This window comes from Melospiza melodia, chromosome 11, assembly GCF_035770615.1.
Source record: "Melospiza melodia melodia isolate bMelMel2 chromosome 11, bMelMel2.pri, whole genome shotgun sequence".
Taxonomy (NCBI): Eukaryota; Metazoa; Chordata; class Aves; order Passeriformes; family Passerellidae; genus Melospiza; species Melospiza melodia.
The window spans coordinates 16,235,576-16,307,311 of NC_086204.1; the positions used below are offsets into that span (position 1 = coordinate 16,235,576).

The 71,736-nt window shown below is 38.7% G+C and overlaps 3 protein-coding genes across 10 annotated transcripts in view; 2 read left to right on the top strand and 1 right to left on the bottom strand.

Annotated features, from left to right (window-relative positions):
• Positions 1–6,580: 6,580 nt before the first annotated feature.
• On the bottom strand, positions 6,581–25,060 carry LRRC8B (leucine rich repeat containing 8 VRAC subunit B). The gene is made up of 5 exons (XM_063165748.1): positions 25,003–25,060; positions 12,722–12,776; positions 11,801–11,900; positions 8,966–11,124; positions 6,581–7,993 (listed from the first exon to the last, which is right to left on the bottom strand). The coding sequence occupies exons 4-5, from the start codon at positions 11,096–11,098 to the stop codon at positions 7,721–7,723; spliced, it is 2,406 nt and encodes an 801-aa protein (XP_063021818.1). The 5' UTR covers positions 11,099–11,124; positions 11,801–11,900; positions 12,722–12,776; positions 25,003–25,060; the 3' UTR covers positions 6,581–7,720.
• A 9,425-nt stretch (positions 25,061–34,485) lies between these two features.
• On the top strand, positions 34,486–56,328 carry KYAT3 (kynurenine aminotransferase 3). 8 transcript variants are annotated; one of them, XM_063165751.1, is made up of 15 exons: positions 34,486–34,529; positions 36,891–36,935; positions 38,817–38,908; positions 42,015–42,073; positions 43,292–43,436; positions 44,319–44,468; positions 45,681–45,767; positions 47,092–47,214; positions 47,306–47,426; positions 51,333–51,409; positions 52,217–52,306; positions 52,887–53,073; positions 54,119–54,192; positions 54,621–54,707; positions 56,022–56,328. In XM_063165751.1, the coding sequence occupies exons 3-15, from the start codon at positions 38,819–38,821 to the stop codon at positions 56,073–56,075; spliced, it is 1,344 nt and encodes a 447-aa protein (XP_063021821.1). In that variant the 5' UTR covers positions 34,486–34,529; positions 36,891–36,935; positions 38,817–38,818; the 3' UTR covers positions 56,076–56,328. The 8 variants fall into 8 exon arrangements, with proteins under 8 accessions (XP_063021821.1, XP_063021823.1, XP_063021822.1 ...); XM_063165753.1 differs by lacking the exon at positions 36,891–36,935 and adding an exon at positions 36,549–36,620 and having other exon boundaries at positions 34,492–34,529; XM_063165752.1 differs by lacking the exon at positions 34,486–34,529 and adding an exon at positions 35,187–35,233.
• Positions 56,329–56,576: 248 nt separating this feature from the next.
• The window catches only part of GTF2B (general transcription factor IIB), a 22,156-nt gene continuing 6,996 nt past the window's right edge, over positions 56,577–71,736 (top strand). The window contains exons 1-3 of the mRNA XM_063165759.1: positions 56,577–56,681; positions 59,078–59,184; positions 69,248–69,381. Coding sequence (XP_063021829.1) covers positions 56,665–56,681; positions 59,078–59,184; positions 69,248–69,381 — 258 coding nt within the window. The 5' untranslated portion in view covers positions 56,577–56,664. The remainder of the gene's footprint in view (positions 56,682–59,077; positions 59,185–69,247; positions 69,382–71,736) is intronic.

The following is a 71,736-nucleotide window of genomic DNA, read 5'->3' on the forward strand; positions in this document are numbered from 1 at the left end:
GTATCAGTTTATTCAGCTTACACTAAAAAGCTCTCTGATTTTCTAGCATATTACTTTGGCTGAGAAAAAGTTCAGGTAAACGCTACTCCCTCCCCACTGACCTCTGGACTTAAATAACTGCCAAGGAGCCATTGACTTAACTCTATGAAGATGGCAAAAAGTAAAGCTGTTAGCTAAGCACTGCTAAGGATGAGAAAAGAAATGCTGGTAAGGGGAGACTCAGACCTACAACCAAAGCTTTCCCTTCCAAATAGTATTTTTCCAGTACCCTTTGCCAGCTCAATTCTTTCAACATATAGCAGGGACAGCCTCTAGAATGACTGAGTTTGCCTCCCAGTCTGTGTGTTTCTTACTCCATACTTTATAGTTGGATACAGCCACTATGTAGGTCACTATGTATGGCCACTATGTAGGTCACTATGTATTTCTATTCTGGATGATCACAAGTGGCACAGCCACTGAAATAATCAGCCCTACTGTGCCCTTCCCAGCTCCTTCTCTCATGCCAGCACATGCCTGAATTCTCTTACACACCAGGTTGTGATTTTGTCATCAGCTGGACCCTAAGGGAGAGACAGCAACCACAATGATTTAGTATCTCCCTGGCCTCGTTACAGAAGCCAAAGGAATGTTTACCTAGACACACAAGAGATAATTTTCGCTGTCATCTAGAAGCTTTAGGGGACTCCTTTGTCCTATGGAATTATTATTATGATTAAAACTCAAGTAGGGGTGGGCTGTTAATGAGAAAAGGCAGTTGAAATCAAATGGCACACAGTTAAATACAGAAACCTTTGAAAAATGCAAGAGGGATTTTGCAACTTAATGGATCTCAAAGCCTTATTAACCATAGCAGACTTCTGCAGCACAGCTTTGTTATTTTCTGGTAAAAACCCCAAACCAACCCAAAACAGCAGCTTTTTTCAGGGGAAAGAAATAATTCCCAAACCTCAACTTGTACTCTGCTCCACTTCTGTTTTGACTCTCAGTGTCCTGGAGCAATACTCCAAGGAAGCAAATAACTGAGATCTGAACTGATTACCCCTGAAGTCTTAAAAGAAAAGTTGTCATGCACTATTTGCTACTTCACTGCTGACTCAAGAGCATTCAGCTCATGTGCATATTCCACTTCCCCATCTGCTCACTGCTTCAGCTTCTCTCTGACAGTTGTGCATTTCCAGAACAAACCTCTTTGATATATTAAGAATTAAGTGCAGGGCAGCATAAAATGTGCACCACTTTTCATCAAGGTATCAGAAGCACTACTCTATCGACTATTAATCTTTATTTGTGAGCTTAACTTATTAAATGCCTCCATTTTAACATAATAAATAATGTAACTATGTACGGTGGCTTACTGCAACCTGAAATGTTATGTAGAATTTCAGTCTCCTCTGCTATGGAATATGAAGCTCTGTTTATATCATAGTGGATCTGTGTAAATCTATGGCAATGAAAATCATCCTGTCTTTATAACATGCTAGCATTATTAAATACAGAAAAACAGGCAGCTATAGCTGAAAGCAAGACTCAGTAATTTGAAAATTTTGTACCTAAGTTTATCAGTTTTTCTGTGAAGCAATGCAGGAAACAACACGTTATCAGTTCAGACTGTTTAGTGGATTTATTTCTCAAGCCAGCAAAACCACACCCACTTGGCATAAAACCAGATTAAAATCAAACAAGATTTATATGTACTTGCCTTTGACATTGTTGTTCATTTCATACCAGAAAAGGTACCTATTTCCTTTTCATGCATATGTTATAATTTATAACCACAGAACAGAAAGAAAACAAATCTTTGTTTTACAAGATCCTTTTACCAAGACATCTTGAAGAGCGAGTTGAATAACTTGAAAGAGTTATTTGGAATGGTATGAATAGTCTGAACTTCTGCTAGCTTTGGGTGAGAGTCAAGTACACTCACTAAGCAGTTACTGAAAAACTCAGCACCTTACAGAATCAATCCCCTGCACAGCCCTCAAGTTACTTCAGCAGTTTAATGAGACAGACTGCTTTGAAGGAAAAACTAGCAGTAGCCCTCATCAGCCAGATTCAGCAGTGAAAAGGACTTGCTCTACAACACCTGGACTAGCTCCTGCTCTAGCTTTTCTCCCCTCTTCAGTTTTCTACCCCCACTATACTGGACTCTGTTGCTTTGACACAGCCACTTTGTCCACCTCATAAAAAGCAATGCCAACTTTGGCTTGCCTTAACACACACTGAAAAACAATTCAGCTACTGCTACTGGAGAACCAGAATCATCCCTAAGTAGCTGAAAATTTTCTACAGAGCACAGAAACTGCTATCACTGCTCCATAACAGAGCACTAATCAAGATAAAACTCAAGCACCCTGAGGAAAACAGAGTTTTAGGGATTAATGAGTGCACATATTCAGCAGTAATCGTGGGTTGCACAGCATGGAAGTGTGATTATTTTCCCTTCTGTTCCTAAATTTTCAGGCAGCCAATGCAGCCACAGCAACTGAGCATATCTGTTATCTGATAACAGTTCAAGACATGCTATTTAGAAACTCTTGAAGAGTTTTTTTAAATCTATCCTTATACTTTCTTCTTCTTGATATTTTACTTTAGATAAACATATTTAGTATATTTGTGTGTCCTAGGCCTGTTTAATTGTCATTCAATATCCATGTATGTGGATATATGTAGCTATATGTATGTAATATAATCCATGAGAAGTCATACCCATCCAGTTGTAATGTTGTACTATAATTAAAAAAAAAAAAATCAAACAAAACCAAAGAGGCAGCCAAGGATAATTACTCTGCAAGCAAATACAAAGATGCACCCTAAGCAGTTATCTTAAGGGGAGGTACTGATCTTTGTCCTGCTCTGCTGCTTTTGGTACTAGCCAGACTGTACCAGACTAATTTAGCTTGTTAAACCAGCAGAAAACAAGTACACTAAAGTGTTTTGCCAGGCTTTTGCATAGAGTCAGCTCAGCATAAGGTCCAGCAAAAGCAAAAACAATGGTTAGACCAGAGGGCCAAAGCACAGAGGTCAGAGTGATGAACACCTTTAGCTATAATGAACAGCTTCACTAAAAAATCCTACCCAACTGTCTCATCACAATTTTATGCATTTTTGCTACTGAGCAAGGCAAAATTCAAATGATCAATCAATTCACTATTTACTTGCAGATTAGCTATGTTTGCAGTGAAGATAATGAGCTACACTCCTTCTTCCCCTTGCCATCCATATGCTAGAAGCCTGAACCCTGACTTGAGAGGTTTTCAGGTTGCATTGCCAGGGAGATTGCACTGACTGGCTTTTTTCCTCTCCACACTTTTCAAATACTTGCTTTACAACATCTTTTGACAAGAGTATTGGTTCTGCAATAGACAGATATGCAAGTATGAGGTAGGGGAAAAGACAAGAAAGAACTTTTATTCAGGGTGTTATAAATAACACTTATCAACAGTAGCAGTAAATATTAGAAATAGCATTTTGATAAGAGGAAGAAAACAATAGCAAGTAATAAATGTACCTGTTTAACAGCAGGCCCACTAGCTCTACAGACTGATACCTCCCTGTGTTAAGCACCATGCTGCCAGAACTGCCTACCAGCAAGTTCTATTTCCCAGGAAACACTTCCCAAGAGCCTGCTGGGCTAAGCAGTAATAACTATCTCTCCAATCTCTCCTGTTACTTGGAGGAATTATTCCTCTCCCCTCTCTCTGAAGGTAGACTCGTTTCCATCCTCTCTTCTCCACATGTTCTCCAAGTGTTAAATGCATATAACTTGCACATCCATATGACTTGAAAGTCGTTTAGCTGGCTCATATGAAGCAGAGTGCACATTTGTACAAAATAACAACAACAGATTATAGGTTATTAGAAGTTGAACTAAGAGGGAATGGATATTCACATAAATGGAGCAACATAAAGAAGGAAAAGACAAAGATGTCCTTTAAATGGTCCTTTGATAAACACACTGGACTGAGATAATGCCTGAACCCTTCAGATGCCAGTCCAGCCCCAGAGTGGGTTGCTACTGCCCCCTGCATCACCCACATGTCCTAGCAATGGAGCACTGGGAGAAACTCTTCATGTAATGCCAGGATGGAGATTTCTTCAGACACAGGAATTCCTGAAACATTGCTGTATCCTGTTAGCATAAAGGACGACAATACACAAATTTGTAGGAGTATGGAAAAAAACAGTTTTTAAAAGCACAATCTGCTTTTTTTACTAACACTACTTCCTTGAAACAGGTAAGTTGCATCATTTTTTATTAGTTATTTCATTTCATGCCCAAGAAAGAAGGGCCACAGTTCCATAAAAATTACTAGGAGGGTTCTCATTTTGAAAAATAAAAATACTTTATTTTTACTTGAATATGTAACACTACTTGCAAGTCTGAGCTTTTTCCCGTATGTTAAAAACATGGTATCAAACCCAAGCCTGCAGAAAAAGCCATCAGGTATCGTCTTGCATTTCAAGGGAAATGAGATGTTTGAGCTAACATCACGTGCAATACTTAAAATACATTCATGATTTACCATGAGCAGCATGATTTCTGACAGTTTAGCCACATGACATCTGTATGTGCCAAGCTGGGGAGAAGAATCATTGCCCACCTGCTTCTCCCAGTACAATTCCAGTCTGCATTTCATACTTACCCAGCTCACAAAAATTAAAGTGGAAGACTTAGAAAAGGTTGTGTAGCAACAATTAAGAAGGAAGCTTTGTTCTAAATCAACATAAGAACTTCTCTCCTAATCCAGAATATGAAAACTGTTTTGACATGGACCATAGTTTTAATTTCCCACTGCTGTTCATTACCTTCACACTATCCTATAGAAGATAGGCCTGCTGCCACATAGATACAGAAGAGCTGGAAGCAAACTTCTGAGCTTTGCATTAAATGCAACATCTCTGATGAAAAAGAAAGAACAGTTCATAGAATTATAATGCAAACAAAAATTTAATCTTTAAAGAAAACGTTCATGATACGGAAGGTCACAATACAAAGTTCTTAAACACAATATAACAAACAAGTTGAAAAGTCTTTTTTGATTGGAAATTATTATTTATACAAAGACTACGTGCCAACAATATTATTGTACAAAGTTTGACAGTGGATTCATAAATTGATTCCCTGAAAATTCCATTGTTTTGAAGAAATAGTGAATATTAAGGTAATGGCTGAAGTGAATTCAAGGAATTCAGAGTTACATTTGTTTCCATCCTCAATTCTAAGCACTTGGATTAGGTTTCATGGTACAAAAGGGATAGTAAAGGCACTGTGGTTTGAAAACAAGGCTAGATAGCATAGCCTTTACATGTTCTGGCTTTTGTCTGGGTGTTTTTTAAACACCCAAACATGCATCTAAAATAATCCAACGCTCCTGAGGGGGTGCAGAGTGAACAAATTAAAGTCTACAAAAAATGTAACCCATTTAGCCTATAAAACAATATTATTATTAATTATACATGTGGGTCTCAAATCCTCTACCATTTTGGAAATTAAGTACCTTTCTCCAAGTTATTTCTGTTAATTCACTCCTGACAAAATTAGTGTAGAATGCACATTTAAGATAATTTTTCACCTTCATCAGTTTGGTTGATTATGGAAAAGGACTGATGCACTCCTAAAAAGTTGAAGCTATTAGCAAGTCAATTACTTGCTGATTTAACTTTTTCAACACAGCGTTCTAATTTAGAAAAAAAGCTTTAAAGAGAATTCACATTTAATCTGATAAAAATTATTAGACGGCAAGTCTTAGGTGTCAAATTTTGGCATAGTGTGTTCTTTAATGTTAAGTCATGAAGTCCAGACAGGCCTATTGCAATTATTAACACAAGTCTTGCCACAGGGGTGTAAGTCAATGCATTATGGTTTAATCACATGTACCACAACTAGCTCTGTTGATGAACCATGTCAATTCCTATGGGACTGTTATACAACTCAAAATGAGTTAACAGAGTTTGGAGGAGTTACATATGGACATTATGAAACACTGTTCAAGCAGCACTGGTCTGCACATAAACACAACTAACTAGTTTAAACTAAACATTTCTAGAACTACATAGAAAGCAATTTGTTTTACCACACTTTGGTTCCCTGAGAAGAAAAGTGCTCCAACTACAAAGGTCTTTGGAATGCCATCAGCAAAGTGGATAAACATGCACCTCTTGCACTGCTCCTGCAAAGACATCTACTTTCATGTTGATAAGAGTTGTTTGGGCATTTTCATTCAAGACAACATTACACTCCAAAAAACTGGCAGTGGAATGGGAGCAAGAGATGACTAAAAGTAGTCTAGTACTAAAACTAGTTTAATCTGTGATGATTTGTTATTACAAATTGGAATGCAGTTTGTTAGCACACTTCTTGAACACAAAGTCATTACGGGCAGTTTACTTCAACTGCTTAACCCATAATTGAGATTAGTTTTTGAAAACTGTATTATGTTAAAGTTTTAAAATGTGTTTTTGGAAAGAATGCTAACCTCTTCTTTCCCCAGGGCCATAACTTATGTTTCTGGTGAACATGATAAACATAATGTGAATTAAGACTTCAAATGTAATAAAACAGCACACAGCAGAAGAATGAAGTCAGGAAACATTTTATTTCCATCCAGTTTTGCAAGTATTAAGGATGGCATAAGAGTTTTTCCCACCACTCTGATTTATGAAATTATTACATCCCTAGAAGAGGCAAAGCTTATAACGCTTCCTGTCTTTTCCTCCCAAATGCTTGTAAGCTGTGTGAATATTTAGTTTGTTTTATTTGTCTCTTTCTGTCCCTATCTAATACAAACCTCAAACCTCCTTCATCCTCTCCCCAATAACTGGGTGTGGAGAAGCTGCACTGAGGCAGTCAGTAATGAGAAGTTATAAAAATATTAATCAGCAACATACACTACACTAACACCTGGGATGCTCACAACATACAGAAGACAACTTTGCAACTATTCTGTTTGCCATCATGGTTTCTGCAGATCAGTAATGTAAGATTGGTTCTCTAGGACATGTGCACAACAGTTACTTCAGATTCTTCTGATTCCTCCCAATTTCTAGGCAACATTTAATTTTGTATTTACTATTTTTAAGACAAAATGCTGAAACCAGTTCTAGGTATTTAATAGCAAGATTCAAATGGCATCTCCCACAATTATAGAATTAATGCTTAGTACTCGTCAAAAGCTTTTAAAAATTAAGTTATGTTGAAAAATTACTTTCCGTATACCCCATGCAATTAAACTGCTCAAATAGTTTAAATTCTTAATTTAATACATCCTAAGTTAGAGAAGAGTTCATATTTAGAAACTAATTCAAGACAGTTCTTAGACCTCATATGGCAGGAATAAAACTATTTTAAATCATTGCTATCAACAGAAAAAAATTCTCATAGGAAAAAAGTATATACACTCTCACTATAGCCAGACAATCATCTCTTCTTTTTCAATACTACCATCAACATTTAGCTGAATTATTTCAATCAGTAGAAACTAACCAACAATTCATGTTCCAAAATTCAAACATGTTTTCTTGTAAAAGGCTGCATCTTTTGTTTGAATCTGAATAAATTTTTCTTTTCCAATCAACAATACAATCAACTTAGTTCAATGCATTTAAGACTGATTTGTAAATTGCTCTCTCTCCTTCACTCCTCTCTATCCATACAGATCTTTAGAGAGATATTAAGCAAGACCTGTAGAGTGCAACAATGCAGAGTTTCATATTAAACTTAGGACTTATCTGGGCATGCCTGCAAACGCTCTCTGACACGAGGTGGAAGTGTTTTTAACAACCTTTCTTCTACAATTAGATTATTTCGCTTTAAGAGCTGACATTCTTCCAGTTCAGCAGGAAGTGATTCAAGATAGTTCCCAATGAGCTCTAAGTGAACAAGATTCAGTAGCTGACCCACAAAAGGGGACAAATTCATCAGACTGTTATTTCCCAGAAGAAGAAACTGCAGCTTTTTGCACTGAAATAATCCATCAGGCAGCATTTCAATCTAGAAAAAGAAAAGAACAGAAATAAAATACATTAGAAGGTGTTAGCCTATGTGCAGCTGCGTGTTTTGACTTTTCCCCATTTTATTTTAGGGTGAAATACCCTCTTAGTTTGTGAAAGGAAAAGGAAGACTGTAATTCCTCTATCATTATGTGATCAAGTGCTTGAGAGCACTACAATGGTTTTATTATCCCTGTTTTCTTACAAAGCTGCTTAGCTCCTGGCACAAGCAAGCCTGCAAGGGGGAGCACATCCATGTATGCATGCAGAACTGCACACAGACACGTGCAGGCGGCAGGGCAGAGGAAGAGCCTTCTATTCCAAAGAATCACTTAATGAAGAACAAGCACAGACTGTGGAGAGGTATTAGCAGCTCTTGTGTTGTGAAACCTGTACAAGCAGTTATCTGGGCAGTGAAGTTGTCCTGGCCCACTCTACTGACACGTAACATCCAAAACCAGCTTCAACAATGCAAACAATTACAAACCTCAGAAGAATTCACAAGCCTGAGCTCCACACTAACAAGCCAGGCAGTTTAGCACTGATTGTGAGGTTACCAACCACAATTATTTCTCTCTTCCCAGTCATACACCTGAGATGCTCATCACCCAGCTGCTCATTCACTTTAGCTTTCAGCTTGATGTTTTAAGGTAAACATTAAACACTGTTCACTTCCACTAAAATACTTCACAGGATTGACAACTGCAGGGCAAGGGAAGATCTGTTTCTGCAGCCATGCTAACCTATACCATCTCTGGATCAAAGCCCTTAAGCAGCTACAAACCAGGACAGTACTTATTTAGTATTATGTGAGCTTTGCTGATACCAAAGCTTTAGTAATTAAACCAGCACCACCCCTTTTTTCTGGATTTACTTTAATCATGAACACCACAAAAGCTAGAGGTTGTTCCAGAAGAAATAGCAGCTTAAGTCTGGTTTTTGGTTTTGAGTAGTAATTCAAAGTTCTACTTACATGGTTTTTTGTCAAAGCCAAGTACTGCAGGTTGGTCAGATAACCGATTTCTTCAGGGATGGAGGTTAGCTTATTATAGCTAAGATCCAAATAGTGTAACTTTCTGCAAAGAAATAGCTGCAATGGAACATTCTTAATATTATTATAATTTAGATACAACTGTTCCAGGTTTGATAGTGCACCAATCTGCACTGGGACATACGAAATACTGTTGTGCCACAATTTTAAGCAAGAAAGATTCTTAAGATGTTGGAAACTAATTATTTCTTCCACTGTTCTGAGATTATTTTCTTTTAAGTCAATTTCATGCAAATTGTTTAGGGTAAAAATGGAATGGGGAATGCGCTCTAAATCACAGCAGATTAGTTCCAGAGTTCTCAGGTTTACCAGCTTCTTCAGGTTATTTAGCACTATCAGTTTATTTCCCTCATTGTTGATAGACAAATGTTGTAAAGAAGGCAGAAGATCTGTGATCACTTGAGGTAAACGGGAAAGGTTGTTTTTTAAGTGAATTGATCTCAGATTTTTTAGCCCCTGAAAGCCATCATTGTATATGGAGTTGTGATGATCTAGCATGAAATATCCTGTTAAACACAATTCTTGTAGGTTTTTTAGATGAAAGACCCAAAATGGAATTCTTCCCATCTCACTAGACTTCAAACGCAAGGTTTTCAGATTTTCTTCTAAGAAGTTGACTGCTGGATAATCCATTGTTAGTGATGAATGATAAACATTGAGTTCTTTGAGATTGACAAGCTGGGTCACAGCTGAAGGAAGTTTGGCTTCAGGAATAAGTTCCAGGCTTAGAACTTCTATTTCTGTCAGTTCAAAGACACTGTCTGGAAGACCATTTAACATGAAAAGGTGAAGTTCGGTTTTGTCTTGGGAGTTTCTTACTAGTTTATTTTTCAGTTTTTCCACTGACCATTCATTGTTAAGATTTATCTGTTTGAGCTCATTTTCACTCAAATCAGACAGGAATATTGAGAATCGTTGGGAATAAAGAGGATCATACTGATCTGCCAAGTGAAGAATAAATGCAAAGTCATTCTTTACATCAGGTATATCAGTGTAATTACTTTTCTCTCTCAACTTCTCAAAAGAGTATTGCTTAAGTGAACTTCTTAACATCCACCACAAACTGTAAGTACAAGTTAATCCATAGAAGATCACCAAAACAACATAAAATGAAGCCAAAACTTTAAAAATTTCTGCTAGTGAATAAACACACTGGTACCTTTTGTAGCCTGTAAAGGCTTGAACATTAACTACACAATCAATTTCAAGTGTAATAAATGATAAATAGTAGGGGACATAAGTTACTATTATGACAACTACAAAGACTTTCACTATAATCTGTTTCATATACACTGTGTATACCACATCCTTTTCTTCGGCGTGTACTCTGAATTTCTTCACTTTTTCAAATATAGCTTTAGCTTGTTCCCCTTCTTTTTTGTCAAGAACACTGGAATTTTCTCTTCCAGTTGTTTCCAAGCCATGTTGTGAATATGGCAGGGACTGTCTGCTGGCCCCTATGTCTCCTGAACACTGAGGTGATGAAATTGCTGGTTTTGATTTGGCTGTTGGCAACTTCCTGGCAGACTGCTCAGCAACTGTTTCTGAGAGGGCACGCGTTGTCCAGGGAGAGTCGAAACACTTCTGAAGAACGGCTACAAAGTGCTCAAGCCTGGAACTTGTACTGGGATAGTAAAGCCAGAAATTACTGCAAGCTGCAAAAATGAAGGTATGCAAAAGCACTAGGTATGGAAAAAATTTGGCAAACCAGTGAAGCTGTCGCTCATAACACACTGCATCGATGTAGGAATACTGCTGCCGATGGAGATAATTCTGGATTTTAAGCGGGATGATTATTGGTGCTGTCGAGCTAGCTGACATGTTAAGGTTGGCTTTAACTAAATCCCAAGGCACAGCACAATGATTGTCAAATTCTAGCTTGCAAGGAAGACAACACAATACTCTGGTTTGAGTAAGCTGGAGAGCCCCAGCAAGCACAGCAACTAGCAGCATTATCATGGTGAGGTAATACCAGAAGACATCCCACCATGGTTTTAGTATGTGGTAGGATGACTGGGCATCTGCTAAGCATTTGAGTTCTGTTAGCGTGATCATGACTTTCACCTGTGAGAGAACAGCAGCTGGTAGAAGAAAAAAGAGAAGAAAAGACATTCTTAGAGAATTGTTTAAAAAAAACCTCACCATTAAATACTTGAGGTCTATTATTGTTATCACAGTTCTAAATATGTGTAACATGTGACCTGGACTCCAGAGCATAGCAAAAGGATCCAAGAACTTCTGGGACCCAACCCCATCCATCATCTCATGGATTTATTTTAAGGAAAGGTATGTGGGAGTGCAAAAACTTAGAGTGAAACTAGCCTGAGAGAAGGTATATTAAAACCAAACATTTGGTTACTGCTGCAGTAGAAGCCACAAACAGGTATAAGTCAAAGAAGTGGCTGATGTACTATTAGTAGTCCTTCACTACCATTATAAACTTACATAAGTCATTTTTTATTTATGAAGAATTCCAAAATCAGAGTGGTACATGAACATGATGGCTCTTGTAGTTTAGAATCTTCTACCAGATTAAATAATTCTACCCAATTAAAAAGACACAAATTCCCAAAAAGCCCTTGTGTATTACATATTCTTATACATAATTCCTCATCTTCTCCCATCAAGAGAACTAAGCGTATTGGCAGAATTGAAATTAAGGTGGCACAATGTATTATTGTTCAATATTGTTATATATATATATATATATAAATGACACATTTAACTCCCAGAAGCATAGGTTTGATTCATACTTACTTTACTAATTAAAGAGAATAAAAAACACAGCACTGCTCAGTCAGGAGGTCTACACCTTTTAAAATTCCTTGGACATGCCATCTTTACATTTGTCTTCATTCTGGATGAAGAAAACATTGAATATACTTATTTAATGGCTTAATGTAAATAAAGAGCAAACATTTCAGCTTTCATTACAACTGCTGCCTCATTATGCCTCCATTAAGCTCTGCATTGCTACAGCTACATGAAATGGAAAAGATGTATATATGTGATCATGCAGCAGGCAAAGTCAAAGTTTTGCAGTCACATCAACAGAAAAATCCCCAAACACCCAGGAAAACTGCCTACAGCTAAGCCCTATTTCAACAAGGAAGTTGTTTTTTTCCCCCAAATAACTATGAACCTATTACTTAGGAAACTGACCCCTACCTGGCTACACTCTCCTTTCAGGCAGCTGTAGAGACTGATAAGTTCCCCTTGACTGATAAGTTCCTCCTTTTCTCCTGGATGAGCTCCTCCAGCTGCTCCTCACAGAATCTGTGCTCCAGACCCTTCCCCAGCTCCACTGACCTTCTCTGGGCTCACTCCAGCCCCTGAATCCCTTTCTTGTAGTCAGGGCCCCAGAACTGGACACAGCACTCAAGGCAGAACCTCTCCAGTGCTGAGCACAGGGAAGGGCCCTGGTCCCCCTGGCTGCACTGGTTTTGATACAGACCAGGATGCCATTGGCCTTCTGGACCACCTAGCACACATTGGCTCTTGTTTATAATATATTGGTACTGTACATTTCAATTTTAAACAGAGCTGACAAACTGTTATAAAAGTCAAACAATAGCTAAACCTGATTCTTACTCCACATTCAAGTGGACAAAATGACCAAAAATAAATTAACCCTTATTGCAATGACAAAGCTATCTGTAATAGAATACAAAAACTTACCAGGCCCACCCAAGGGAAAGCAGCTGAAGAAGGACTGGATGGTTACAATACACTCCTGTAAGGAAAATAAATTGTCATAAGACTGTGAAATGTTTGGACTCCAAAAACTGTGAGTATTAGAGCAGCAGCTCATTACTGCCTCCACAGCAGCAATTCAAAGAGCCAACATCTATGAGTAAAAGATCTAAGGATCTACAAGATGCCACCCCCTTCAAAGTATCTACGTGTTCACTATCTGAAAGTTGCTTCTCCTGAAGAAGAAATAAAGTAATGACTTAGTCATTCGCCCCTTTCTAAGCACTAAAAGCCATTTAAGCTCAACAATTTTTACATTTACGTAAAGTTACAAGTTCTGCAGCTGAGATGCTACACAGCAGAAAAATAGCAATTTCTTTAATCACTCCAACTTCCAAAAGCACATCTCAAATGCCTTTAAAATGAGTTCTTTTGACATAATTCTTGTGGTTTGAATATAAATTTGTCAGTATAAAAGCATAAAGGGATACTAAACCCATTCAAACTAAGGCTTTCATTCTGCAAATAATACCTGGATCACATCTTGACTCAAACCAAGCATGCTTGATTTGAATGTAAACAGAAGAAAATCAAAAACATTTTTCCCTTCCAGCCTAAAATTTAAACTAGTCAATTCTTCTTGCTTGAAGTTTGTTATAAAAATGTTAATAAAAATATTATAAAAATGGAAGACTTGGGACCTCTGTTAAAGTTGTAAAGAACACACTAAGAGATTAATATATTGAATGATGCAACAAAGTAAGATCAAAAGGTAAAAATAACAAACTTTTAAAAAAGAAAAACACTTGAAAAGTCAGAATTTTCACTAAATTGGCTGAGAGTTTAACATAGTGTGAAAGGTCTAATGAGCATGAGGATGGGAGCAATTCTTTTCCTAACAAACGTGTAAACCTCATCAGGGACTTGGGGAGATACTAATGTTTTAAGATGATTCATATAACTAAATGCTTACTCGAGTATTCTTGGGGAATAAGGCATACCTGCTCAAAACAAAGGACAAAATTAGGGAGTACAATAAAACAGTTAACACTCTTTGATAAAGCATTTTCCCTAAAATTTACAAAATTGAGAACAATTCTGTGAAAATCATATTGGTATACTTAAGAGTATGCATCACTCAATACACCTTTTTCAACCAATGACATAATGCTAAAAAATAAAAAAGTGCTTTGTTTTTGTACAGACTGAGAACTCAATCTGCGGCTGACCCAGGTAACTTTGTGAGCTCTGTTTCTATAAACTGCTTTGTCACCTCTCTGCCTTGCAGAGAGTATGCAGTATATACAATTGTAACATAAACATATGAATTATTGATGATAATTTTGCTGAAGACATTTTTCTTTCAAATCCTATCTGTATGCCAAGAGTGGCTAACCAAATGGAATAATGCTGAACTGTAATGGATTTGATAAACCTCATCTCCAGCAGCTTTCAACCCATATCAAAGCCATAAAAGCTTTTCAAAGGTGGCCTAACTCAATTGGCAATCTTTCTTACAAGAAGAGAGAATGAAGCTTAGCCCCAGGCAAGATGATGACTTCAGGAGAGTTACTCCAGACCAATACAGAGACACAGGCCAGAAAAATAAAGTAATAAAGATCACTAATATTGAGGTAATTTTTAGTTACTTCAAGACTTATTAAATCAGAACAACAGAAACATATCCAGAATGAATAAAAGGCTCTCGTTCTGAAAAATATTATCTGTAAGCATCAGACACCCACCACCACCCCCAGCTGCCAAAAGGATACTTAGTATTGCATTACTCCCTCATTTGGTCATTGCTCACATTTTAGGCACATTTAGTCAGGGATGTCTTTGCAGCAAGGCAATTACCTTGCCTGTCCTCCCTTAAGGGTATTCAACTGGTGTTTCTGACATACTAATTTAATCAAAATAGATTTATACAACTAAAGCTTTATGCAACTACTTGACAGGTACTCCCATGGCCCCACTGTCTTGCTTTTCTTCCCTCCCTCTCAAAGAAACACAGCCACCAAGTTTTCAGGCAGTCTCTTTAGACTCTTGCACCTGCTTCTCAGCCTAGATAGGGAGATGCTGACATACTAAGTAATGTATCTTGTTTAATCAATTTTGTATCAAAAATCATTCCTGAACTACAGAACCAACTTAGCTTCTAGCTAGTTGAAATACATCACCTTTTCTTCTCAAGTTTTGGATGGAAAATTAAGTTCGACAATGAACTAAAAATATCAGTTTTGCTTCATAGGCAGTTTTGAGACTCCCCTATGAGATTCCCAGCACCTGTTTATGGTTTCATATGCACAGCCTGAGCCTTGCAAATAAACCCTCATGAAAATTCCCAAAAGAACAAAAATAAACAAATTTTACACATATATACACTCATCACCCACACCAGATCTTTCCTGGCAAAACCTTCTCTTTTTATTGTCATGTTACTGCTCCCTGTCTCAAGTAGTGTGTAAACAGCAAACGGCGAGGTACTGCAAGAGTTCTGGTGCAAGTGACTCCATAAAGAATGATACTGCCATATTTACTCTCAAGTATTTACATGACTGCCTCTCCCCTTTTTAAGCTGTGATTCTTTCAGAATCTGTACGTTGGTCACCCTGTGCATACAGAGATTCAGTTGCAGGACCTTTTTCATAGGGATTGTGGTTTTGAATCTGTATTTCATTGAATGCTGAATAACACAAACAAGATTAGAGAAAGCTTCTTTCCAGCTCCTTCTGAAGAAGATCACAGGTGACAATTAAACATGTGTAAGTGATTATCCTTTTGTATTTAAAACAAATCCAAAGACATTCCCACACTCTACAATAAACAGTAAATTCCTCAAGCACTGGATTTTCAGCACTACATTAACATTATTCCAAGTTTGCCATATCAACCTCTTAAATAATCAAAGACCTAAAGTCCTTCCAAATACTCAGAAATTAAGCTACAGACAATCTCAACCATGTGTACCTGGACTGGCTAGAGGCCCTTGACTTTCTTAAACACTCCTGCTCTCAAGACAGCTGAACATAAGGTGCAAAACAGTAACAGCAAAATTTTACACTGCTTAAAAATCAGTATTTGCCCTCTGGAGAAGGCTTACATGAATCAAAGTAATTTCTTGGGAAAAGAATTGAATTGTAAACATAGTTTAAAATTTAGTGAGTTAGGCTACCCTTTACGAGCTTTACCCTTCACTGCTACAGCTTCAAAGTTCATTGCACAGCCCATAAGTTGATAAAAAGATCTTAAGATCAAGCAACTACTACCTCACTGTACCTCTATCCTATCTTCATGAAGCTGAAAAAACCAAGAGTAGAACATGCCAAGTATATCTCAGCTTCCTGAACTACCTAAAAGCTGGAACATTCCCATGTTCAACACAAAAGGACTTAGGTAGAAAAAAAAAAGCAACCTAAAGGCAGTTTCGCTCTTCTTTCTTTCTCTGGTACACTTAATGTAAGAAAAATACTTTGTATAGTCTAAGGTTATTATAAAGTTGCAGTCTAATCTAAATTGAAAATATGCTTTACTCCAATTTGGTTAGCTTTACAAGCACAAGACTTTCCTGAAATCTGACAGTGCAGGACTAGATACATTACATTGTGCATTTCCTTCCTATGCCTACAGCCTCCAAAAAAAGACCAGTCTTCCTTGAGCCATATTAACTTCTCATTAAATACCACTGATATCCACCTATTGAGCCTTTTCTCTATTCCAGGAAGGCCAGTCAAGAGATAAACTTCGGTTGTAAAATCTGTCACTGTTCAAACACTCACTAGGGAGAAGGACCACATTTAAACATTCCAGTTGCCTAAAATGACAAACCTGTGGGCCTTCACAGATCAGGACCACATCAGTTAGCTCTGCCCAAGGCCATGAAGGTACTGGAGCTGAACTCTCACAAGAAGATGGGAGGGTAAAAACAAGTCCACTGTTTTGAAGATTAAACTCTGTAATGAAGCTGCATTATAAGATTTGCATTTAAAAGTTGTGTTAAGTGTGCTTTTTATTTAATTCAAGTCTAGCCCATAGAGGAATTTCAAACACAAATTCACATTCAGATATAAATATTTTTACTAGTAAAAGCACTTTCTCCAGCCCTCTCCTCAAATTAAGGATTGTGTTCTATCTGAAATAGGTCACAACCTATGCTCCTAGAAAGTGAGAAAAAGATTCAGTTTAAACCCAAGTTTAGAACCAGAGATAGGTGAGACAATCAGTTTACAGAAAAACCCTACAAAATAAAATGTAGAAAAATTGGTAAGTAGGTACAAACCTAAGTTTCTGAAAAAGTATGTTACAGTTAGATAGATAAGACTTCTAATGGTAAAAAAACACAGTAAAATGAAAGGTGGACCAGCTTTGCTTTCATGTAATTGCATCAACATTACCAATCTCTTTGAGAACAAGCTGTCTGCTCGTCCAGAGCCTATAACTCCATTTGTAGCCATGGTGCTTTCTGAGATCCCTAATGAACCAAGCAGGATCTGGACTCAGAATCAAATCTGAGCATTTCTAGTAAGCAATGTTTTTTACAGCTTTACTGTCTCAGTACTATTTTTAAACTCAGAGATGCATTTTTAAAATATACAAATTAAGGTTATAACTTAAAACTTGAGACATATCAGCCTCTAAAATACTGACTACAAGAAATAGCAATGCAAGCATCTGTTCAGAAGAGTGCTTTATCTTGATCATACAATAGATACTTACCTAGTAACATCCCAATATTTAATTAATAACTTATATAATTTGTGTTCATTGGAAACTCTAGCATTCTTGTTTGCTTCGTTAATTTACTTTTCTCCAAGCAGCTGTATATTGCACATAGTCCACTTTGAAGAGGAAATTATTGGATGAATGTGGCAGCAATGATGTAGCTCTCAGAGCAGCAAAGGCTGTCCTTCACTAATACCCAAAAAAATACTTGCAGCAACAAAGGGCACCATCCCTGTACAAACCTAATCTGGATGTCTAAAGAGCTTTATCATCTCAGAAAAAGACAACAAAACCAGACCCAGAACAGCAAGACTAAGAATGCTCAAAGGAATGGTGACTTAAGAAATCAGACTAAAGGAAGGGGCTTTCTAGCATAAGGGTAAGAAGGAGAATATAGTGGGGATGGAAAGAAGGGGAGAGAATTGTATTGGAAATGTATCTGCCTTCTTAGGACAGCAGCACATAGTCCATAAGGGCTCAGCTAATGCTAATTTAAACCACAGGAGACAGCTCTCTCCAGGCATGCCATGCTGTCAAGCATTCCAGCCCAAATGTGTCAAGGAAGATACCAGGAAATTGGCACAGATCACACTCTCAAGTGATATCTAGAAGAACAGGCAAAGGCCTCCTTTGTCCTTCCCCCATCTCCCAGTTAGGTTTTAAAGTCAGTAACTCAGTTGTAAAGACACTACAGTCTTTACTTCCAAGTTCCAAAGAAATCCTGGAGCAAGTTTGGAACATTAAATATTAAGAGTCTCCTCAGTGCTTCACCTGTTCTTTCCTAAACAAGCATGATGACACCAAAAGCAACCTCATTAGTCCCAGCCTAGGTCTTTTAACTGCACATTTGGTAGCTCTCCCAGAAACCATCTTACACAACAGTACATGAAGTTCTTCATCCCAGTACTAACACAGAATCAGACACCTTCCAACTGCATGAAATAAGACTCTTCAAGCTTGTTTATTGCACCTTTTTATTCTTGTAACCATGTTTTTGGGTCTTTCTCATGCTGGGAAATATGACTACATAACCATAAGACAATGGTATCAGCAGTATCCCTCCAGCATTCTGAATGAGCATCAATGGTACCTATTTTATTTTGCATACCAAGATAAGTATTACAATAGAAAATTAATTTTTATCCCTTCAGTTTCCGTAAGTCAGAGATATGATGTCAATTCATTGTGCTGCCACACTCAGGACATCAGAAAGCAAAGCAGAGAGAACACTAGAGAATATTCCCAACTTAAATACTATTAGCTTTTTCTACAAGCAGATTCTTTACTTTTAGTATAGCTTATTATCTTCAGTCTTCAAGAGCAGTAACAGTACAAAGGACCCAGCAGCATAATACAGTTAGAATTATATAACAAGAGACCCTCTTTCCTTGGGAAAAGGCAAGGAATTGCACATACACCATCTTTCCATTTTCAGTGTCCTTCTCAATAAAATCATAAATGGCCAAAGACATTTGAAACAGCCAAGACAACTTCATTAGCCTTACTGGAAACCAGTCTGAAATAAGAGAATAGTGTCAGAAGGAAGAACTTAGGAATATGTCCACAAACCTGAACCAACTCTGAATTAATTTCTCAAGCACCATCAAGAGTGCTGCTGTCATAGCAGAATAAAGTACACTGACTACAAATCCTGCTTAACAAGTCAGGTAAGCATTTGGGTCAATTTTGTCATCCACAAGATAACATGTTGCTATAACTAGGCTATCAACATCATTTGTTACATGGCAATGTAATATCATATGTACTCAGGTATTAACTAAAGCGAGTTCATATTCTGATTTGCTTCTTCTAAATAAAGGAATAGGGAATTCAACCACACTGCATTTAGACAACAATGGAAGGTGCCAACATTTTTCACACCACCTCTGCAGAGAGAAGAATAATGAAATCCAGTGGTTATTGTTATTCAGAACCTCCATTCTATATGAATTTCCTAGCTCAAACATTGCTGTCCAAAACAATACCCATACCTAACCTAGTTAATAATTTACTTCTGACAGCTGAATCGCTTCATGCAAGTAATTTCATTTCTTTCCAACTCAAACATCTCAACTGCAAAATTATGGTTACATTTTTGCTATTCTCAAAAATTATTTAAATGAGGAATATTATACACTAATAATTTCTTACTAGCTATTTAGCTGTTTTGGATTGTGCTAAGCTTCTCTTTGGTTCTGAGAACTGGAAATACATGCTATTCCTTTTCGTAATAGTGGTCAAACAGTTATCACCTTTGTCTGATCTCAGAAATATTAATTTGTATTTGCAGTCCTCATTCTACCTAGAATAATTCTGATGTTTCTAAAATATGAACAGTTATCTAGTACAATAACTTAAAATTTGAACATCTGGATGAAAAAAGGATACCAAAGTTTTTTCAACATTTATAGACTGCTAAGACCAAGCAGCATTCTCTCAGGATAGCAGATGTGAGAATGGAAACAGCAACTGAGGTCACAAAAAATAGATACCAAATGTATTCTGTCTCTGCAAGATAATTATTACCATGTACAAATATAGCCACAAGATTGGTCAAAAAATGGTCTTTTAGTTTTAATTTTTCCTGATGCTGCGTAAGATTAATGGAGAACTTTCTAGAAGGGAATATTATTACTTCCACAGACAAGAACTTAATTGCATCTAGGAAAATATAATTATCAGGGCAGCAATACAGAAACACATTTCACTCTATTAGTTCTGACATCAGAAAGCTGATTTGGATTTTCAGTAGTGGCTCATATCTCCTTTTAGAAGCAGCAGGTTTTCATCTTGTTTAACTGGAAAGACAGTTACTCATGAATGCCAGCCTGACAAACTGAAACACTCGATTCTAGATGTTTGGTCTAAACAGCTAAAATAGAATAATGAGAACAGATAAATTTCCAATTAATATCTGATGCAAACTCACTCTTTTTGTATGCCAGCTCTTCTGAAACCCATCTTATTATCTTTTTAAAGAATATCCCCACCCCAAAGTAAGAAAAAGAAAAACTTGGGACTAGAGTCAAATACAAGCCTGCTTGAAATGGAAATTGAACAGGCTTTACCAATCCTCCGGCAGTGTGCAATGTGGCTGTACAACCCCCCTCAGCCTCTTAAGTATCTTCCTATTCATATTACTCTGCATTATGAATTTACTAATTGGACAAAGCAACCAGCTACATCATCTCTTCTTTTAATAAAATGAATGGACTGAAAGACAAATTTCACACTGCACACCGTGTGTGGTAGTGTCTGTACAAATGGCATGCCTAAACATAACTGTACAGTTCAGAGCTGCACATATGCACGGGATCAGGAGAGCTGAAAGCCACATTGTACCTATCAGAAACATCTCCTAGAACAATGCTAAGTTTCAGAACCACAAACAAGTGATCAGACTTGAATTCTACAGTAAATCCACAGTAATCCTGCTTTGTTTCCTGAGCAAACACAAAGCTAGTTCAGGACCTGTGTTCACGCGTTGTACTTCCATCAAACCCAAGTGTGCTGTGCGAGCCTCCAACTGTGCAAAATTTCCTTTTTTGAGCAGGCTGTCTGAAGAGACCCAACAGCTGGTAAGGTTTTTCAGATAGCAATATTAATCAAAAGCACACTTTGGTAGGTAGCCAAGTTTAAGAACTACAAAAACAAGAGTCAAGGTTTTATCATCACCTGAATCAATTAAGAACTTTAAAGTAAAGTTCTAGACCCATAATAATAATTTGAAGTAAAGCAGACACTGCTTTTAACTCCTCTTTGGTAAAGCACTTGAGTATTGACATATCCCATCTCACTTCAATTAAGCAATAATTTTCCCAACTTAGTAGTCAGCGTCACTGCAAAGTTAGTATTTAAACAATGTTAATGTTTAAAAAAAAGTATTTACTTGGAAAAGGCACTAGAAAAGCAACAATCTGTTTCACACTTGCATTGGCATAGGTTGGAAATTAAAGTTTATCTTGTGAATAATTTAAACACAGGCTAAAAACAAACAGTTTTTAGTTAAAAATTTTCAAATTCCCTCTCTTCTTCAAATATTTTCGGTTACATAACAAATGCACAATAAGATTTTGCTTTCATTCAGAAAGAAAAATTAGTTCAAAGGACTAATAATTCAGCATGAAAATCACAATATGCTTCCATTAAATTTCTGTGCAGCAGATCCTCATATTTGGATGCAAATGATTTTTTTAGCTACCAGAAAGTAGCTAAATAAATATTTCACAAACTGAACTTGTCACAGAATACTGGTATTTTCCCCAGAAAACCAAGGCAATAATGTCTGGGAAACAAGGGGTTACATTTTCTGCAACTGAAATAAGAGCTCTAAAAATCAATGTCACTTTAATTAAGCCTGAGCAAACTACATGGCCGTGGTTTTGTAGCTGTTGCATCACAAAACTGAAACTTTGCTAACTAAAATCACAATTCAAACTACTATCTCACAAAGAAACAAAGTGTTTGTAACAATGTCTAAATTCTACTCACAATTAGTAGCAACCAGATTATGTTACTACCATATTCTTATTGGTATCACTGGACCCCTTACCAGCATTTCAATCCTTTTAGTTTCTCAGAGTCAACTAAATTATCAATTTCAGAATAAGAAGTTGCATTCCAGTTTACAGCATCCAAACGTGCTTGGAGGCTGAGCCCTTACAATGGAAATGCGGTCATATCATTTATTTCAGTGTGTGCAAATGTATTATTTTGAAACGGAGCAACACCAGTGAGAATTAAATTGAAAAAGTCAATTACAAGTTCTCCACAGTTGCCTTCTGATTGTTGAAAGACCCTAGAATCCTTGTGGGTGTACATCAGAAGAGTGTGTCAGCACTGTCCCTTGAACTCTGTATTTATAACAGCTTTACTGAGAGCTGCATCATCTGCCTTCCTCCCAAAGTACTACACCACTACAAAGCACAGCCTTTTCATATGGGTAAATTTAAATCAAATAGCTGGGGAAACTATTCATAAGTATTATGACCCTTTAGTTCAACAGTGAATTACAATTTGATTTCAACAAGCTAAAAATTAAATCCAGAACTCATTTGTAGCAGACTAACAACTCTTGGGGCACATAATCCCCAAACCCAAGCAGAAGTACAATCAACTGAAGCCCACTCACCAAGTCTGGTAAAACTCTAACTGGAATTATATAACCTATATCACTTAAACATTAAAGACATCATATGTAAACTCTAGAATATTAATTCCACTTTACATTTCTCAACCTTCTACATGGCGACCCATGATATCTGAACCAAATAGCTTCATGACCACAGCACAGACTGCTAACTTATCTTTAAAAAGAACAACTGCAAAAGCAACTGGCAGAATCACACTATTTACAAGACAACAGCTCAACAGCTGTTATAAGGATGCCTAAGGATAAATACAGCCCACAGGTTAGTGCTGAGAATACAGAGAGCAGCGTGAAACACTTAGATAGGCAGCACAGAGACCCATAAAAACCACACCTTATCCCCTTAGTCACATGAAACGTCCATTTCTAATCCTAGCGGAGTAAAGCTTTATGGCTTTAGCAGGAGGTGTTGTTAGCTGAAGTAGTGTTTTAGTGCCACAGCCTCTTTTGCTACCTGTAGCACATCAGGCAGAGCAGGCACAGCAGCAGCTAAAGACAAACAAGATTTCCCCCTCCATCCCCCTTAGAAAAATACTTCTTTGACAGTAACACACTGCTCTACAAGGTTCATTTTGCAAAGCTGGAATACAGATGGATGTTTCTTTAGCACTATTGGTCCCTTTCTAAAAATTATTCTACGTTGTTTCATTAACTTCAAACAACAGCTGTATTGGTAACTTGCAATAAACAAAAGGCAGTCTTCTCCCCATAAAAACCATGTTTTCCTGAAAGAGGAAACAAATAAAAGCCAGACCAGTAACCCCCTTCTCTCAAAAGTGTAAGGGAACTAGCAAGTTAATATTGCACAATTTCTAAAAGTTACATGAACCCTACTGAAGTTATAAGTCAATTGCATTATGTGAATGCAAAAATATATATTAGTATAAAACTCTCCAATAAACATTTGTTATCTGGCTACAACAGAATGCTTCAAACACTCAAGAAAACTCTTAAAAATCCCCCTGTATCATATATTAACTACTGGTTCTCTGCCATAATCATTCTCATTTCCACTCTCTTTTCATTTCATGCCCTTTGCACTGTTCAGGGCCACAGATACTGAAGGCAAGTTACCTCTTCTATTCCTCACGCTGTCATCTGAGCTGCATGGATTCTGAAGAAAACATGTACAGTACAGATGGACGATATTTAATAAATTCTGCAAGTACTGTAAGATATCACTGACAACCTCATGGGATTTCCTTCATCACTCTCTTAAGTTAAACAAGACAGATCAGTAAGGCCTAATCTGCTGCCCTCCCTGCTAGGAAGGTACTTAAGAAAAAATTCCAAGACACCTGAAACAATTGATGTCTTACCTTACCCTTTCAGCAAACAAAGAAAGCTGAGAGTCAGCAGAAGATACAGCATGAATACTTGAAACCATAATAAACCTAGCTTGTTCAATGACTACCTCACAGGTACAGTTTTAAATGACCACACTAGGGGCCAATTCAAACACAGCTTACCTTATCAGCATAATTAATTACATACTTAATATAAAATTAAGCTTTAGAGAAGTCTGCTTTAATCACTCCTACATAACTGGTCAACTGCAGCATTCACTACGGCCAGATTCTGACCCAAAGCCAGGAAGCTGCCCCAGTTTCCCTGAGAAGACGGGCACAAAGTCAGCCTGGCGCCACTTGCACAACTCAGCCAGGGTGCAAAGGGAGGCTGCCACGCAAGGGGCTGCTGCAAGATCCCTGAGTAGCTGGGACGAGAAACGCATTGGCCAGGCAGGAGAAAGGAAGGCAACGACAAATAGGACGGTTCTTGTTCGACACGCAGAACTGTCAGGCCTCAGCACTGAGTTAACTCTTTTCTTGCTTGCGGGGAGGCTGGGACCTGGCTCCCGCCTGGCCCTTGCCCGAGGGCAGGTGCCGCCCGCACTCCCGGGGCCGAAGGGTGGCAGCTGCCGCCCGGCCGGGCGAGCCCGGGGCGGAGGAGAGCGGCCCCAGGCGACCTGTAGCGCCCGGGTCACTCGAGGACACGCAGATATCGGTTACGCAAACCACAGAGCGGTTTTCGCCCAGCTCCGCCCGCGGGCCCTGGGGCTGCCACAGACCCGCTCGGCGCCCCGAGCCCGGTCCCTCTCTGCCTCGGCGGGCCCGCGGAGCCACGGCAGGTGAGCGGCACCGCTGCCGGGCGCCGCCGAGGGACGGGGCGGCCGCCGCACAGGCTCACCGGGCCATCCGACGAGCGGCGCCGGGCACCCCGCGGGATGACAGCGCCCTCCCGGTCAGCTGGCGGAGGGGCAACCCCGGGAAAACCTGGGACTGCGAGAGCTACCCTCGGAAAGCCCCGCTCCGCGCCGCTCCCCTCCTTCCGCCCGTGCCTCCCTCACAGGCCGGGCCCGCGGCGCACCTGTCAGCGGGGGCCGCCCCTCCCTTACCTGCCCCTGCCGCCCCCGGCCCGCCCGCGCAGCGGCGCTGGGTCCGCGCGCTCCGTCCGCGCGGCAGCCGGCGGCGCAGCGCGAGGCACCGGCTCCAACCGGCGCGTCTGGGGCGGGCCCCGCCGCTGTCACGTTACCGCCCGCGCAGCCAATGGGGCGCGGCCGGCGGCGCCGCTGACGGGCCGGGGCGGGGGAGCTGCGGCGGACAAAAGCGCCGCGCTCGGCTCCGGCCCGCTCCTGCCGCTTACCTGCGGAGCCGCCTGACCGCCCCTGCCGGCGGAGCGGGGAGCTCCCGGCCGCCTCGGAGCCCCTCGGTGCGGCACTGCGGCCGTGCCGGCCCGCAGGCAGCAAACCCCCCTCTGCGTGCTGGTGTTTAAATAACCCGAGCCGTTGGAAGAGGTGGAGGAAGTGAGAAAGCCATTGTCGCCGGCCGTTAGCAAATAAAAATAGACACGGTGACACTCGCGAAATGCAATTTAATCCCACCGGAGGCTTCGGCTGGGCCGGGGTGCGGATCCCGGAGCGGCCCCGACCCCCGCTGGGGACGGGCGGAAGGAGCGGGGCCGTGGATGCCGGGGAGCGGTACCGGGGATGCCGGGGAGCGGGACCGGGGATGCCGGGGAGCGGTACCGCGCGGGTCCGTTCGGGATGAGCTCCCGGCCCAGCCGCGGCCCCGCCGCTGCGAATGTCCTGCTGCACCGGGGGTCTCCTTCCGGGGCCAGGGACACCCAACGTCGGCCACCCTTTCTGACAGGAGCAGTCAAAAGTCTGTGCGGCCGGAATCTCCTGTGGCTCTTAGTTCCACTAAAATCCTGATACCGACGTTTTTTAAAAGTCATGATTCATCTGGCTTTCCTACTGCACCTCCTCCAGTAGGCAGTGAAGCTCCCTTCTCCAGATGTCTGAAGAGGCAGTTCTGCTGGGCAAAGGCATGAAAGCCTGAAGGAAAATTTTGATTCGTACCTAGATTTCTACAAAAACTGGGACAAATGGGCTCTGTTTCCCGCCTCTTAGTCGTGCAAACAGCTCACTCTATTCAAGTAATTGTCCTGACGTATTTTCATTATTAGTAACGCCATTGCAAGGACCTAGTCTAAACTCTGTTTACAGTATAATTACACTCCTTACACTGGCTCTGTTATAGTCATGTTTATTCTCTGTCCAGTGATCAATTTCGTGGGAAAAGGGACTATTTTCAAAATATTGCTTTTCCTCCGTGAAACACAAAAATCCTTTTCCCCGCAGCTGTACAAAACTGCCTTCATTTTAAATAGCAAAGACACTAAATTTTACAAAAGCAATTTTCAAATTGTATTCACAGTTTTCAAATATGTCTTCAGTACACATTTAGCTAGTAGTGTTAATTTCAATTTAAAAGAGACATCATACTTTTGAGGAAGCACAAGCATTGTGCTGGAGCCAAAAGTGAAACTAATTAAAACAAAAGTGAGCCTCGCTTTTTAATCCAAACTTGTAGAAACACCAATGAAGAGGTGTGTTGAAAAAAAAAAAGACTGTTTGTTTTTCTAGTTTGCAGTCCCGGTGGTAGCCTAGCAGGTTGACAGTTTCTACTTAGGCTATGTATGCTGATAGTAATCTAACCTCAGAGAAACAGCTACTGTCACGGCAAAGATGTCAACATCGTGGCATTGTGTGCAATTACCGCTCCAAGAGTCCTTGGTGAGGTTTGGTAAACAGCAGAGAGCAGGCCAGTCTCTTCCCAGGAGACCAATTCCCTTTTGTCTCATGATCTGCCGCCTCCTTAGCTGGCTGTATCAGCGAGACAAATGTTCTGCTCTATTAGGGTTCCCCTGAGGAATTATTTAATCCATTTTACAGGGACTATTTCCCCCATCCGTGAGCAAAATAAATAAAAGTACATCTTGTTTTATAATCTTGTTTCCTACTAACACAAAAATTAAAAGTCTTTCTCTGGGATCTGCCATATTTTCTTTTTGTCAGCAATATATTGGGAAGACAAATTCACATTTGCCTAAATTATAAAACCAATAACTATTTGCACTAAGAATCAAAGCATTGAATTAAGTCAGAACAAGGAAGTTAATGTTCATAAGGTTCATCATTGCTTGAGCAGAAGATTGCAGCACAATTATCTAGGTTTAGTTCTTTACTCTGATACTGAGTAGTTCATAGGAAAGCACAAGGGGAGGACTCAGCCCGTCAGTCACACCACACCAATCTCTGAGCAAAGGAAATGTTTTGTTAACATCTTACTCAAAACCAGCCCTGTTTTATCCACGCAGCTACTCACTGTATACCCAGCCAATCAAGCTCACCTTTAAAGTTAGCTTAGTGACAATTATTTCAGGATGAATTTCTTCCAGGGTTTTTCAAGCAACATTATCTGGAAAATGTTCTTCAAGCTCCAACACCCATTCTATTTGTTTGTGACAGCCATCTAAAAGATACTGAAAAACAACAGCTTGACAATACTGTGAAAGTTGAGCTTCCTTTCACACATTCTGCCAACCCCTGATCTTTTTTAACTTGCTATTTAGATGTCACAAACACAATTTTGAATATATATATGAAAAAATTATTTCAAATATTATGCTCAGTGTGACTATTGGGTATCCAGAGCATCTGCTTCAACCCCTTCTCTTGTACAATTTTGGGAAATTCCATGTAGTAAGAAAGGGAAAGCTATATAGGAAAGTGCTGTATATTTTAAAGGTTAATACAGTAAAAATTTCACTTTAAAGTATTTTCTATTGAAAATTCTTTTTAATATTACAGAGATGATATTTCTCTTGTCTTTTAACCCTCCAGCAGTGCTTGGGGTTGCAGGAGCAGCAGCATCTTGATCAGTGATCATGCTGGCAGCAGTATCTGAAGCTGAGCCTGCTCTGTAAATAAAGCACCCTATGACAACTTGCCTTGTGATCACCAAGAGAGTTTCTGCCTATCTGATTCTCAGGATCTTGTCTTTCCATATGAAAGGCTACAGCTGCATGTTTAGCTGAAGCATGAATTATCGAACCACAACTCTTTAACCCCTAAAATTCCATACTATAATTTATTTTCCTTAAGAGAATAAAAACCATTTTATTTCTCTTAAATTATATTAATAACAAGTTATTAATATGATTTCATTTAATTTCCTGGCACATCCTGATCATTGCTCCTTGCTCCTTCTGGCATTTGCTAAAGTTTCTTTGTCTTCTACTGACAATTTATAAATCCCACGTTCCAGGTCATTGATTGCTGGTGCAGTAACGTGGCTCGCAGTGACCAACAAAGGCTCCCCTGCAGGGAGGTATTTCAGAACAACACTTCCCTCTGCCGGACCCGTGGGCAGTCACACTCTGCCTGCCCGCAGGGACCTGCCCGCCTTCCTCTGCCTCTCGCTCTGACAAGATCCCTGCTCCTCGGTGCCAAACTAGCAAAGCTCAAAATAATTCATCAGATGAATAGGATAGTCGTAAAAATTTCACCGAGTATCAGCTGGACAGAAATATCCATGTACTTTCTTCTCAAGACAGCAGTATCTCAAAGCCACAGATAATGTGAAAACTGGGAGTCTCAGGGTCTGCCATTTCATATTCCCTCCAAAACCCTGACAGCTTTATGCCAGTTGAAATCAGAACAATATTTAAAAATACCTTTTACCCAAATCATCAGGAATTTATTTCTTTATAGGGCCATGCAGAGAAAAAGTATTGAAAAAAGACAGTTAAGAATTGCCTGCACCTCCTGTGACTCCATGAAAACTAAGATGGTGCTACAGTGAATTTCAATTGAGTGCCACACTTCCTACCTGGCCATCTGTTCCAAACTGCTTGCAACACCCAGAGTACGACATTTTACAGGGGGGTTGATGGAAGCTACTAAATTCAGATACAGGGGTCTTGCCTTCAAGTCATTCAGTGGTTGGAATATTGTCCTCAGCTGAGGATGAGTGTTAGAAGGAAGAGGAGAAAGAACTGCAGAGATACATGAGTAAGACTGTGCTTAATTCTTGCCCTTCACAAGGACAGGAACTGGTCCCAGTGCAGTACTACACATGCTCCTCACTCATTTGTAAGAACACCACTGAAAAACATAATTAAGCATTTTACTGAACAAAGATTCTGTTCACATACTCTGCTGAATGAAGGCTTTTAGTGGACTTCAAAACATAGGAAGAAGATGAATAAGCTGAAGATAGAAGAGCAGTAGAAAATACAGATGTAATTCTAAAACAAAATTCCCTGATAGTGAAATTTACTTTGAAAAGGCAGACTTTTATTTAATGTCATCACTGTTCCTGTGCTTGTTAGGCCTCAGACATGCAGCCCTGATTTCAACTGGGACAGCCCAAGGGGGTCACTCCCTTCAAGTTTTCTCTTGTTGCTGATTATAGTCCCCAGCTAATTTTTTATCAGTAGCTGCTGCCCCAGTCTGAAGCCTGGTTTAGGTGTGGTGTTGCTCCCCACTTCGGGGTTATCCAAACTAAGTGGATCAGTTTAACACTTTTAGTTACAAGGTTTCACTTTGCATCATTTTGAAACACTCAGTTTGGGACCTACCAGTATAGGCTCTTTCCCATTTAACTTGCCCGTACAAAAATCCAGAATCTGCTCCTCACCTTGCAGTCTCGGATTCTCAGGGAAGCTGTCAGATCAAAAGACCAAAGGCAAATTATTTGTATTTCAGCACACATTTAATCTGGATCATCTCCTCATTCCCTTCAGTCTTCTTTCTGAATGTGTATTTTGAGGTTGTTCAGAGATTTATCTGGAAAAATTATCCCAAATATCCCTCCAGAGAGTGTACACATCAGTTCTCTACTATTTGAAGCCCATGCCAGAAAAATGTCACAGAATCACTTTCTGCTAACTTGAGGAACCCATAAGGAAAAAATGTCTCTGCTACATCTCAACAGAAACTTGCTATAAGTTTTCTAGTGAGCATAGGAAAAATAAGACAGGAAGGTCTGTTAAACCAAAGTATCTTTACCTCAATTCAAATACAAGGAAGGTACCTCTGGAATTTGTCAGGAAATACTTCCATTCTCATACCCTCTTTCATTTTTATTAATTGCATTATTCTACGGGGGGGGGAGAGGTAATTTTGTCCACAAACCCTCACAATATACAAATATTTAATTTTATAATGAAGTCAAATGTACATAGACACAATATAAGATCAGCATTGGTGGTATGAAAAATATCCAAATAATAAATTAATTGTTTGTGGGTACTGCTAAGAAATGCTAGAGCTTTCCAACACCTGCTTCACTCTGCAGTTGCATTCAATTTTATTTCTCATACTTTCATTAAAAATGTATGAGGTCATTTAAAATTGGAGTCCTCTCAGCACCTTCTAAGATTAGATCTTTGGAGGCAATAAAGCAAGTATAATCTGAATTCCAGGATCACATTAATTGGCCATTATGCCTTTTTTAAAACAATGCCAAGCTTATACAGTAACTACTATCTGATAAGCAAATTGTAACAGTGCAGCCTACCATGAAAGAAAAGAAAAACTCATTATTTTTAAATGAGAATCAAAATAAATGCTTACAGCACAACCTGTTATGGGGAGTCCCTTGGCATATATTTAGAATGTTTAATCACAAAACAATGTAGTCAGATATGTGTCATACAGCTCACCCCAAATGACTGAAAAAACCTATGCATTTGTTTATTATTCCATACTCTGAGTAATATGGGAAATTCTCACTGAAGTATTTCCAGCTTCCTAGACTTCCCTTATGCAATGCAGTGTTAGTCACACAGTGTGGGAGCAGAGTCACATCCTCTTCTCCAATCCAGATGCTGGCAGGGCTCAGCCTTTAGGAATAAAGCTGGGCTTGAGAGATATTTGGGCTGTACTTCTTCATCTGTATTATCCTGCATTCTTTCCAAGATGGCACACTAATTCCTCATCTCCTCAAATAAGGATTTGCAAAAGACAAGATTCACACTCTTCCTGGAGCAGGGCTTGCAGCCGCAGCATGGCAGACTGTGAAGTGGCAGCAGGGCCATGGGCTGGGGGTGAGGATGGTCCCTCCCACCCAAGAGACTCCAATTTATCCATGGCTGAGAAGAGTGTGGGTGTCCTGCCTCACCCTCTGCACAGGCACGGGTACAGGACACTGAGCTGCTCAGACACCAGCCTGCCTTTCTGTGCCTTTGCTTGAAAAGCAGGGCTTGAAAATCATAGCTGTGCAATTCTGAGGGAGCAAAGCAATAGAGGAAGACACTGAGAAGAGGAATTGTGAGCAAAGAGATTCTCTCATCTGTCATTCAGTTGATTTTGTAATGAGAAAAATAGGCTTTTGTCCATTTCTTGTTAGTAAACAAGTCTGTGACAAAGACTTGTATGTCCCATCAGTAATTAAATTATTTTTCTTGTTGATGAAAAAAATCTTTAAGGTCTTAAAGTCATATAAAAAAGAAATTACCACATATACCTGCCTTTTGAAACTGCCACATATAAGGTTTTATTTTTACAACTTGTATAATACCACTTTGGAAAATGTTGGCTGTATGCCAAGGGAAAGCTGATTTAAATTTTATGTTTTTCATTTCTACTTTGATTTGACAAGATACAGATTTATTAGAGTCCCATCTACTGCAGCTAGAAAACTCTGACAAAACACAGATGAAGTCAGCTGATTTTTTATGTGTGCTTGGGCACCCAAATTCTGCCAAGTAATTTTGTCCTCTTCAATTCAACTGCTTCACTAATCAGTTTTGAAGTGTAGAAACTCCTGACCTCCTTTCCTCTTAAAAAAAAAAAAAAAAAGATGGAGCTTGATTATATAAAAAGAAATTAGCCTAAAAATGCACTAATTCTTAGTTCCAATGAGAATGTCTTAAGCTGCCATGGCAGACTTCTATCAAAAATTGAGGAGGCATTATTAAGCAGTTACAAAACGAGAGAGATGCTTCCAAACTGAACCTCAGTACAAGATGCTTAGGGTCCTTAAAAAAGGTCAGGAAAGTTAAATTTGGGTGATGGCAAAGTTACTTTTAAATTATAGAAATAGATACTGTTTTTATGTATGAAAGATAAATCTAAAAAAGCAAATGTCTCACCACACCTAAATTTATTACTTTAGCTGAGCCCTGGGTTTCAGGGCTGATTTAATTTTATGAAAACTGTTGAATGCTGTATTCATCAGACAATGTATTTAATCATTAGGCTCAGTGCTCCTGTTTTCCCTGCTGTGGTAGAACTGGTAAAATTCTTTTAAGTTAGTGATCTTTGAAACAGAAGTTTTGGACCTACATACTACTCAAAGTGTAGGAAGGCTGGACTGCTTACTCAGTTTCTCTAACGCTGATGAGGCCTCCTTCAAGACTATCTGACTGATATGCAAGGTGAGGATTTCTTGCTTAAAGCACAAAATATCCTTACATTTTAAAAAATTTTCCTTTTGGGGGAAGAATTTGAAAAATTGCTACCGCACATGGGTAGCAACAACAGTTTTCATAGTTGTCCACAACTACAACAGACTGATTGTTGCAGAAGTTGGACTTCTTATATGGTTTTCATAATACTTCCATTGAAATTTAAACCAAAATTATTGCACCAGAGGCTACAGAATTGTAACTAAATGAACAGACGCTGCTGTCTTTGCTGGTTAGTTAAACTGCAGTGGATGCCATTAACTCACATGCTCAAATGATTCTGTTACATCTACACAAGTCACAGTCTTGCAAGAGAGGAAATGTCAGTGCCAGCTGGAGCAGACAAGACCCAAAAGCTCCTGTACTCCAGCAGAATCTCTGCTGATCTGGTAAACCCTGAGCAGCACTGGGGGTAAGAACTCAAACAGTGCTTGTTTCATCATCTGAGGATGAATCAGGAGACTCTTACCAACATCCCTTCAGCTGGCTGTGTCACGGCCTAGAGCAGACAGGATGATGCAGAAGCCTGGGATTCATGGATTACCCCTTGACATCTGCTTTGTACACAAATCTCTGAAAAATGCGTGCATCAGTGGAACTAAAAGGCCAACGGTAGGCTAAAGTTTCTTTTTTCCCTTTTTGAAGTGCCTTGTGACATAGCAGAGGTTGGGATCTGCTGCCCTCCAGTGCATGCTTGCAGATGTCCTCTTGGGAGACCAAGAGAATTCTCAAGAAGCATTGCAAACAAACAAACAAAAAAAGTGTTAAATTTTTTGTGTGTCTTATTTAGGACTTAAAATAATTGCTGGGACTTGTTTCTTAATTTTGCTGTATTGTTCTGGCCTTGTCAGACTATTTCTACATCCAAGTAGAGTGTTCTAGTTTGTTCTATGAAATTGGTTCTCTTCAATCAGCTGTTACTCTTTCATTTTCTATGAATATACACATACAATGATTATATACATAACACAATACATATGGTAATGATATGCAAATAGTGTATATATCCCATTTTGTATCTGCATTCTGCCTGTAATTGTTATCTTTGTGATACTTACTGACACATCAGAGAACTTTCTAGTATCCACATTAAAAGGAAACAATAACGACTTGCTATAAAAAGCATTTTATCACTGGCTTGCCCAGTTCTTTCAAAAATATTTATCTATATTATTGAACATTTTTGAACATGAAATGTATTTGACACTATGTCATGCCAGGCCCTTGTAAAATCTGATTAGTGGGTTCTTTCAGCTCTGCAGAATCACAATGGGACTTAGCATAAAAAATTGCTTGAAGTTATATGGTCTTTCTCTTAAACAATGATGTGCAATGATCTAAATGATCAGTACAATGGTGTTGGTATTAAGGGTTTTATAACCAGCTTTATAAACATTTATAAGAGCAGGAAAAGTAGGCTGTAAAGACATTGCCAATATATATATTTTAACTTAGTAATCAAATTTGGTGACAGTGATATGTTGATTAAAGGGAACTTTTAAATTTACGAGTTGGGTAAGTCTCTGTCCTGATTGTGAAGAGAAACCTTAAAAATGCAGATTCTGTGAGTTTATTGAATACCTTAAGAAATCTGGAAAATCTCAGTCTTTTCCTTATAAGTGGTTAACTCAGGCATGAGATAATTTCTTACGATTTTGACACTTTATTCCCTCCAGAAAGGCCAAAGCCCAAGAAAGGTAACCAGTTAGCCCAGTTTTCCAAAGAAAGCGCCAAGTTTTATGTTTGGGAGACGCTACGGACATGGGTGTGTGCAGCTCCATGACGTACCAGGGAGACATTTCTAAGCCATGGTTCTGCCCCGTCGCTTCTCCGCACTGCGCGCAGTCCTCCCTCCCTCAGCAGCTGCCCACACGCGCGGCGGGACGGGCGGGACGGGCGGGACGGGCGGGACGGGCGCTCTCCGCTCCTCGACTGGAAGAACGGGAGGCGTGGGCACTCTCCGGCCCTCTGGGCAGTGGGACGGGCGAGACGGGCGCGCTCCGGCCCTCGGACTGGAGGAACGGGAGGGATGGGCGCTCTCCGGCCCTCGGACTGGAGGAACGGGAGGGACGGGCGCTCTCCGCCCCTCATGGCGGTGGGACGGACGGCCCCGGCCCCGCCCCATCGGCAGCGATCGCGGCGGGCGGCGGAGGCGGTGTCGGGGTGGTGAGTGTGGCGAGTGTGGCGGCGCCGCTGCCGCCTCCGGGGCCTCTCTGAGCCGAGCGCCTGCGGGGGAGGCGGCTCCAGCCCGAGCTCGGGGTTTGACCGCGCTTGTTTCCCGCAGAGCGGCCGGGGAACCCCGGCCGGGGAACCCCGGCTCTGACCGAGGGCCTGCGGGTGAGGGCGGGCGGCGGCGGTGCCGGCAGGCTCCGGCCTCCCCAGCCCCAGCCCCGTGCTGCAGGGTGCGAACGCGTGAGTGGGAGCGTAAGCGCAGCATGGAGTGGCTGCATGGTAGAGCTGCTCTATGAGCGGGAAAAAAAAAAAAAAAAAAAAAAAAAAGAAAAGAAAAGAAAAAACCCCGCAATCTCATCTCGCTCCTTAATCCGTATTGTAAAATTTGTTTCCCCGCGCACAATTTGCTCAATTCCTTGTAGATTATGGAAGAAGAAATGACAAAATTTGACTGCTATGATAAATCTTTCTCATAGAGAAGGTTTTAAGTTCAGTGTCTTTGCCCAACTTCCCTGAGTACAGTGATTTGGCAACAGTTCCTTTGGCTCAATAAGCCATCTATTGCATATAGATGGTAGGAAAAAAAGTCCTGGAGAGCCCTCCACTGGTAAAATGGCACCTTTTCTTTCTCCAAGGCTTTCATCCTCTAGACAATAAGAAGAAACAGTCCTGCAAAGTCTTGACAGCATTTAGCTGAGGTATAACATTTCCTAGATTTGCGTATCCAAAAAATATTAAGCCCAGGACAAATATAACAGGGATTATATTTGCATTATGACATTACTGTGGTGGCAGACAGGGTTTCGGTGTTTATAGTAATGTTTATCACTGAGGCTCCACAGTAAAATGAAACTATTTGTTACCTGAAAAAATGCAGCAGCTTAAAGGGTCTGACCAAGTGTTGTTCAAGCTCTGTGACATGGTTTTTTTTAGAGATGGAATAACTGAAGCTCAAAAATGAAGGAACGGCAGCATTTGGCCTTTTGTTTCAAAGGAGAAAAATGAATCAATTACAAAATTGTAACTTTTAAAAAATGCCCCAGAGGTTCAGCATCCCAGTGTCAGGGTACTGTATGACCAGGAGGCTGGGCAGCTGTGAAGGGAACAGAAGAGCTTACCACTCAGAAATTTTATCTATGCTGGAACTGTTACAAAGCACAGCATGAACTAAATGATTGTTAGTACACAGATGTATTCATCTATTTCCCATGACCAAGTCCAATTATATCTTCCAGCCTAGTTTAAGTACCAAACCTGAGTTTCAACCCAATTAGCAACCAGAATGTTGCTACTAGTCCCACTAAAAAACATTTATGGCACTGACCTTTCTGGTAGCCTTTCTTGCTTCTCACTCCTCTAAAAATATAGAAAGCTGTAGGAGTAGTAATTTGTTATCCCTTTTCCTCTAACATGTTAATTTTCCTGTTTTCTCTGTGGATATGCAAGCCTGAATTCCAGCAGGACTGACTACATGAATGCTTCAGAGCACTGAAAATTAGAATTGGATTAAAAGAATTCCTAATTTAATTTCTGGGTTTAGCAGACATGACTCTTGGCCAAAATGCTGATGACTGACTCCAAGATTGGAAAAAGAAACATTAATAAGACTAAGAAAGAAATTAATATTACCTTTTAATTCCCCCACAAAGATCAGTGCATTTTCTCTGTTTGAAGAACCTTACAAATTTTGAAGAGGGTTGAAATGGGGTTTGCAGTACTTCTCTAGCTGCCAGGAGTGTAACTTCCCTCATCTGGAAGAAACTTTGTATCCCAATGATAAAAACTCAGCTTAGGATAATAAAAACCATCTCATTGATGTGCCTTACACATACTTACATATATGGGGTAATAATTGAGAGTGCATTCATCGTAAAAGTAACAGGAAATAATTCTCTTGAGCCTGTGGTATGTCTTAACATGTCATATAAAATTACACTGGGAATGTGTGTGTTTGGAAAAAAGAGAAGGGGTAGGCCTTGCTTTTGGTGTTTTGTTTTTTTTTTTTTTTTTCAGATCAGTGTATGGGAGAGTATCTGGTTATATTAAGGAGACCTTTCCCTTTAAATCCTTGAAGTCTAAGTGGAGGTACTCAGAAATAAAAGAAGTCATAAAAGTACTTTATAGCAGGCTTTTTCATTTATTGCCCAGTAATCTTGTCTCTTGAGTCTGAACAAATGCTGTTCAGTTTTCAGTGTTAAAGTGTCACAAAGATAGAAACAGTGGGAGAAGTGTTACATGCCAGTGCCTGTTCTTACCGAGGCTGTTCAGCCAAGTCATTTCCATTATGTTCCTCATAAAGTTTTCACAGTTTGTACATTTCTGTGGTATTAAAGGTGGATATAATTTTTTCTTCAGGTATTTTAGGCACTTGCAGAGATTGACCACACCACAGTTACACAGGTCTGCTGCTGCTCATGCAGTGTGGTGGGTTTGTGTGATTGCCTCGTGTCGAATACTGGCTCTGGTTTTTGGTGCACCATGGCACTAATGCTGGAAATATTTACAGCTGTCAGTAATTTTTCTTATTTTCAAGTTAGTTCTGCATGTAAGGCTTGCATGTGTTTTGTTTAATTTTTCTATTTCTCAATACAAAATGAATCAGGCAAAGGCATGCATGTTTGTCTTTCTGCATTAACTAACTACTGCAAGTGTTCACAGTGGGCTGCAAGAGTTGTGCTGTCTTTGGTCTGACCCTGGGGAATGGCACCAATGTCATGGTTATGTTTTAAGATAGCATCAGTAGGTTACACAAGTGACCTTAGACAAGGAGAGCAATAGAGACCTGAATAATATTTTTGATTTTGCATAGTTATTCTCAAAGATAACCCTGAATATGCTAAGTGGTATTATTAGAAATCACTTTAAATTGATTTTCTGGTCTTTTTAAAGCACATGTATTTCTTCTATGTCTTTAAGAGTGTCTGCTGACTAATGTCAAAAATTTTCTTGCTGTTTACTTTTGTTAGTTCTCAGACTAGCAGAGTTTCTTCTTGTAAATGAACATAAATTGTTTACTTGCAGATTGCTAAATGCAGTGGGATTATGGGGCTATTTTGAAGGTCTAATTGAGTTAGCCACAACTCAGTAGTGTGTGAGAAAGAGCCTAATTTCAGAAGTGAGACTGAGTTTGTAGCACAGGAGTAAGAGAAAGGCAAAATCAGCATACTTTTAAAACTTATGCATTGAGTCATCTTTGACTGGCCTTTTCTATTAGTTAATAAGTGTAAAGGACACTTTCTTGTTGGACTAAAAGGATTCTTCTTAATGAAAACATCATATTTCACTGTGCTATGGATTTACCATTTCCTTTCTGTTCATGAGGCTCACATGGTATTGCTTTAAGAGGCAATGGCATTCCCAGGTTTCTAATGCAAATAGTATAGTTTTTTTTTCTTTTTTTGTTCTCTTCCCCTTCTCAGATAGCAAAGTCAGGGGGGAAACACCCTTTAATGCATAAATGATGGAAAAAAAGTTAATAATTCTACTGCTGTGGCTACTGTGTTTCTGACATTAGATTTGTGGGTTACATGTGTCTAACACATTTCAGTCATTGTGGCAATGCAATCTAACATACATGTTTTAAAGTATCTTCTGCAAATAGTTGCATGAAGCACCAGTTCTTACTTCTTTTTTTTGATAGTTATTAATTAACAGAACACATTTTCTCCACTCTGTGAATGATTTTACTCTACACAAAGTGTCTTTTCTTGCTGTTTTCAGCTCTGGGAGATATTTAATGTTTGCCAAGTCACTGTGACAAAACTTACTGTAGTTACATAAAGTTCCTAGGCCTCCAGGAACTTTAAGATGACTGGTCATCTTAATTATCCTGATTTCAGCATACCTGATTTGAAACATTTGGAAATGGAGACAAGTTTTAAAGATGTGTAACATTTAAAAAATTTGGCTCTTTTTCTATTGTATATTAGCAATCTTACTAGCAATTTTCATTACACAAACACATTTTCACAGGAATTCTAACAGAGACTTTGAAGCTTGAATTGCATTTAGTCTTAGCTACTATTCAAAAAAAAAGATCAATGTCAAATAAAGGAAACCTTCCTTTGAGATGACATTCAGAAACACTTTTCAGCCCTGTCAATTACAGAGTTTCATCCTCTATGCTTACAACTGTGACAAGGTAATCATTTAGTAGCACTTAATTGAAACAAAATCACTGGAGGGAAGAGGAGAGCATCTTATCTTAAAATTGTCTAGTGTTGTGTAGGAACTCTTTCCTAGAATCTGTAAGGTTTTTCAGGTCACTTATTTGTTATGCAGGCATGTTTCTTGCTTCACGAAACTTCTGTTGCCGTGGCATTAAGCTAAGAGCAGATTTGCTTTCCAGATCCATCAAGCATTCCACCTCTGCAGTAAGTATTCCTTCAGCTGCATAGAGAAAACTATTTCATGTTTCATGCAGTGTTTTAGAGATGCATTAATTTTGCAATGTTGCAAATATATATGCTTTAGCTATGGTTTGTTTCTTGTTATAGATGAAAAACATTTACTATCAAGAACAAAATAAGGTATTTGAATCAGTGAAATATTAACCAGACTAGCGTAACAGAATTTGGTGATTATTGCTTTGTGTACTTTAAAGTCACATCTAGAACATATCACACCAGAAAGATTCCTTAGCTTTTAGAGAGAAGCCTGAGATACCAGAGACAGGTTCAATCTCAGCTTTATCACAGGCTTTTTGTAGGTCAATTTATTTATTTTTATCTCACTTTTCCTTTAATGATATGACAATAATGTTGCTTCTTGATGCTGCAACAACAAGGGGTCTATACGTACCTTAAACTTAATTTTATATAGAATCTTTTCAGTTTCTCAGCTTAACTGCTTGTGAGATTGTGTAACTTCATTTTAAGTCTTCCAGTTATGTTCAGAGCAAACAGCTTTGCAACATGGCAGGCAGCTGGAGGTGACACTCGGCATTCCATAGAGAACACTGAAATGTAAATGGTGTTCCCAGTTCATCTAGTCAACACATTGGGTCAACTAAGGCACATGACAGATCCTTCAAAACAGATGCTTGAGTCATACTGGGAAGTTGCAACATATTTTGCCCATATGAGAAGTGCAAGTAGGTCAGCTTTTGCCTGAGTCAGTTTTTCATATGCTATATGTATTTATATTCTGTTTAATTGAGTTGGATATTCATTAAATGTCCTCAAATTGAATACTGGTTGTTTTTGTTTTTTTTTTTTTAATTTTTAATTTTCTTAAGATGTTGGCTTAAGTTGTAGCTCTTTAGAGCGTATTCTACAATTATTTATGTACCATGTCAGAGTGTCTGCTTCCAACATCATTAAACTTACTGACATTCAATTTCATGACAAGTTTCTTTGAATTAAGAAAAAGATAAATACAAGCAGCACCGGCTTTCTATCAGGTGCTTCCCTTGTTAGAGGGTGTTAGGGGAAGTAGGAGGTCAGTTAGAGCTTGATGAAGACATGGGTCTCCTGCTTAACACCCATTTTTGACTCCTGGAAGTCCTACCCCTGCACCTAGAAGTGGATTGGAGATTATCAGGTGATGGCTGAAAAAAAAAAGATTCTTAAGATTTGTCATGACCTTCTGGAAAAAGAATGAGAATGAAGGTTTCTTCTTAAAATCTCACTTAATTAGCTGGCTTGCCCAAACTAGTGAGGTTGACCTGAACACCACTGTAATCTGAATCTGTGAAAACTTGAAAACTACTGCAAGTCCTGCTATTCTCTTTTAAAACTAGTTCCAAGATATAAGAAAGAAAGAAATAGAAAGACTTGAATTGTTAAATATATTTAAACTTGTACAGTAGTGAACAGTAAGGTGAAGGCTTATTTTATGGTCAATACATTTTTAGCTAGGGAAGGTTTCTCAATGCAGTTAAGATTTACATTATAGTTAATTATAAAAGTCCTGCAGTTGATAAGCCTTTAGCTTTTAGCAAATTGAAACAATTGAAAGAGAGGCAGTGCATGGAACAAATTTACTCATGCAGCATACAGAATTGTCGTTGTTAATTAGCAAGATTTGAGGTGAGTCTTATTCCCTCTTCTACAAGAAGTAGCCTAGCATGTCAAAAAAAACATATGTATGTGTGTCTTAGTGTAAGCATAACCTGTCTTGTTAGTATTTTTAAAGCCAAACATTGATCATATTTACCAAAACATACACCGTAAAATTGGATTAATCTTCTAAACTATATGTGTGTTTTTAAATAAATCCAATACAGATGACCTAGTCAAGACTCTCCCTTAACTCCCTCTTGTGCTGGGTTAAGAATTTTGCCTTGACCTGTCTAGTGATCTTAAAGGTTTTCTTCCTGAGGACAACTAAAAGGTGTTCTGTGTTTGATTCCTCTTGAGTTTGTGTCACACAATGAGGTCAGAATCAGATCTGTTGAGAAGACAAAGGAGCACAGAAGATTCTGTTTAATTTTATAGTTTCCCATTCTTCATATCACAACACACAAGATGGCTTCCTTACTGTAAGCAGGATGAGTGCCAGCATTGCCCTGCTGCATCCTGTGTCTACTAGCAGTCATTGAAACTTGAGTCTAATGGTAATGCAGACATTTTCATCTCAGAGTATGCTGGCTAGAATATGGTTTTTGAATCTTTCTGGTAATGACAATAGCTGGCAGTGATAAAAGTAGCTAAAAATCTGTAGCTTGACTCAAAGAAACAGGAGTGTCTGGAGTATTGAGAAACTAGGTAATTTTTTTCTCTGGTATCAAGCTAGTTTGCAAAGATAGACATGAACTTGCATCTTATAGAAATAAATTTGGGTTTATATTTCCTAACTTTCTTTCCAGTTTTAGCTTAAAAATACCACAACTATCAGTAGGTTTTTCTCTGCCTCCATGTAGAGCAGTTATTACAAACCTATTTTATGGAAGTTTTCCAATACCTTAATTCAAGGTCTGAATGCACAGAAAAAGCCATATTCTGACGTGGTTTTGCTGTGCTCTAAGGTAGATACTTTAAAGCTTAAAAAATCTGAACAAAACCAGGAAATGTCTTTGCTATTTTCTTCTTACCCATCAATTTTACCAATAAAATTACATTGCAAATGCATACTTTCCAAACTGGATTGAGCAGGAATTGGACTAGAAATAGCACAATCTTTAAGCTGTTACCATATCATAGAAACAAAAAAGAAAGTATGTACACTAATTATTTCCTTTTAAGATCACCTTTTAAAGCTATGGAGCTAAATTTTGCCCCTCCTCCATCCTTGCTGATGAAAGTTTAGAGGATTTAGATAAAGATGAATAAGAATTTAGGAGATTTTTGTTAGTCTGAATTCAAGCTATTATGCAAGCTTTAATGAAAGAACATGTCTGTAATTCTGTGTAGCTACTGAATTCAGCTGGCAATGGTGTATTTGAGAAAGCATGAGGGAGGGTTTTCATGCTGAATCCAACAATATCATACTTTGTCTTCCTTAACAAAACCCTTCTGTCTGTATGTTTTGATCTTGCAGACAATGCCCTTCAGACACAAAAATACAAGACGGATTGAAGGCCTTGATAGCAATGTGTGGTAAGTAAGAGGAAAATATCTGCAAGTGTCAGAAAATGTCCTTGGCTGATGTATTTTCTTTCCAGAAAGATAATTATTGCTAATAATAAGATACATGGCAGTTGCTATCCCTGCTGGAATGTATTTGGCACCTGTTTAGAAGCAGTGAATTAAATTCAATTAAAGGTGTGATTAATTTTTATTTTTGACCTTTAAATATTAGGCTGGGGCTTCTCTTCATCTATAAAACCATGTAAGACAAATATAACTCATGGGCATGGTAGTATAGCTGATTTTCAAATTTAAATGTTAATTCTGTTGAATAATGTGTTTCAATTACACCTGATTTGTGTTTACCAAACAAGTCAGATTTTTATTAAAGCCATTTTACTTTTTTTATAATAAGCCATTATACTTGTTTTATAATTTGGCTTATTATTTTTAATACATCTTTTTCTAGGTATTAAATTGGTCTTAAAGCAATATTGCCCTCACTGATAAATATGGAATTTTCTTAGTTGGTGAAAAGACTATATTGGGCTTACCTTAGTTGTATGTATGTGTTGCATTACTTGTGTGTACATATACACAAGGTGTTTTGATTATTCGGCCTCAAGCTAATTTTTAGCAATTTGTATTCATTTTTCACAGGACTGTGATGCTATGTGGGAGGGTAATGATGGGGAGAGGGTTGTTTTGTTTTGTTTTTTTAAATTTTTTATTAAATTTCAGTAGGGGGGAAAGAGTAAAATGTAAAGCTGATCTGTGCAGGGAGGAAGGAAACATTGTTCAAGGATCCTCAGGTTATTAGAAACAGTTAATAGGCAACCTGAAACAGTCTGTTGTCTAAAATTACTTTAAAAAATTACAGCACTCTGAGGTGACTGGGTAGTTTAAATGACACCTTCAATTGACTGATTTTAATCTTTAGGACATTTTATGTGCCTGGTATTCAATTTCTGCATATATCCAAAGCAACTGTGTGTTTGTGTATCTGCACATCTGAGCACGCTTCTTCCAGAAATGTTATTCTATAGATGCAGAACATCAATCTTTCCTTGAGTGCCCTCGGACTCTTGTGATCACATTATTTTAGCCCTCAGCTCTCCATTCTGCTTAAACCTGTTCCCATTGCTGGGAATTTGGCAAACTGAAATATTTTTGTTTTGCCTTCTCGTGCTAATGAATAAAAATATAATTTTATCTGGTATGTTAACTTTAAGATGTTTTTCCCTCCAGGGTTGAATTTACAAAAGTGGCAGCAGATCCCTCAATTGTTAATCTCGGCCAAGGCCTTCCTGATATATCCCCTCCCAGCTATGTTAAAGAGGAGCTGGCAAAGGTAGCAGCAGTTGACAGACTGAACCAATACACCCGAGGCTTTGTAAGTATTGTGGAACTCCAGGACCCAAGTTCAGTGGAAAATGTGCCACAGGGAAAAAAGTTGACTTTAAATTAGTTTTATCTATAGATCATAGTCTTATGTCCCAAATTAAGTTCATCTAGTAGCTTTGTCTGTTACTAATGAACTTCCTCTGTGTAGGCTTCTTCAAGGCAGAACCCTTCAGCAAAAGCAGAATGGTAGAGCAGGTCTGGGAGGTCTCTGAGGAGTTGATTCACTTTAAAGAGTGTAGGTTATTTACCTCTGACTTTAGTCAGTGGGAACATGAATCACAGAGTACAATGGGAGAATGAGAAAGAAATACTTGTATTGCTGCCATGTCCCTGGAGGGGACACAAATGGTGAATGGTACTCTGAGATTTGGGATGTGACTATATGAATCAATATTTTGATCACAAGTGCTATTTATCAGCAATATATAAATACAATAAAAAAATTCCCTTGCGCCAATTACTTTTAGTTGAAAGATAAGAGAGGAAACAGAAGGAGATGAAAGAGACTCAAGAGGAGGTGAGGATGAACTGGTGTCAGAGTATTCCCTTCTCTCTGTCTGTCTCTTGTCCTAGCTAGGCTATAGGCTATCTGGACCTACTCTGAGATGTGATAATATCAAAGAAATTAAAAAGCACCAGATAGAAAAAAAAAATTCTGAGTAGATACAAATAAATTGAAAACAAGCTTTTCTTTCCTAGTGTGCAAAAACTTTAAACCCTGTTACCTGTTAGCAGCCATTAACACTGAGGGCTAATGTATTTTTCTATTTCAAAATGTAATAGTTTGATACACGTAGAAAAGAGCCCAAACTCAGGCTTTATACATTGTCAGGCACGCTCCAATCAGTTACTTTCTTTTTGGTTTGAACAGGGGCATCCATCACTGGTGAAAGCCTTATCTCAAGTCTATGAGAAAGTTTGTGGAAGAAAGATTGATCCTCTCACAGATATCCTGGTGACTGTGGGAGCTTATGGATCTCTCTTTAGTACAATACAGGCACTAATTGAAGAGGGAGATGAAGTAAGTTTTTACTGGAAATATTCACATATACTCGCAGACCTGAGAATCTTTTTCTTATTTGTCTACTTCTAAATATAAGTTAATGTTGGGGCTTCTTTCTGTCCCTATTGGTTTGATTTTTTACAATTATACATCTGACTTGTGGTTTCAGAAGCTGTGATTAAGACACTATCCTTTGAATGTCTTCCTATCACTCATCAATTTACAAACACCTTTTTTCACTCTTAGGGCATCTGTGGTAGTTTATTTATCCCTGTTACTGTTAGGTGACACAATACACACTGATTTCTTATTTGAGAAAACATGTGGGATGTTGTCTGCAACAGAGGGCACTAAGAATTGCTGGTGTTTGGGTAACCATTATGTATCAGGTTCTGTTTTGGGCCACTGCATGGTGGGAGCATAGGGCACAGAAAAGCTTAGTTAGTTAGTTAGTTAGTTAGTTACTTACCATACTAGCTGTGATGGCTCAGCTCTTCACTATTACTGATGTCTGCCTTTTTCACAATGAAATAAAAAGTCATTTTACAGGAATATTTGTATCCGTAGTGGATAAAAACTTTTTGTGTTGTTGTGTATTTTGCTTTCAGTGTTTCATTAATTTCACTTGTACATTGTATTCTCATCTTGCTTTTCGGTTGCTCTGATAGTCACTTCTCTTTTGTTTGGAATAGTTCTATAAGCCTTTGCTTTTGGTGGTTTTTTTTCTTTGTTTTGATTTCCTATTGTCTAGCCTCTGTGCAGTTTTTCTTGAGTTTCTCCTCTTTCTTTACCTGAGAATTATTGATAAAATTTGAAGACTTAACTGTTCTTTTGATTTCTAGATACTGGGAAATCCTGGAATTTCATGGGCGTAATTAAAGCAGCTCTGCTGTGGTTCAGTAATTTACCATTGCTATTTCCCATCTTTGCTTTGTACTTTCAAATCTGTGTGTAGGTCTCAAACATGCTTATTGTTAGAACTCAGTAGCTGTAATGTGTAATTAGAAAAACAGCCTCTGTGTGTTGTCAAAAATGAGTGGTGGTTATCATACTTAGCCTGAGGGGATTGTTGTATTGTACTCTAAAAGGAGGAATATTCTGCAATGTTATAACATTAAACCTGGAGTGCCAGAAACATTATCAACCTATGGCACCAAGGTAAATGTAGAAATAGGATGGTATCATGCACAGTAAACTCTTTGTTTCTGAAACTGATGATTGTCATTTCAGGTAATAATAATAGAGCCGTTTTATGACTGTTACGAGCCAATGGTAAAGATGGCGGGTGCAAAGCCTGTTTTTATCCCACTAAGATGTGTGAGTAACTTTTTAAAAATTACTAATTATATAAAGTTTCTCATCCATGTTCAATGCAGTTTGCTGAACATCTATATGATGCTTTTCTGTATAGTTTTTCATAATGTCAAATTACATAAAAATGAGATTGCTAGAGTGTAAGTCTGAGACAATGATAATCCAAAAGAGAATATTTTATTAGTGTTGGAGAAGGTGTGACAGTGTTTCTTATTTGCTTTAATTTGTGCATTCTGAAAGCTGATAAAACAGCTTTCTTCAGTTTTCAGTGCAAATTATGGAAGGGGGATCCATGTATCAGTGCAATTTCTCTGTCAGTTGGTTTTCAAAAGGTTTGGTTCCTGATCCCTACAGCAATTCCTACAATGACAGAATACAGTTTATTTTCCAAAGTATGCTTACTAAATAAGGACTGATCATGCAGTAGATGCATTTGCTATACATACAGAATTACTGTTTCCTTTATTGTTAAGTAGGCTATAGGTTAATTGCCAAATTGGTACTGCTGGCGTTATGCCCACAGCTTGCAAGGATTGTTCTGTATGCCAGCTGTGCCTTGTGCAACTGGCAGCCTTGCTGAGGGGTTCTTTGGGCAGCACTATTGCAGGAACACCATGAAATCAGAACAACACAGAATGACAAAACCTCCAGGACTGCAGTGGGAGTAGGTGGAAGTCCATCTTCTAGGGATGTTTTGAATGACAGGGCACCTCCAAGCATTTTCTGTTTCACACTCTTGTTTTCGGTCTGGCCCTCTCCCAGTCATTGCAGGTGTCACAAGGGTGGTGTGGCCATGCTCTGTTGTTCTGTGTTCCAACTGGCCCAAACTCCTTAGCCATTTGTAATACTTCAGGGATACTTGTAGTATATGTATTGTGTAGTATATAAACTCCGGAGACTCAGTACTGCAGATTTTTAGCTCTTTGGCCATTTTCATTAGTTTAAGAAGAAGGAAAAGACCTTGAATTCCCAGTGGTGATCAGTCTTTTCAGTCAAGCAAGCACACACTTGCTCTACTGTCTGGCAAGTCTGTAAACTCTCCTGCCATGTGACTGCGTTACACACTGTAATAATCAGCATGTGTGCAACAAGATCCTGGAAATCAATTCCTGCAGGGGCTTTAGGACAGAAAGTGGCCAGAGGAGGACAGCCACTGTCACTACAGTTTACCTGTTCCTAGAACAACCTCTCTTAGGTTAGCAAGACAGATTGGATAGGTTGTCACATATGGTTATGAAAGTGTTTGAGCGTGAAAAGTTGAGCAACTTTAGGCTGCAACATGTATTGAAGTCACATATAAATTTATTGTGGGTTGTTTTTTTTTTAGAAAAAGGATGGAAACACCGCATCTAGTTCTGATTGGGTCTTAGATCCTGCTGAACTTGCAAATAAATTTAATTCCAAAACAAAAGCAATTATTCTAAATACTCCACACAACCCGATAGGCAAGGTAAGAGTCCTGCTTTAACACCACATTAATTTCAAAGAATGCCTTAAATACTGTGATTAATGTATTTTCCTTTACTTTTCCTGTATCCCAGGTTTTTACCCTGGAAGAGCTCCAAGTAATAGCTGATCTCTGTATTAAACATGACACCCTGTGCATCAGTGATGAGGTGTATGAATGGCTGGTGTATAAAGGGAATAAACACATTAAAATAGGTACTGATTTTTTGTGGCATCTTAAAAGTAGTAGTGGAATGATGCTGTGAACTTGCCTCCCAAGGATAATGCTTGCTGGAAGAAGCTCATATTTCAAGCTTTGAAATTTTTCAATGTTTAGGGTCTAAGGAGGGGATCATCTCTCTTTTCTAAATATTATTTTAAAGAATAATTTCTAAATAGAATTTCCAAGGTTCTTAAGTGACTTTGGAGCAGATATCCATAGAAACCAGTGGGACTGATGCTTGTAAGTCAGTTATGATCATATAAATTTACCATCCTTATTCAGTTACTCTGTTGGCCACGACAAGTATAGTTGCTGTTATTCTATGTATATTAGACAGTGCTTTGCTGAAGAACTAATAGAAGGAACAGGAATTAGAACTTTCTTCTCAAAGCTTTGTAGAGATAATAATGAGGGAATTGGACAATGAGGAATACAATTATTTTTGCTCCACTAATTATAAAAAACTAAAAAATAGTATAAAGGTCATTGTGGAGATAGTGCATGAGCACTGTCCCCCCCAAGGATGGAGACAGGATTAAATACTAGACATTGAATTCATTGAAGTAAGTCCTGCAAGTGCAGTATGAAAGCCTGTTAAATCTTCAGGTAGTGTTGTTACAGGGGTAAAGCAAAATTGCCAGAACAAACCAGAAAAAAAAAAAAGATGCCAGGTTCTTGATCCACTTGTTTTACTTGATCCAAGTTTCACTGAAGTTAGTGGAATCACTCCCACTGCCTTAGAACAATTTAGCCTAAGGTTACTGAACTCCTTTTCCAGTTCAATAATGCTACAGCTATGTATTTCTGTGAAAATTTCTAATCTGGTGGCCTTGGGTTGGCTCTGCTGATGTATTTGAAAAGTCCAAAACTTCCTTCTCATATGTACAGATACTTTGTTTCTGATGGTAGCATCTTGCATGAGCCACCTGTTCTGATGTACTTATTGTATGGAAGGCACATTTCAGTCGTGTGCAATAGAGGCATACAGTTAGATTAAACAACGATATCAAGGCACTTAAGTATAAATTAGACATGGAAAGACTTACCTTTTTCCCTAGCTCTGCCACTGGTTGAATGCTGAATAACTTTGCTTCTAGGCTTCAACTCCATATTTGTAGAGTGACAACAAAATCCATTGGTGAGGGGCTACATCATTGTGAAAATTGAATCTTATGAGTAATAGAAAGAAAATTATATCTAAATGACCTTGCAGTACTTGTTAGCTCAGCTGCACAGTTGCTGATCATCCAGCTGCAGTACATTGATTATACTGGCCATGCATAGGGTCTGTTTTGAGGGTGACCTAATTCCATGGCTGTTGTGGTTACCTTGATAGTGATACTGTGTCAAAGACCTTCCGACATGGAAGAAGGAGAACACTTTGGGTACATTAATGTGATAGTAATCTGAGTCACTGCAACTTGACAGGTTACCTAACAGTAACTGATCATGTGTCCCAGCTGCAAAGTGAAGTCAGTTAGATTAAAAATTTCTGCTTGGGCTTAGCAGGTGTTTCATGGCCTTAGCATTTCATGCAAGGCTGTCTTCAGAATCAAAATCTCTGTGTGGTGTAAGGTAATCCCTTTTCCTTTTCAACAGGAGCAGGTCCAAGCACATTGTCAGCTACACTGCATCTTATGGACAGGTGGTGAATTCTTAGGATGAAATATCTCCATTGTCAGCACCTTAATGCTTCAAACCAAAACATTGCACCAAACCACAGACATTCTGTAATTTAGCATAAAATGTAAAAGTACTGTATAAAGAAAATGCAAATTAAAGCCCAGAAAGATAGTCAGCTAGGTTTAGGTATGGATTCTCTAACACATCCCATGAGATCATTAACTTTAGTGTTAAAAGTACTCTAGAACTTTCAGGGTAACACTGTAAACAATAACATTATTTCAGTAAAAGAAACAGACACTGCTCTTTTTTTACTTAAGTTTCTCCTATTCCTTATTACTTTTAAGTCTACAAAAACAATATAATAAAAATGAGTGTGTTATTTCTCTATGTATAAACTCTTGTGCTTCCATAATAACTTCTATATATTCTATCCAATGCAGTGACACTTTTTTTTTTGTGGGAGATACAAAATGGATATTGCATCAATTTACAGGATCTGATAGTTGCTCCTTCATACAATTTAGCAGGGGTTGCTAGCCACAGCTCATAAAATTAGTACAGTCTTTGTGCTGTCACTGAAGCAGTTTTCTGTAGCATATAACACTTCATCATGTTTCCCATCATCTGACTTCTGTGAAAACGTGGACTTCCTCTGCATAATGATTAGGGTTGCACTGACAGATTTAGAGATTGCATCTCATAGCTGAGGATTCTGAGCAAGCCACTCAACAAGCTGAGTACTATCCCAGGTAACAGGCTTATTATATGTTAGTTGCACTTCATTAGTTTTTAAATTGTAGTCAGACTTGGTTATGGTGTCATATGATGTCATATATGGTTGCCACAGGGAAATTTCCCTCTCTATTTAAAACTTGTTTGGAAAAGCAATGGAGCTACTCCTTTCTCTGTGCCCTTGTACTGCTGCTATTGTTTGAAAAGCTGTCACATTCTATCTCCAAGGTTGAATTCCTGTGACTTTGTGGCAAAACAGGCTTGCTAGAGGCCATTAGCTTTGAAAGGCAATTCTTGTTGCAGTCTGTGAGAGCTGGTTTGGGTGCCTCTAGGAAGTGATCTCTACTGTTGGCCTAGCTTGGTAGAAGATACATCTGTTCAAACTTTTTCTTTTCAAGGTCACAGAGTAGTTGAGTATGGGTAGGCTAATAGAAAAATCAGTTTCTTTCATGCTGTTTGGTTTATCTTCTTGGTAAATTTGCTCCAAAAATTGCAATACGTGTTTTCAAATAGCTGAAAGACTTATGCCATGTCTAATGCTGGTAACTGCCACAAAACCTTCCTCGTGAAATTCAGGAGTTTGATTTGGAAAGTCTTTGTTCATTGGTTTCACTAGAGGGGGGATTTAACAACTGACAGATTCACTGGTAGGGCTTCTAGTATGCAAATGAGGTGAAGTCAGATGTTGGTGACTACTGTAATTACAGCCTTGACTGACTTTGTGTCTCAGACTTAGGTGTGTCTGGATTTGTCTGTTTCTCTTGAAATTAATTAAGTTAGAGTCCAAGCAGAGCTTTGCAGAAGCTGCATAGAGAAAAAAAATTGCAAACTACAGGAAGGGACCTTTGCTCTCTTATCTCCTTGGAAAGGGAACAAAGGATTTTGGTCTCCTATCAGATACAACTGCAAAGACAGAGAGAGGCCTCTGTGAGTCTCTTAATCCTTGCAGACATTTGAGCTAACTGCTATTGTCAGTCAGTCTCAGGCCTGTTCAAATTGTACAATACAGCATAATTTATTTACTCACTCTGCTAGTTTTCTGGTGTTTTGTTGTTTGGTTCTGGGTTAGAAGTCTTAGTAATTAGTTTCTTTTTCTGATGTCTGAGACAGCCAGTGACACTGAACTGGACAATTCTAGTAAAGAGGGTTGCAGTGCCTGAGTTAATGTTGTGTATAGTACTATTACCAGGCATCAGAAATAACCTGTCCTGGGGTGAATGGATAGCCTTAGATAATATTTTTCTTATGGATAACTGTGCATTTTGGCTGAGGATAATTAACATGTAGTTTTCAAACTGTACCTCTCATTTTCTGTCTCTTCTTTCTCTTTTCATTAATCCTTACCTTCTTTTCATGCTAGAAAACACTGGCCCATATATCCTTTTTCATTTGTTACAATTGCTATAATTTCAGAATATTCTTGTTGTTTGCTTAAGATGCTGCAATGAACATACAGCTCTTAGCTAGGGGCAGTGCAGTTCTTCAAATTACATGGAATATGTGAGTGCACCTGTACCAAAATAATTTTATTTTATGTACAGCTACATTGCCAGGTATGTGGGAAAGAACAGTAACTATAGGAAGTGCTGGAAAAACATACAGTGTAACTGGCTGGAAGGTAAGAACAATCAATATAAATGAGTTAAATTACATAGAATGCATTTATTACTCTTAAAACACCTCTGTTTTTATGACCTGTGTTCTGAAAGTTTCTGGCAAATCTTCATGTCTCCAAATGTGACAATACCATTCAGTTGGAGCAATTACCTATTTTTAACACCCATGTCTTAATTATCTTCTTGTCTCTTAACTGATAAACTCTTGTGAGCATAAATTACTAAAAAAACCACCACAGTATGTTTTGTTCAAAATCAGTGAAGATTCTTGGAGAAAACATGGATATTATAATATTTTAACTTCCCAGTTTTCCCATCTTGACTTTTAAATATGTATCAGAAAGTGAAAAAAAATTTTTAGCAACAAAATTTTTCATCACCATGTGTTCATCAGCATGTGTTCAAAGTGAAGCCAGCATATATGATGCAGTAGTGAGTTTTTGTTTTATATTCAAACTGGCTTTGACACAGCAGCTTAAGAGATGGATAGGCTCTAAACCAATTAGAAATAACATTTCTAATAAATGTTCAGTTGGATTTCTAACTCTTGTTTTATGAAGAGTTAAAAGTTTACTCAGTGTCCTATGAGAGATAGGGATAAGGGAAAATAGAATTGTTGTCTCAAATCTACCATTTTTTAAAGGCATCATACACCAAGCTTTGTGTAAACCAGCTTTTTCTTAATAATTTATCAAAACAAATGCTTAAAAATAGAAAAAACTCAAGACATTGGCTAATTTTTAGTATTTGTTATCTCTTAGTAACACCACTGCCTGTAAGTGTAATATATGCACCCTTTCCTCCCTTAGCTTGGTTGGTCCATTGGTCCTGAGCACCTGATTAAGCATTTGCAAGTTGTTCACCAAAATACACTCTACACTTGCCCAACTCCATTACAGGTAGGTACAGATGGGCAAAGGAGATTGTTTTCTGGTGTAAGAAAGCTGTTGGCCTCATGTAATAAAACAGTAACCACTACAATGACATTTTAGTTGTCAAGATACATATTCTAGGGTGTAATAGGAGGAAACAAATTTGATCAACTCACCAGACATTTAAAAAAAAAATCACTCTTGTGGATTCTGTCATCTTGTACCCACAAACTACGTGTTGCATAAAACATGAAATCTTAATGGTTTCCTAGCAAATATAAATGAAAGTTCTGTCTACTGGTGTCCAGTATTCTATGGTACATTATTATGAAACAATTAAATTTAGCTTCAATTCAGATTGTAAACTTTTGTGTCCAGGACTCTGACTTCAGTGTACGATTAGTGCCTAGCAAAAGAGTGGGTGTTTTGAGTGATGCCACAGGACAGGACGAAGTAATTAACAGATTACAGATGTATCTTGTGTAATTTGTGTGGTGATTTGCTTAATATGGGCCAGGATTGAACAAAATTCCACGATTTCAGCAGGAAGTGGGAGTGTCTGTGGGGATCCTGAGTGTTAATGAGTGCTTTTACCCTGTGTTTCCAGGAGGCTTTGGCACAGGCATTTTGGATGGACTATAAGCGCATGGATGACCCTGACTGCTATTTTTACTCCCTGTCTCGAGAGCTGGAGAGCAAGCGCGATCGGATGGCTCAGCTTCTGAAAGGGGCTGGACTGAAGCCTGTCATTCCAGATGGAGGATACTTCATGATCGTTGATGTTTCCACGTTAAGTCAGTATAAAGTTTATTAAAGAGTGTGGGGAAAGTAAATTTGGTTAATGAGAAAATTCAGCTTTCATTTTAAACTATATTCTCATCTCATATGCACCCATATGTGTGCATAACATTGTCAGGAGTACTAACTGGGATTGAAATTTTCAGTTTCAGTTAGCTGGTAAAGTAGATTTTATGAGCTTCAGTAAAGCATTTGTGATCCTAACTTGTCCATGCTTTGCAAAGCCATGACATGTTTTTAGAGGGGATAAAGGAGGTAGATAAACTTTCCTATTTTCAAAACATCTGTGATTATGAGAATGAGAGCCAAGCGCCTGGATAATATACTGAGTTCATCCCATTTGCATTTTCTTTTTTCTGTTTGTGTTTTTTTTTTTTTTTTTTTTTTTTTTTGTTTTTTTTTTTGCTTTTGTTTTTTTTTCTCCTAATCTGAAGTCATGCCCTAAAGGCTCTTTGAAGCATTCTGATCTCTAAACACTGAATGCTACCAAAATTTACAAACCTTTTGAAAATTCAGGCTATGGTAGCTTCAGAGAAAGCATTCACACAGGGGATGGTCTTTTTAGTTCCACATTTTTTCACTAACTAGTCTAAATGGCATTTGTCATTTAGACAGAAATGTTTAAACACAGAAAGATATCACAGTTTAATCATGTGTCAGGAAGTTTTAGGCAGCTCAGTTTCACAGATGAGAAAACTGCATTTTCAGGGATTATTGCTGTCCATGCAATAAATGCACTCTTCAGTACTCTCCATAGCCCTGATCCCCAATAGTCCAGACTTTAGGACTTTTGGAGTATTACAAGGCTTTCCTCCAAGCTACATGTCTGAATTTGCTTTGGATGGAAAACAAGTGCTCAGATCAGAAGGAAAAGGTTCAATCTGTTGGCCTATTTTACTTCTTAGAGTATAATTTAAAAATTAAAAATTAAAAAAACACATATAATTTCATTCTCAAGTATTAACTGTAATAAAATGCTGTTAATGAATGCCTTCCCATTGGAGTCTAGGAAATCTTACAACATATTTGTTTTACACTTAGATGTGGATCTCTCTGATGTAGATGAGAAACAACCTTATGATTATAAATTTGTCAAATGGATGATAGCATCTAAGGTAAGATGTCTTAGTCATACTCTAGTTTTATGAATGCTTTTCTATTGAAAGCAAGAGCAGTGCAACTGTAGTTATTAAATAATGTAGTAGAGATGTTCCATTCAAAATATTATTTGGTGTTATTGATAATGGTGTGACTAAAATATTTTAAGTATGTTGAAAATGTACACTGTAGGTTTTTGCTACATCCCAGCACTTTTCTTTCAGGAAGCTTAAGTGTTAGTTGTACAAAAGTACCTTTGAAATATTTTGCCTAAAAAAAGTAATTTGAATTTAGTACAAGCCTAGCTAGTGCATACAAAACTGAACCTTTCCCTCATGTGTTGGGAGGGAGAGTTCTAGAAACAGAATAGTAAAATCATCATGCTTAAACCAGATTTCTTATACACATTTAAATAAGCAAATGCTATTTCTGTTTTGTGTTTCAGAAGCTATCAGCAATTCCTCTTTCAGCATTCTGTGCTCTTGAGACAAAGAAACAGTTTGAAAAATACATACGGTTTTGCTTCATTAAGGTAAGCTTGCGTCCTGAAATCAATGCAGTACAGGAATCTGCAAGAGACTGACCTACATTTTCCCCAGGATCTCTTGTATTGAAAGCTTTTAGGAACATAAAGTTAATTTGATGTAAAATTCAGCACAAAGTATCTTCAATTGTCTTTTTGCTGAAGGACTTTACACCATCAGTGTAGGTGGCATGGCCAGGAAGGGCAAGTGGCAGAAAATAACTGGATGGGTAGCCCTTTTAAGCTTATTGTATTGATTTCAAAAAACATTCTTGACCAGTGGTGACAGTGAAAATTATTGAGACAGGTAAGCTATCAATTAATGTGATACCCATAATCCAGAGCAGAGAATAACTGTACAGCAGAGTGTGTGCCCCATGTCCATTCAGTGTCCAATACAAAAAACAGTGAAGAGGACACCTTCAAATTTAGCTCACTTGCCTGAAAATACACAGACTTCATGTGAGCTCCAAATTACAGAAGCAAACATGTTTTTTTTTTGTGAATTGGCTGGTTTTTGCCATTTTGTGAGCACTTTCTTTGCAAATATTCTTCCCCTGTTAAGTTTGTTCTTGAAAGGCTGGAAGGCTTTGGGGACAGGTATGTAAACTTCAATAAGGCCAAAGCCCTGAGATGTTTCCCAATTGTTCTGCAACAGAGTCAGCATAATGGAGCATGTGCAAATCCTGAGCTGTTCTGTGTAAAGATCAGAGCCTTAGCCTCCCAGTGATGAAGGGGAGTTTCTCCTTTTGTTACTTACTTCTTCTGATGAGGTGTAAAGTCTATGGCATAAACTGAGCCAGAAACAAGCAAGATGAAGTTACTGGTTGTACCTGTGGCTGACAAACAGCACTAATGCTTTCAAGCTAGACTGCCTGTATGACTCACCGGGCTGGAGCCAAGCTACACAGTTTGGAGGGATTATGTTTAAATAGTTCACAGCATAACCGGGCTGCAGGGAGTTTGAAAAATCCCAACTGTACTCACAGGGATTAGGAAAGTGTGCTAGCTTGTCTCCAAACCAGAGCTGCTAAGTTACATCACTGCATTAATGCCATGAATTTATGTAAGTTTTGCTTTCATTAAATGAATGCTGAGATGGTATCTTTTAAATATATCTAATAAATGTTTTCAAAGAATCAGCACTGAATTCTTTGTATTGTCCAGATTTCTACCTAACAACTGTCAATGAAAAACTGGCTGAAAAGAAATTTACAGGATGCAGCTGAAACAACCAACTACTGATTTGAGATGATATAATCATGATTGGCTCTTTTCAGGAACTCAGTACTTGCAGTAATAGTGTTGTTTCTTGTTTTGCAGAAAGACAGCACACTAGATGCAGCTGAAGTGATCCTGAAGAACTGGAATAAATAGACAGACTGATTTTTCTTATTAACTCTTCCATATAATGTAACTATCTAATAGTAGGGTTTTTTTAAAATTGGAAATGTAAGAAAAAAATTACTTTAACCAGTACAGAATTGACATGACGTTGTAAATAACTTTTTCCTGATACCTGCTGAGGAGTTAAAACAAGGATTTACTGAAATATGTGTAATGCAACTCAGAGGTTATTTTCAGTCTTTTAAAAACAAAAATTAAAATTTTCAGTCTTTCTCTTAAAGAAGCCCCAATGTACTTCTGCGCAAACTTGCGGCAGTTTTGCTCACGCTTGTCTGCTGTGGGGATTCCCGAAAGTGCAGAGTGTGCCCAAGAGCAGCTGAACCGGAGTCACGGCCCGGGGCCGGCACGGCGGGCTTTGCGCAGGGGGTCTGTGGGTTGCTGCTTGCCCCGACGGGAGCGCTCCAGCCCGCGCCCCGCAGCCCCGGGCCCGCCCCGGGCGTGCGCCCGCCCCTTCGCGGCACCCGTAGGAGCGCTCGGCGGCCCCGCCCGCCGCTCTCGGGATTTAATTGCAGGGGCCGCTGGGCCGCGCGCTATCCGGCCCTGCTGCGGCACCGCCGACATGGCGTCCACCAGCCGGTACGGGGCCGGGCTGGGCGCGGGGGGCCGAGGGACGAGCGGGAGCGGCTCCGGCTCCGATATTGCCCCCGTCCGCGGCACGGGCAGAGGATGGCTGCGTCGCCCCCGCTACCGCCTGGGGACTGAGCGGCGGCCATCGCCGCCCTTGCCCGGCCCCGGTGCTGCCGTTTTAGCACGGCTCTCGCGGTGCACGGCACACCGGCCCCTCTCCGGTGTCCTGATTGTCGGGGCCGTTCCTTAGGGCGGCAGCGGGCGGGCCTCAGGGCGCCTGTTTGTGCGGGCCGCGCCGGGCGGTCCCCGGCTGGGCGGCCTCTAAGGGGCCGAGCTCGCCGCCTCTGCGTCTTCGTGTCGCTATTGCGGGGCAGCGCTCCGAGGAGACGCCAGGGTTTTGGGGGATTGATGTTCTGCGTGCGGAGCTCCTCGTCAGCCACAGCTCGGTGCGAACGGCGGCTCGGCCTGGTTTGTCCCCCGAGCGCGGCTGGGGCCGGGCCGGGCGGGCCTCAGGTGGCACCGAGCCCGTCCCACCGTGTCCCCCGGCCGGGCACCGGCAGCTGCGGCCCCCGAGTCCCCCGTACTCAGCGCTGCCTTGAGCCGAGTGCAGCTCCCTGGCCTGGCTCCACCTTATCGGGGCCTGCAAACTGCTTTCAGGCTCCCACCCTAAATCCGGACCGGCGCTAGTCAGCGACCAGACGGGTTTCGGGTTCTGAATTCCTTCCTCCTGGAGACACTCCGAGTTTTTCTTTCTGGTCTGAAAGCCCGCGGAGCAGACCGGAGTGACTCTGTAACGCCTGCTAAACCTGTCCTGGGATCTAGGAAGCGCTTCCGAGTAGTCTTGCTGCAAGCCGGCAGTTATTTGCTGGGATGGGCCTTTACACACGTGCCATGCATTTTCCTTGGGTGTAGGTGGCTTAGTCAGTTGAACCCATTGTAAGGAGTACAGCGCATATGTGTCGGTAGATAAACTGAGTTAAATTGGGATGGGAAGACAAATTTTTGCAATGTTTTATGAAGGTAAAGTCTGAAACAAAACATGGTTGGTATTCTTTGAGACATCTGCATTTTTTTTCCTTTTGCTTGGTGTGTCACTGTCTTTTATGTAATGCCAAATGTCGGATGATTGTGAATGCTTTGTCAACAGTGTTGTCATATGAAACTTGTGGCTGGGAATAGAAGGAAGGTAGTTTGAAGAGCTTTCATGTACTCTTTTGAACATAATTTACATCTGAACATCTTGTGTTGACATTCTGTCTGGAGGTTTTGATATTAATAGTTATGTTGATTTTCAGTTTTAGTTTCAGGTTGCAGACATTTTTGTGAAGTGTCAGTGGATTAAAATGTTCTGATTTTTTGTGTTCTAGACTCATTGGAAATATCTAAAAAATGAAAATTACGATGGGGACTGTAGTTAGGTTGAATTAATGGCAGAAAGAATTGTGGAAAATGGGGTAACTCAGAGTAATTCTATTGGAAACATTTTTACAATTGAATGGATTACAAATTGTTTTTTTGGCTTATTCAAATAGAAGTTAGTAGTTACGATAAATTTTTTGAGATCAATTTCTTGTGCTTTTGAACTTTAGCAAAATGGCTTTGTGGAATATATGGATCCCAATTGTAAACAATTTTTACTCCCATTTTGAAATAATTCTAGTAGTATTATGTAACATATTGTTAATACGAAGTATTTACTTTTAAAACATTTGGTTAGAAGCAATTGGTTGTTACTTTAGTCAGTAACTAAAAGCTGTTTATTGAATAATGCTAATGCTTTATGGGAAGTTGTAATTCCTGAAGATCCATGAGTGTGAAAGAGATCCCTGTTTTCAGAACTTCTTGTCATGTAATTGCCTTAGGAGCTGATTATTTTTTGTTAAGATTTCACTATGCATTGCTTAATTTAAAATGGAATTTATTCTTCAAATACTTTAAAATAAATACTTTAAAATAAAGTATTCTTCAAATACTTTAAAATAAATTCAGTGTCTGAATTAGGAATTTTCCAAGCATACATGTTGTATATGTAACTTTCTGAGTTAAGGAGCTGGTAAATAATACTGTTCTGAGTAGAAGGAGTGAAAATGCTCATTTGGAATGAAGAAATCACCACTAACTTCTTAGGAAAGTTCATTTAGCAGTAGTTTGAGTTACACTGCATTTAATCAAGTCTCTTATGTAGATTTTTAGTGTTTGATTTGAAGTGATTTTGGTACAAGAGACATTACAAGAAAATTGGAATTTAGGTGAAGTCTTGATTGTAAAATGTAGTTGCAGCATTCATATAAAAAGTGCAGCTCAGATAATCAGGTTAATATTCTATAATTGAAAACATTAAGTGCTGTATTACTGAAGTGTTCTTATCATCAAGGAACTTTTTTGCTTTTTTTTTTTTTTTTTAGTTTGGATGTGCTTCCAAGGGTGACTTGCCCAAATCATCCAGATTCCATTTTAGTGGAGGATTACAGAGCTGGTGATATGATTTGTTCTGAGTGTGGGCTAGTAGTAGGTAAGTAGTTATTCATATTTTTATAAATTGCCATGTAACCTAAATGGTGTGGGTAGGTTTGTGCTCTCTTGATGCCGAAGTGTGGGTGGTAAATTTGATGGGGTGTGTGTTTTTGTTTTGATTTTTGTGTGGGGCTTAGTTTTTTTTGTGATTGTCTGTTGCTAAAAGCTTACTGCTCTGAGTAGCCTGTCTTCTGGTAACTTCATGCACTACAAAAATAATCAAACTCTCTTTAAAGACTGAAAATTTAAAATGTGCTGTAATATGAATTAGAGTGTTGTGCTGTCCAGTCCTGTATTCTGTTTTTATTCATGACTCTTCTTTCATTCAGGAAAGTATAAGAGATGTTATAGAAGCTCTCTGTGAAATAATTTGCTTATTAAAAAAAAAAACCCAACACAACACAAAACCAAGCCCCAACCAACTTCAGTGTCCTAGAGGCTAGATGTTATCTTCTGCCCTGAAAGATTTAGATTTATATGGTTGCTAGCATGTGTGTTTGTTAATCACTTCTCCCAAGGCTTTTAAGACTATCCTAAATTTTTCCACTGGAATTTTGTGAAGCTCTTTTACTTGGTTTCTGTAGCAGCAACTCCACAGACTAAACTGTATTCCTAAGTATAATGGAATATTTAAAATGAAAGGCCTGTTAGGCTTTGTCTTTTGTTTGAGTGAGAAAGAGGAAGTTGCTGCATATACATTTTTATTTACCTTTTCTAGGATAAATATCTTACATGCACCTTACTGTCTTTATTCCTTTTATCATGGCAAACTTTCCACGCTTGTATTATGATAATCCTTTAAACTTCATTGATTTCTGCTAATTTGTTTTTGGCCCTTATGTGAAAAAATCCTCCTTGAGGGTACATGTTTGTGTGATTCATTCAGTGCTGCTAAATATTTCAAATTGTTTATATCTATCTTTCCTAGACAGTGGTGGTTTTGTTTTGCCTTGCTGAATTTAAAAACGTTATTAAAAGCTGAAAGTTAAGGTAGTAGTGGTGAAGGTAGTACTGATTCAGCCAAGCAACTAAAATGTCTTTTTATGCAAAATCAAGCTTCCACATAAATTGTTAAAGTAAATGTTAAAACATTTAAACTTGAGTACCAGTTTCCTTTAAAATCATGAAACCATTTGAGACCTCTAAAGGAAGGATTATAACTGCTTTGTTAAAAAGAAGGGGTTTAAATTGCATAAAGGTCAATTAATCAGAATAAATTTGCTGTTTAAAAATTCAAATATCCACAGCAGTACTTCCTACTCAAATATGATAGTAAGCTTTTAAGTTACTGCTTAAAAATACTTTGGTGCATGTTCAGCTCTTTGTGTGGCTGTCACAGAGATTGAGCAAAAGTTTAGAAAAGCCCATCTTGATCAGTTCATAACTTTTAAGATAGTCCTGGTATTGGGAGAAGAGGAAAAGCTTTTTCTTCATAAATGTAATTTTTTGGAACTTGGAATTTGTCACAAGTCTCATTTCATGTACCTTCTGTTACCTAGTCACAAGGAATTCTTGCCTGAAGAGTTTATCCTCTGTTTTTTCTGAAGTAATGGCATTGGTGCATTCTTTAGTTCAAAATGTTAGCAGTTTCAATGAGCAGGATCATTAGAATATTAATAGAAGCTGTTTCTGAATTGAGTTTTTAATGTGTTTGTAATTGTCTTAGTGCAGTTTTCCACCAACATTACTGGTAGGATAAAAACTCTTTTTTAGGTAAGCATTCTGTGGATTTCTCCCCAGAAGGCTTTAACAGCATTGTGCTGATTCTCATTCTGTGTTGCTTTCCTTCAGCTATTTAGCTTGCCTCTATGTGTCCAATTCCTTAGCTAGGCTATCCAGCAGGTAATTTAGAAAACCAATTAAATAGGGTGACAATAAGTAATCAAAGAGAAGTGAGAGCACTAAATATTTTCTCACCTGGTCGGATAAGAAATTTAGAGAGGGTGTAAACCAGATCCAATCCTTGGTGCCTGTTTTCTGGAGATGCTTGTGAAGTAGAGATTAAAGGAGTGAAGATAAAATTTAGCTTTGATGTGTTCCAAATGCAACTTTCCTGTATTTGTAGCGGATTCCATGAGACATTTTCCCCTTAAGAGACTCAAGATTTCGTTTCCTGTTTTTACTTAGGGAAGTTTTGTTTCAGGGCTTGCATGCGTTGTGATCACATGTGAGCAGAGCCCACTGAAAATATATTTTGGGATGGACTAAAAGTTACTGGGATCTTTCAGCAAAGGGGATCATTTAGAGCAGTTAGTCCTCCCTGTGCAGAAATCAATAAAATCAATATATCTTGTAGCTGAAGAAGTGCTACAGATTTATTTAAAAAATATTGTTTTTAGTGTCTGCAGGGCACTGCTGGTATAAATGGTAAATGCTGAGTTTGTGCTCTTACTTTACTGCTGTAAAGTACATACTGGTGTGAGTTCACTGATTTTTTTTTCCTTTTTTTTTCCTTTTTTTTTTAGTGTGTATGCAGTTTAGCTGTAGACAGAGCTAATAGTCTTTGACTTAACTAACAGTATTTGCATTTGATGTTTTTCTGGCTTGCTATGGTAAAGTACTGAAGTTGCTTATTTATGGAAAGAGTGTAAAACTATTATATGTAGAACTGTGTTGTAGGATAAAATAGCTGGTGCACAGGTAGTTTTCAGGTTTGTAATCAATTTTCTGGGAAAAGGAGATTAAATCAGTATTATTATCTTGCATTTGGCAGTTGAAAGGGTAAAGCAGTAGAAAATTTTGGGGGAGCAGGAGGCCAGGACACAGAGAAGCTGATCTCTTTATCAAGTGAATTCTGTATTTTAGGCACACCTGTATGTTGCAAGTACTACTTTTTAAAGGGATTTTTGAGAAGTTGTTTTTCAGAGTTGTTTTCTACTTACAGGTTCAATAATTTAAGTTAAATCTAGTATGCTGTGTTTTTTTACACAGTATTTTCCATGTGTTCTGAATAAACTGGTGTTTTGCTCTGCAGTATTAAAGTAATTTAATCTTGTAATGTCATTATGACTGAAGCTGGTGTTGAGAGTATTATTGTTTCAAAATACTGCTTCATTCTTATAAAACCTCTCATCTGCTTTTTCATTATTACTTTTTGTGGATTAGTTTGTGTTCTGTCTTTTCATGGTAATTATTTCCAACTTGTTAACTTTTCCTTCTGCTAATTGCTTTTTACTTAAAAGGTGCTTGGAGACCTAAATTATAATCATCCATGAAATTTTGATATTAGTGTGGATTGACATGCATTTGAGACTTAACAACTCTGTCCAGGTCTCTTTGCTGTGACAAGAATAGTGTTTTATTATCCCTACCTTTCTCCATCATTCTAAGCTATGTGCTACACTGAGAGTTCATGGACAGAGTTCTCAGGGCTTAGTTCTGTGTTCATTTAAAGCATTTATCATATCTCATTCTCCAGACAGTGTTGGTGGGGGAAAAGGGTGTTGTTCAAGAACAGAAGGCTAGTAAATCCTCTTTCTTGACAGGCAGCTATTTTGCTTGCTACCTTATAGGCAGTAAAAAAGGCTGGGAATCAGCTCATATGCCAGAAGGGGCTGAAGAAAGCAGAGTGAAAGTGGAAGACAAAGCACTGAATTTTCTTGATGTAGCAAGGTGGTGATGTGAATTTCAGAGGAGGATAAGAACAAGTCTGGTGGCATGTACTGCTGTGTAGTATCTCAGGTATAAGGAATACCTCAGGTTAGGAACACCTTTTGAAAACATTCCTTAAACTTCTACATAGATAGCTTCATTAAATGTTGTCTTAGTGTGCAGGAGTTAAGCAGTGAGGAATTTATTTTCAGTGTGTAGTAAGTGATTTTCTCAAACTGGTTAGCTCTGTCTGCTTCACTAGGCAGGTATGGCTGAAAGGAACAGTGCTCTTGTGTGGATCTGCTTTAGGGAGCCTTCTTTGGTAAAAAAGCAGAAATCTGTCTCCAGCTGATGAGGATCCTTGGACACATATCAACTCATTAAAGCTTTGAATCAATTATGGCCAATATTCAGACATTTCTGCCATGTTCTGTGTGTACTTGGGTGTTCAGTTGAAGAATTTTAGGGAAAAATAGTCAGTAGTCTGTGGTCTGCACTAAGGCTGTTACAAAAATCTGAGGATTTGTTTGGCTGATACTTCCGACATGTTTGAGATCAAAATGGTGCATTGTAAATTCAGATTGGTCCATGAAAAAGAGGTAAGATTTGACTAAACTACAGGTGCTTTTTTTTTTAGCAGTAAAATAAACAAGTAGGAAGGAGTTTCACAATTGCCTCTCAACTGGCCAGTTCATTACTCGGGATATCTGTCATTAGGGATAAGATTGCTTTCTTCTGTATAGCTGCTTGTTTTTTCTGAAAACCAAAGAAATCCTTTATTTCTTTTTAGCTGTTCGTAGTATCCAGTAGGTGGGGAAGGTGCTTAAGTACTTCTGACTTGCATCCAGTAGAGGGCAGTTACATCCATAGGGGAAAAATCTGTTAAAATTTGGCTGTATGTCCAGGTTTACTTCTTTCTGCAAGTATTGTTAGTCTTTAAAATATTAATTCTTGATTCAAAGTATTGCTTTAAAAGTAGGCAAAAATCTTTACATATGGATGTGAATTAGCAGCCTTTAAATGTTTGGTGTCTAGACTCCTAAAAAGCGTGTGACAAAAGTTGGCCCTTGGAAAAAGACTCTATGCATTTAGAGGAAAGCTAATTATAAAGGATACTGATGCTTAAAGACATTCTGAATAGTTGACTCTTGCATGAGCATTCACAGGTACTTAAAACAGGAAATTTATAATAAGAAGAAAGTGACCTGCTTGCCTTTCTCAGCCAGCATTTCAAACAGTCTGTTTTAATTCCAACCCTTTTCAGCTTTAAAGGCAAAGGGTGATGCTTCTAAGTGTTTGGCAGTGATGCTGTAAGAGTGGGAACAGACTTTAGATGTTAAGAGTCAGCATCTTTTGTCGGGCTTTGTAATAAGCACTGCTCTTAGCATGAGATTTCCTGGAGGGTGCAGAAAGCTTTCTAGTTAGTGGGTTTTTGGCTACAGACCTAAGGTATTTGAGGGCCACTGCTACTTCCATTAGGTGAAGTACTAGGTTTTTCTAGTAAGTAACAGTAGCATTTTGAATCCTCCTATTCAGGGAGTGCTTCTTAACTTGCTTCCTTGCCAGGCTGACAAGGTAATTAGGCAAAAAAGGGCTGGAAACAGTCTGAACTCTGATGGAAAGAGAGTCTCATATATTGTGATGTAGGGTAGATCAGGCACAACATTTTCAATTGAGATTCTGTAGTTTGGAGCATCCTTCACACAAATATTTGAGCCTTTAATCTTTTAAAGGTCTCAAGTCCTGGGGAGGTGTAACTTCAGTTGACCAGACTTGTCCATCTCATCATTTAACATTTCTACTTTCATTTGCTTCTTCCAAAATTATTATGCAAGCTGATGGCTTTGGACGCCTGTAAGTCCTTTTAGATTTGTCATCATTTTGATATGCAGGAGCTGCTGAGCCTTGGTTCTTGTAGCAGTCATTTGCCTGCGGTGCTGTACTGTCTGTTTCAATCCATAGTTGCCTTTTGGTACTGGTGTGATGCTGTTGATGTCTGGCAACTAGTTAAAATCATCTGTGGCTTTTTTGTTTGTTTGCTTGTGGGGGTTTTATGTTTTGTTTAGCCATCAGAAAGCCTGCTTTAGTTATTTTAACTGACTTGTGAATAGACTGGTGTTGCTGGTTAGGATGATAAATTTGTGGTGGTGACAATTCATTGAAAATAAGATAACTTTTACAAAGAATACAAATGCCTTACTAAGGCTAGAAATAGTGGTGACTGTAAAATGATATGTTTATTTATTTTTCCCCTCTCCATGAGTTTATTCTGTGGAGCATTTAATACATCTGGTCCTTAATAGAAGTTCTAAGGCTGAAAAATGGAAAAAAAAGTCATGTTCCCATATGGGGCAATATGTAAGCTAATAAATAGAATATGGAGTAGATACACCTGGAGTATTATGTCTAGCTCTGGGCTTCTGTGTACTAGGAAGAGAGAGACTTGCTGGAGCAAGTCCAGAAGAAGGTTGCAAAAGTGATTTAGGAGTTAGGTGAGTCTTGAGAGCTGAAGCTTGATCTGATTGTTCAGCCTGGCTCTGTGCAGTTTCATGTCTTCTTCATTCTCCCCAGCCTGTAGCCTGCTCCTTAGTTTTTTCACTGTAGTTTGTCACAGCACCTCATTACTCTGCTTAATAAGGAGCTGACTGAAACTTAAGTGTAATCCTATATATCTGAACACACATTTATATTTAAATTTGGCATTGTAAAATGCCTTTAATTAAAAGTATAATATATGTGCTCACTAGATGGCAGCAGATTCCCTAACTAACTGTGAGAATGAAACATTCTCTGTTATCAGTAGGTATTTTGGATCTTCAGAGTGCAAATCAACTTTTAATACTGTATTTATGGTAAAATTAAAATATTAGTTAACAATATGCAGAACTTAATGCAATGTGCAGCTAACATTAGAGCTCCTCTGAAAAGAACTTAAGAACATGCCATCTCAGCAGTGTTTCAAGACTGGATATGGAAGATTACATAGCTCATGAATGTCATCATATTTCTAGTTTTGGTTAGATATCTTCAGTTTTAAGCTATCTTGTCTTCTTATAACAGATAATGCAAAATGCAGAAGGAGAAGAAAATACATATGTCTTATGATTTACTGCAAGTTTGATGCATAGATATTTCAAACTAAGCTTTAAAAACTACTCAAAAGTCTGTTTTAATTTTTGGGTCTGACCTGAGTTTGATTTTGCATTTATGTAGCACATATTCTTTGCATGTGTCAGTTGTGAAGACAAGTAACCTTGGCCTGAGGTTTTCTGTTCTGAGTAGCAGTTCTGCATTTTATTAAATGAGCTTTTCAGATGATGAGTAACCTGAATTTGGTCACCAACCAGGGGAGTTGGCAGTGTGTGTTTGCACTGGAGCCTGCGTGTTAGTCTGTTAGACTGTATTTTAAAGAGACACTGAATCCTGGAAGAGTAGTTTAGGAAAAGAAATGGAGAAAAATTAGTCTGTTCAGAAAGATGCTTTGAGATATCAGCCCGGAGATGCATTTCACAAGGATTTGGTCCTGTAAACTGTTGTTTTTGTGTGTATTTCAGAGGAGGAAGCTGAGGAGGTGAACTCTGTTAGAGGAAAATCAAATAAAGGAGTATCTAATGTGACTGTATCCAGTGAAGCCCTTTTGTTCAAACTGACTGCTTAGAAAGGGAGTAGCCAAGGAATATGTGGCCACTCCCATCTTTATTGCAGTTTTAGAGGGTTGCCCAAACCAATATAAGATTGCCCAAACCAATATAAGAATAAGTGAGCAAGCAGAGACAACTGTATGGTGTACTTACTGGGAGCTTTTTTAATCTCATGTTGGACTGTTGGATCCATATTCCAGCTTGGGAAAATCAGTCAGTAGGGCATGACCTAGCAAATTGAGTTTAGAGCTTGAAATCTTAACTCAGTCTAATTTAGTCAGTAAAAAATCTTAACTCAGTACTAAATTTAGTCTTTTTGTAAGACTAAATTTAGTATTTTAAAGTTTTGCTTTGACCACTTAGGGTGGGGCTTAATTGCACCTGTAGTAATATCACAGTTCCAAAGTGGTTTTTATGTATTGAAGAACTAAAGATAATAAATGCTGCATTTTGTTTCTTGTTTTAGTTTCTTGTTGAATGGGATGATCCAGCTAATCATGCTTGTAGCTGAATATGTTTTCCATCTATGGAAACCTGTGGGCTTATTTGTTTGATTTTCATTAATGCTTCTAGCTTGTGTCACACTTTTATAGAAGCCTTTTGAAAGATGGAATGTGCTGCCTAGGATTTCTGTATATTTTCTGTGACACTGATGGTATACAGAAAAACTTCTTTTCTGTAGTAGCAGATTTCTTGGCAAAATGAAGATATTTGCATACTGCATCCTAATTGCACAAATGCTTTATATTCAGTGATTTGTTCTGCCTTATCTTTTCTTACTCTGGCATAGTAGTCTCAATCTTCTGTTTGTGATGTGTTTATCAGAGCAGGCAGTGATGTAGAACTTTCTTGTTAGAGCAGAAATGGTTCATAACTCACAAGAGGCAGATCCCTGAGTGAGTCATTTAGGTCATTCCCACTTGTGTGGAAAAATATTACATCATTGCTCTGTACTCAGTGTTCTATTTATACCATGCCAGAATTTTAAGTACATTTTGCTTTTTTTAGATGCTGTAAACAATATTGGGGGTTCGTCTAAAAGTAAAGTTACTGCTAGGCCATAGAAGGAGCATTACTGAATCAAATATTTACAGAGTCCAGGAGTCAGAGGAGCACACTGTCTGCAAATTCAAGCTTGCCAAGGGTGTGGGGGTTGACCTTTGTAGCAGAAAGAGTAAAAGGCAGCACAGATTCATTCTATCCATAAACCCTGTAGCTTTTCATGGTTGATTTTTTTTCTTCTCCCTCTTGGTTTTTATTAGACCAGTAAATAAAGGTGGAGCCATACTTATGAGCAGGTCTGACAGGTATTGATGAGAACACCTTTAACCTAAAGTTGTTTTTTGTTTTTTTTTTTTTTGTTGTAGCAACTTCTTTTGGTTCATTCACAGCTTTCAGTTTCAGGCATCCTCCTTACATAGTTTTATGTTAAAAATTGAGTTATTCTGTCAGAATAGAGTCCCCTTGTATCCCCCAGGGAATTCTGCAGTTGCATCACTCTGTCCACACCTTCTGCATTTTCTCCAGCTTCAGATCTTGTATTGTTTGCAGAGTGCTTTTTTCTGCCTGTTTTCACCAGGTTAAAATCAGCCTCTGTGATTTCATTCTAAGGCTTCCATAAACTGTGCAGTCAGTTCTACTTTTTTTTGCAGGCATTTCTCTCACATCAACCTTAAACATTGATAAAGGTGATGAATTTTCCCTCAGGTTTAGCTAAGGGTACCAATTATTCTGAAGTTTCTTCTGAGCTGTATTCTGCTTTACTGCAGGACACTGAGAGAAGTGTTCCTTTTGTGTTATTTTGTGCATGTGTTCTTAAAAATTCTGTAGTATTGCTCTGGAGGCAACACCTTTGTGATGCAGCTTTTATCAGATCTTTAAACACAATGAACTTTGCTGGATTTGGGGCTGGGGTTTGTGCTTTCTTTTGTGTTTCTTTTTTTCCCCCCAAGTTCCTGTTGTTGTGTTTACTGTAGGGCTTTTGCCTGCATCACAAAGTATGTGAGAATTAATTCTCAAACTGGTAAGTTTTGAGAAATAATTCTCATTGCTGTTTCCTCTCATTGCTGTAGGAAAGGTTTAGGTGGATGTGAAATTAAGAGAGGACTGCAAGGAAAGTTGTTTCATTCAGAAAATGTGGTGCTTTTCCTGTTTATTCTGAATCTGTACTGAAAATCTTTCAGTTATAACAGGGTTGATTGTGTTTAAGTAGTTGAGTATATATATTTTATGTAAAACTGTCAAGCATCGTGAAATTGAGCAGAGTCACAACTGTCTTCAAGAACAAAAATTGAACTGCAAAATGTCATCAGTGGTGGGTTAGGAGTTACAAAATTGAGGGTACAAAGGAGCTAGAAATTATTCAGGGGAAGTAATTTACTATAGCTTGATGGGATTGTGCATGATAGGTAAATCATGTGTGCACTGTTAACACATGGCAAGTGTGATGAACTTGTTAAGTTACAGCAACTGACTCATTGAGAACAATCCACAGGCAGTCCTGACCTCAGCTTGAAACTGAGATCTTGATTGCTTTTGTGTATTGGAAATGCCATGATGTTCTTAATGGATAATCCATACAGGTGACAGTTCCTGGTTTCAGGATGCATTTCTTTAGTTATTTATGTCTTCTGTTTAGCTCTAGTTGCATTTGTTTTCCATTGTAGATCCTGAGCATTCCTGTTTGTTGTCCTGCCAGTTACTGTTGTGTTTGGGAATGGCAGCAGACTGTCTCCTTGCAGTGCAGAGCTCAGATGCCTGCCTTAATGTTTCATGCAATATTTTAAAGCACTGTGTCAATGCAGACTTTGTGTTGCCCTGTGTTCCCAGGTGACCGGGTCATAGACGTGGGCTCGGAGTGGAGAACGTTCAGCAATGACAAAGCCACCAAAGACCCATCTCGAGTTGGGGACACCCAGAATCCTTTGCTCAGTGATGGTGACTTGAGTACAATGATTGGCAAGGTAACGCTGGAAATACTAAAGTTACTGAGTGTTTTTATTTCAAGTACCAGGTGATACTTCCATAGAAAAACTATACAGCATGTAGTTTTGAAGAGATTTTCACCTGAATTGAAGTTGCATGTTTCAACAGTCTATAAAATGTGGCCCTTTCCTGAGGATAGAAGGAAAGGGCCAACCTTTGCAAAAAAACCAAAAAGTTTGCAGTGTTGTGGAGTTACTTGCTATACTTAGATATGTTACTATAAATAGGAAAGCTGATGTTGCAATTTTAAAAGAAGTATACTTTGACTTAGCAAGTGTATTTGAGGTGGTTCTGAAGTTAATGTTGAGATCTCAACAGCTAATGCTGCTGTTTTTTCGTAGTAAAGTCTGTATCAGATTCATATTTGAGACCTGGAGACCACATTGTACATGTTCTTTCAATTAATGTTAAAGCACTAAATGTAGAATTCTTTCATGGTGTGAGTGCCTCAAAGGAAAGTAGCCCATCTATACTTGGGTTGAAATTTTGTGGTGCAGTCATGTCCTGCTGTTTCTCCTTGAGAGCAAGCAGGACTAGTCACACAAATGCATTGCAAATGAAGCAGCAACCCAGGTAAGTTTTAATTGTTGTACTTTCTTTTTCATATTTTACTGCAAGATCCAAATTAACTTTTTGTGGATTTCCTGAATGTTTCATGAAAAGGGGTAAAGTTGCTGATTAGAACATTTTGCTGCTTTGTGTTTTCTCAGAAGTTTTTGTCCCAGTTATGTTGCTAGGATGAAGTGCCTAAATATGTATGTATAGGGCAGTTTGCAACATACTTTTCATCCACGAATTCTTAAAAGCAAGGAAGTCAACAAGTGAATACTGATGGGCAGCTAATTTTCACCATTAGTGGAAAAGAAATCTTCTCTTTGAGGAAACGTCCAAGTAGATTATTATGTTTTGGACAATTCTAAGAATTCCTGCCTATCACATTTTATGGTTATAGGTGGCTTTTGGATTACATTCAGACAAACAAATTTCTGCACTGCTTCATTAAAACATTGGCATTGCTAAAGGGCTCTGTGAAGCAGTGCTGTAGAAGTCACTGGAATTCTAATACCACCTATGTAGGATCAGAAAGATTGTAGTTCAGAGGGCTTGGACTTCTGTTGCTGATTTGGTCAGCTGTGATAAAGATCTATACCTTTATAGACAGATGGAGAAATGGACTGTTTGCTCCAGGTTCACATTGTTTCTCACTCTGAGCTGTGTAAATACAAGGTTTGTTTCTGGGAGCTCAGCTTGATTCAGTCAGTAGAATGACCTGAGCTCCTTTAGAATCTGGACATTGGAAAAGACAAAAGACATTTCAGCTTTATCACAGGTTTTGTGTCCAGGCGATCAGTGGCTTGTGCTGTTAACACCCTTCCCTCTGAATGTTCAGATCATAATTTGGAATAAAGAGGGATAGCAACCTTAGTGAGAGAATTAAGGACACAGGAACTTGTATGAAAAGTTTGCCCAGGAAAACTAAAAAACTTTAAGAGCTGGACATTTGACTAATGAAAGTTTTGCTGTAAACCAGAACATCCCAGAATAGGCAGGAGCAAACTTGCTGTAGCAAAGAGTGCCATTCCATAAAGACAAGATGAGAGTTTTAGTGTGGCATGATTTAACCTATGAGAACTGAGTAAAAAGTGCTGGAGCTGCCTGGATTGTGTTTGGGATTGTAGAGGGGGCAGTCAGTCCAACTGTGGATACTTTATTTGAAGAGGTGCATTATTTTCTATGGGAAATTGAGAGTCCCTTTGACAAACCAGGATGTTTTCTGCACAGGAGTTCCTGTGTTTGTCTTGCTAGTAAGCAGGAGCTCTGCCATGTCAGTTCCTTGATGTGAGCTCTGTATAAGGGACTGCTTTTTTTCAGTTGTTTGGAAGGAAGTGAATGGCTTTTATCAGAAGATGCTGAAGACATCTCCTGTCAGTGCAGAAAGGGCATGAATTTTGCAGCAAGGAAGTGGTACATTTCTCAAGCAGTCATCTGAAGTGCCTGCTGGCAGTAGGTTGGGATGTGGATTGACCTGGATAGACACAGTGGTTGAACACTAACTAGATAGACACAGTGGTTGAGCAAGGGTGAAATTGGTGTAATCGTGAAGAGGGTAAGTAGCATCTGACAGAGTGCAGAACAACCTATATGAATTCCAGAGAGTGAAACAGGGTAAGATTATTATTTTCCCAGTTAACAGCAGGTTTTAGAAGGGCCTGGAGTAAACCCCATGTTTGTGTGCCAGAGATGGCTTTAACTTTTCATATGGGACAGGAGGACCAGGGCTATTTCTTTCTGCTTGAGGTAGGACTGCAGATAATAAAATCTTTACAGCTGAC

Excerpts from the sequence above, each read along its gene's own strand:
- LRRC8B (XM_063165748.1), bottom strand. The coding sequence starts at position 11,098 with ATGATCACGCTAACAGAACTCAAATGCTTAGCAGATGCCCAGTCATCC. Across the intron at positions 7,994-8,965 it reads TGGCTTTGACAAAAAACCAT|ATTGAAATGCTGCCTGATGG; the intron begins GTAAGTAGAACT and ends TTCTTTTTCTAG.
- KYAT3 (XM_063165749.1), top strand. Across the intron at positions 43,437-44,318 it reads ACCAATACACCCGAGGCTTT|GGGCATCCATCACTGGTGAA; the intron begins GTAAGTATTGTG and ends TGGTTTGAACAG. Across the intron at positions 54,708-56,021 it reads TACGGTTTTGCTTCATTAAG|AAAGACAGCACACTAGATGC; the intron begins GTAAGCTTGCGT and ends CTTGTTTTGCAG.